A 72,089-nucleotide genomic window follows, 5' to 3' on the forward strand; every position below is an offset into this window, starting at 1 on the left:
AAGTAAATACACAGCTCAAACAAATGAATATAATAGTTACAGCAAGAAACCTATAATTCAGACTAAGTACAAGTCAAGAAAGAAGCAGGATTTACAAAACATGCTTTAAAGAGTTCAAATAGGAAATTAGGACACGCAGACATGCTCTTCTAGGCTAACAGGATAGCTATACATGCTAGTATACTCAGATAAGATGAAAACAGGCTATTACTCTATAAAAATCAGGCTTTTCCACAATTAGCCCGTGTACGCACTCGTCACCTCGCGTACACGGCGCGCACATATCAAAACAACACCAAATCGTAAGGGGAATTCCCCCATACAAGGTTAGGCAAGCCACTTACCTCGAACCAAGCTTAATCAAATCCGTAACAATGCTCTTTCCATGAAAATCTGACTATGAATGGCCCAAATCTAGCCAAAATCAATTACATAACATAAATATACCTACAAGAAACTAATCTAGCTACTGAAATCAAAGCCCACGTCTCAGAATCGGGTAAAAGTCACAAAATATGAACACTTATTCACTCACGAGTTCATTCGTGCAAAAATCATCGAAATCCGATGTCAAAATCCAAATCAAAGACCAAAATCTTAGTTGAAGAACTTCTACCATTTTTTCCCCAAATTGCTCAACCAAATTTCTTAATTAGATGATGAAATCAACCATAGATTAGAGGAATATAACCATAAAGAAGTTAGAAATCATTACCCCAAAGCTTCCTATGAAAATCCCTCGAAAAATCGCCAAATTCTGAGCTCTCAAGTCCAAAAATGAAGAATGAAATCAAACCCTCGCACTTAGGTTTTTTCTGCCAGTAAACTCGCACCTGCGAGCCTTCATCCGCACCCGCGGTATTGCTTTTGCAGCTAAGACTCCGCACTTGCGGAGTTTCATTAAACTCCCAGGCTTCGCACCTACGCACTACCCTCTGCACCTGCGGACGCGCTTCTTCGCTCAATCATCCGCTTCTGTGGAACCTTGGCCACCTCAGCTTTCTCCCCAATTCCGCTTCTGCGACCACCATACCGCATATGCAGATGCGCTGATGTGGCCCTCATCTCGCATCTACGCTCACAGGCTCTCTTGACCAAACACGCACATGCACCCTTCTCTCCGCATGTGCGAGTCCGCACCTGCGGTCTCCCCACCGCAGGTGCAAAACACCAGAACCAACAACATGAGAAATTGCATAAGTCAATTTTACATCCGTTAAGCATTTGAAACACACCGGAACCACCAACTTCCGGAATCGGAATCCGACCCCGATATAAAAAATTTCACTACTGGTCCAAATCTCCAAAAATTCGATTTTCGCCATTTCAAACCTAAACAGACCGCCAAAACACTATCCGGACATGCTTCTAAGTCCAAAATTGCCTAACGGAGCTAACGGAACTAATAGAACTCCATTCGGGGGTCGTCTTCACACAGTTCTGACTATGGTCTTTATCCTAAGGCTTAAACCTCTATTTAGGGACAAAGTATCCCAAAACACTCCAAAAACCAAAACGAAACCTCCCGGCAAGTCACAATAGAAAAAAAAAGATATGGGAGAAGTAGTTAATAGGGGATCGGGGCTATAACTCTAAAAAAAATCGGTCGGGTCGTTACATCCTTCCCCTATTAAAACAATCGTTCATCCTCGAACGAGCATAAAGACATACCTGAAGTGGTGAAAAGATGAGGATAACGGCTGCGCATATCATGCTCGGTCTCCCAAGTTGCCTCCTCGACCGGCTGACCCCTCCACTGAAGCTTCATGAAAGTAATGTTCTTTGACCTCAGCTTTCGAACATGCTTGTCCAAAATAGCCACTGGCTCCTCAACATAAGATAGATCCTTGACCAACTGCACTGAGCTGAAATCCAATACATGAATCGGATCACCGTGATACTTCCGGAGCATAGAAATATGAAATACTGAATGGACCCCTACAAGATTGGAAGGCAAGGCAAGCTCATAAGCAATCTCCCTAACACGTCACAACACCTCAAATGGGCCGATAAGCCGTGGGCTCAGCTTGCCATTCTTCCAGAACCTCATAACGCCCTTCATAGGCAAAACCTGGAGCAAGACCCGCTCTCCAACCATGAATGCAACATCGCGAACCTTCCGATCCACATAACTCTTCTATCTCGACTAGGCTGTGCAAGGTCAATCATGAATCACCTTCACCTTATTCAGGGAATCCTTAACCAAGTCTGTACCCAATAATCTAGCCTCGCCCGACTCAAACCAACCCACTGGAGACCGACACTGCCTACCATACAAAGCCTCATACGGTGCCATATGAATGCTCGACTGATAACTGTTGTTGTAGGAAAACTCCGAGAGTGGCAAGAACTGATCCCAAGCACCCCCAAAATCTATCACACAAGCGCGAAGAATATCCTCCAGTATCTGAATAGTGCGCTCGGACTATCCGTCCGTTTGAGGGTGAAATGTTGTGCTCAGCTCAACCCGAGTACCCAGATCCTACTGTACGGCCCTCCAGAACCGTGATGTAAAGTGGGTACCCCAGTCAGAGATGATAGATACCAGTACACCATGAAGCCTGACGATCTCACAGATGTAGATTCGAGCAAGCTGCTAAGAAGAATATGTATTCATCACAAGAATGAAATGAGCTGACTTAGTCAGCCTATCCACAATCACCCAAACTGCATCAAAGCTCCGCTGAGTCCGTGGGAGTCCAACAACGAAATCCATAGTGATCTGCTCCCATTTCCACTCTGGAATCTCTAACTTCTGAAGCAACCCACCCGACCGTTGATGCTCATACTTCACCTGCTGGCAATTTAGGCACCGAGCCACATATTCTACTATGTCCTTCTTCATCCTCCTCTACCAGTAATGCTGCCTCAAGTCCTGATACATCTTCGCGGCACCCGGATGAATAGAGTACCGCGAGCTATGAGCCTCCTGAAGAATCAACTCATGCAAACCATCTACATTAGGCACACATAGCATGTCTTGCATCCTTAATATGCCATCATCCCCAATAATGACCTCCTTAGCATCCCCGTGTAGAACCGTGTCCTTAAGGACAAGAATGTGGGGGTCATCATACTGACGCTCCCTGATGCGATCATAAAAAGAAGACCAAGAGACCACACAAGCCAACACTCGACCCAGCTCAGAAATATCCAATCTCATAAACTGGCTGGCTAAGGCTTGAACATCCAAACTCTCCGCCCGGAGATTCAAAGCATCGGCCACCACATTGGACTTCCCCGGGGTGGTACAAAATGGTGATATCATAGTCCTTAAATAGCTCCAACCACCCCTGCTGATGCAAGTTAAGATCCTTTTGCTTGAACAGATGCTGCAAACTCCGATGATCGGTGTAAATCTCACAAGGAACACCGTACAAAATAGTGCCGCCAAATCTTCAGGGCATGAATAATAGCTGCTAAATCAAGGTCGTGGACATGATAGTTCTTTTCATGCACCTTCAAATGTCTGGACGCGTAGGCAGTCACCCTACCGTCCTGCATCAACACCGCGCCAAGACCAATCTGTGACGCATCACAATATACAGTGTAAGACCCCGAACATGTAGGCAATACCAATACTGGGGCAGTAGTCAAAGCTGTCTTGAGCTTCTGGAAGCTCTCCTCACACTCCTCTGTCCACCTAAACGGAGCACCCTTCTGGGTCATCCTGGTCAAAGGCGTTGCAATAGATGAGAATCCCTCTATGAAGCGATGGTAATAACTTGCCAAACCAAGAAAACTACAGATCTTCGTAGCCTACGACGGTCTAGGCCAACTCTACACTGCTTCCACCTTCTTCGGATCCACCTTGATCCCATCACTCGATACTACATGGACCAAGAATGCCACTGAGTCTAGCCAAAACTCACACTTAGAAAATTTTGCATACAACTTCTTTTCTCTCAAAGTTTGAAGCACATTTCTCAGGTGCTGCTCATGATCCTCCCGAGTCCTGGAGTACACCAGAATGTCATCAATAAACACAATGACGAATGAGTCAAGATAAGGCCGGAACACACTGTGCATCAAGTGTAGAAAAGCTGATGGGGCATTGGTCAGCCCAAAAGATATAACAAGAAACTCATAGTGACCATATCGGGTCCTGAAAGCAATCTTCGGGATACCTGGCTCCCGGATGTTTAACTGATGATAGCCTGAACGCAAGTCAATCTTGGAGAACACTCTGGCACCCTGTAACTGATCAAATAAGTCATCAATACGAGGCAGTGGATACAGTTCTTCACTGTAACTTTGTTCAACTGGCGATAATTAATGCACATACGCATAGAACCATCCTTTTTCTTCACAAACAAGACAGAAGCACCCCAAGGTGACACATTGGGCCGAATGAAACCCTTATCAAGCAACTTATGTAACTACTCCTTCAACTCCTTCAATTAAGGAGGAGTCATACGATATAGAAGAATAGATATGGGCTGAGTGCCTGACAATAAATCAATGCCAAAATCAATATCTCTGTCGTGGTAAGCTAGAGATGTAGGGGTATTTAGAAAGTCCCTCACTACTAGGACTGACTCAACTGTAGGGGTCTCAATACTGACATCTCTCACATAAGCTAGATACGCGTCACACCCATTCTCAACCATTCGTTGATCTTTAAGAAATGAAATAACTCTGCTGAGAGTATACTCTAAGGTACTTCTCCACACTAATCGCGGTAAACCTGGCATAGTCAGCGTCACGGTCTTAGCGTGACAATCAAGAATAGCATAATGGGGCGACAACCAGTCTATGCCTAAAATAACATCAAAGTCTACCATACTGAGCAATAATAAATCAGCTCTGGTCTCAAAACCACTAAGAGCAATCAAATACGACCGATACACGCGGTCTACAACATGAGAATCTCCCACAGGAGTAGATACATAAATAGGGGAACTCAAAGAATACCGAGATACACCCAAATGTGGGGCAAAGTAAGAGGACACAAATGAATGCGTAGAGCCTAGGTCAAATAATACCGACGCATCTCTATAACAGACTGGAACAATACCTGCAATGACAGAGTCGGAAGCAACAACCTCTGTACGAGCTGGAAGAGCATAATACCTGGCATGGCCTCCCCCTCTAGGGTGACCTCAACCTCCCCGACCTCCTCCTCGAGTTGGCTGAGCCGGTAGGGCAGTAGTTGGTGTTGGAATCATAGCCTGAGGACCCGGTGGAGCACATAGTGGATGAGAAGTCTATGGAGATGCACCCCTCCTAATTCTGGGGCAATCCCTCACCATATGGCGAGTGTCGCCACACTCAACACAACCCCTCGGAGGGTGTGGCTGTTGTGACTGACTCGGGCCAGGTCTTCTGGATTGGCCACTAAAAGCACCCCGAGCAGGAGGCATACTAGATACTGGCGGTGCATAATAAGGCTCCTAGGGCCTAGGAGGGACTGGGGCACCACTGGCTACTAGAAGGGATGAATGAACGGGGCGACTCACATAACCCCTACCATGGCGAACTTCTAGGGCACGAGCTCCAGAATAAGAACCAATCTTTCGAGACCTCTTGGCCTCTCTCTCCTCTCGGTCCCGGGCAAGCATGCCCTCCAATCTCCTGGCAATACTCACAACCTGCTGATAAGGAATATCCATCTCCAATTCCCTGGCCATACTAATCCTGATACTGGGGTGGAGTCCCTCAATAAACCGTCGAACCCTCTCTCGAACTGTGGAAACCAAGGCCGGTGCATGTCGGGCCAAATCACTGAAGCGGACTGCATACTCTGACACAGTCATAGCACCCTGGCGCAACTGCTCAAACTCCACGTGCCATGAGTCCCTGAGGCTCTAAGGGACATACTCTCTCAAAAACATGTCTGAGAACTGAGTCCATGTAAGTGAAGCTGCCTCATACGGACTACTCAACTCATAAGCACCCCACCACTGAAAGGTGGTAAAATAAACCCCACTCGTCTCCGCTACGCCCATAGTATGTAGAATGCAATGACACTCCTCCAGAAAACCCTGAGCATCATCTATAGCCAATCCGCTGAAGGTAGGTGGGTGGTACTTCTTGTACCTCTCAAGTCTGAGTTGCTCCACCTCAGAAGCGGATGCCCTAGTCTCATGCTGAACCGAAGCTACCAGCGGCATAGGAATGAACTCTGGGGTCGGATCAACCTGGACCCCCTGCTCAGGAGTGCGGGTTGCGGGAGTCTATGCCCCTCCCCCGGCCTGAGACATGGCGGGAGCTAATGGGATCAATCCAGCCTGTGCTAAGGTACTGAACATGTTCATGAACTGGGCTAGAGTCTTCTGGAGGGCCGGTGCAGCAATAGAAATCTCTGGTGCCTGCCCTCTAGCTGGATCTACTGGGGCCTCCTCTGTTGCAGCTCGCGCGGGTGCTCTGGTTGCACCGCGTGCTCGTCCTCTACCCCAGCCCCGGCCTCTGCCGGTTCTAGCAAGGGGCGCGGGTGCCTGGTCATCAGATCCTTCGGTACGGGTCCTCACCATCTGTGAGAAAGAATGGAATACAGAAGTTTAGAATTTTTGATGTCAACAAATTTCGCACGACAAAGAATCAAAGAAGTATAATTTTTTCTAACAATTCCATAGACTCCCGAAGATAAGTACAGACGTCTCCGTACTGATCCGCGAGACTCTAATAAAACGGCTTGTGACTCACGACACCTATGAACCTAGAGCTCTTATACCAACTTGTCACGACCCAAAATCTTCCTCCGTGAACCGTCATGACGGTACCTAGTCTTTACGACTAGGTAAGCCTAACATTTACGGAAATGAATGAAAAGCGTGAAAATTAACAACTAACAGTAATAGATATTTTAAATAAAACATTTGAGATGCCGCTTGGAATATACAATAATCACTCTCGGAATATACATAACTCTCCCAAGACCCGGAACATCATAAGTCACAAGCTTCTATGAAGTTCTAACTGTTCTATATATCAATGTCTATAGAAATAAGAGAAGAATCAACATAGGGGGATAGAGGGGGACTCTGAGGATCTGCGAGAGCGGGAAGATATACCTTGACGTTCTTCGTAAAACAGTAGCGACTGCAACTAAGGACAAGGCTGGTAAAAGGAACCTGGATCTGCACACGAAAAATATGTGCAGGAAAGGACGTGAGTACTCCACAATGATACCCAGTAAGTGCCAAGCCTAACCTCGGTCGAGTAGTGACGAGGCCAGGTCAGGGCCGTACTGGTATATAAATAATAGAGTAAGGCAAAATGAAATATCGTAGTAAAATAAAGACTCGAATTTAACAAGAATGAAATTATAGAAAGGTAACAGCTCAGTACACATCGATAACATCAGGGGATCTCCCGAGATACCGTCTCATAATCCCAAACATAAATGTGCAGGGGGATCTCCCGGAATACCATTCCGTAGTCCCAAAGTAAATATGCAAAACATAATGGGGGATCTCCCAGGATACCGTCCCGTAGTCCCAAAGTAAATATGCAAGGGGATCTCCCGGAATACCGTTCCGTAGTCCCAAAGTAAATATGCAGGGGGATCTCCCGGAATACCGTTCTGTAGTCTCAAAGTAAATACACAGCTCAAACAAATGAATATAACGGTTACAGCAAGAAACCTATAATTTAGACTAAGTACAAGTCAAGAAAGAAGCAGAATTTACAAAACATGCTTTAAAGAGTTCAAATAGGCAATTAGGACACGTAGACATGCTCTTCTAGGCTAACAGGATAACTATACATGCTAGTATACTCAGATAAGATGAAAACAGGCTATTACTCGATAAAAATCAGGTTTTTCCACATGTAGCCCGTGTACGCACTCGTCACCTCGCGTACACGGTGCACACATATCATAACAACACCAAATCATAAGGGGATTCCCTCACACAAGGTTAGGCAAGTCACTTACCTCGAACCAAGCTCAATCAATCCGTAACAATGCTCTTTCCACGAAAATCTGACTCTGAATGGCCCAAATCTAGCCAAAATCAATTACATAACATAAATATAACTACAAGAAACTAATCTAGCTACCAAAATAAAAGCTAAACCAAGAAATTAGAAAATCGCCCCAAAAAGTCTCCCCGGGCCCATGCCTCGGAATCATGTAACAGTCACAAAATATGAACACCCATTCACTCACGAGTTCACTCGTACAAAAATCATCCAAATCTGATGTGAAAATGCCACTCAAAGACCAAAATCTTAGTTGAAGAACTTCTACCATTTTCTCCCAATTTTCTCAACCAAATTTCTTAATTAGATGATGAAATCAACCATAGATTAGAGGAATATAACCATAAAGGAGTTAGGAATCATTACCCCAAAGCTTCCTCTGAAAATTCCTCAAACAATCGCCAAATTCCGAGCTCTCAAGTCCAAAAATGAAGAATGAAATCAAACCCTCGCACTTAGGTCTTTTCTACCAGTAAAATCGCACCTGCGAGCCTTCAACCGCACCTGCGGTACCGCTTTTGCGGCTAAGACTCCGCACCTGCGGAGTTTCATTAAACTCCCAGGCTTCATACCTGTGCACTACCCTCCACACCAGCGGACGCGCTTCTGCGCTCAATCGTTCGCTTCTACGGAACCTTGGCCACCTCAGTTTCCTCCCCAAATCCGCTTCTGCGACTACCACACCGTATCTGCGGATGCGCAGATGCGGACCTCTTCTCTCATCTGCACTCACAGGCTCTCATGACCAAAAATGCAAACTTCTCTCTGCATGTGCAAGTCCGCACCTGCGGTCTCCCCACCGCAGGTGCGAAACAACAAAACCAACAACATACGAAATTGCATAAGTCAAATTTTCCACCCGTTAAGCATTCAAAACATGCCCGAGGCCCCTGGTACCTCAATCAAACATACCAACCAATACTAAAACACCATATGAACTTAGTCGAGCTCTCAAACCACATCAAACAATGCTAGAATCATGAATCATCCTCTCATTCAAACTTAAAGAACTTGAAACTTCCAAATTTGACAACCGATATCGAAACCAACCAAACCACGTCCGATTGACCCCAAATTTTGCACACAAGTCATATTCAATATTACGGACCTATTCCAACTTCCAGAATCGGAATCCGATTCCGATATTAAAAATTCCACTACCGGTCCAAATCTCCAAAAATTTGACTTTCGCCATTTCAAGCCTAAATGATCTACATACCTCCAAAACACTATCCGGACACGACTCTAAGTCCAAAATCTCCTAACGGAGCTAACGGAATCGACAGAACTCCATTACTGAGTCATCTTTACATATTTCCGACTATGGTTCAAATCCTAAGGCTTTAAACCTCCATTTAGAGACTAAGTATCCCAAAATACTCGAAAAACCAAAACGAAACCTCCCAACAAGTCACAATAGCAGAAAAAGATATGGGAGAAGCAGTTAATAGAGGATCAGGGCTATAACTCACAAAATAAATGGCCGGGTCATCACACAGTCGTTGGGGTAGCTGTATTGAAATCGATTGTAGTTTCTATTATATATATTGTTGATTTCACAGTTTAGTTATAACTTATATTGTTTGGCTTACCTAGCGGGTTGTGTTAGGTGACATCACAACTTAGTACTGATCTCGTGTCATAATATGTACTTATATTATTTGGCTCAAGAGCTCAACTCATATTCGCTTCACGACCTATACAATAACTAGAATGATACTATCGTCAACCATACAAACAATTCTCTTAATCGCATAACGAAAGATAACCATCCTATAATGAAACAGAGAGTATTTCCCCTATTATTATAATTTCCCCAAGCCTACCATAATCAAGGTAACATAACAGCACAACCAACAACTCTTATAACAAGTTTTACAACCCAAACAACGATACAACGAGCGGCAAGCTCAGTTACGATTATCAAACACACTTCTTCTATCTTTTCTTTCATTCAAACCACATATCAATGACTACATCAACTATATACTCAAGTTACTACAAATATTTTCAGCCACAAAACAACTTAAAAAATTATCAAACAATTGATACAACAACAATGTTAATGTACGATTTTCCGCTACTAATTCTATATTTCACATCCCACAATTTAGCTATGACCTGGACGAATTTGGATATATCAAGGAGAGAAAAATTCTTACCTTATTTGTCAAGAAATACTCTTATTTTACCTTACTTCACTTCAAAGAAAGTCTGAATTTAACAATCCGATAAAACGAAACAACGATATCGAAGTAGTGGGCAAAACCCATATATTGTCCTTGAGCAAAATTATACTTTGCTTTCATAAAATTTGGAGCTCATGTTGCTGAAAATTTCTCAAATTAACGTTCTTTGCTGCTACACTATGCTGAACCTATATATTCTTCAATTTAGTTCTCAAATCAAGTGAAACAAGAGACTTAATTATAACCTTTTTGTCCTCCTTAACTTCTCCCTCGAAACATTATGTTTAATAGTGCCACCACCACCACTTATGGGCGTAGATTGATTAGTCACTAATATTGCTGTCACCATGTGACACATGGAATTTTATCCATTATACCATTTATTCGTATCATCACTTATCCAATAATTCAATTTAGTTCTTGTCTTTCACTATAATTTCTCATTTTGCCAATTATACACATAATTATTTTTTTTATCTCAATTCATTTAAATAATTATTATTTTACACACTTCATAAACTCATTATCACTATCTTGTGGTATAATTCTAGTCCATAGCCTCCATATACACACCAAATATTATTCCCAACCACTATAGTTATCATTTTGGGACTTCATCTTTTTATATACCGTGCTCTGTATTTTCATACTTAAATATGACCAAAATTCTTCGTGGTTCTGGTCTACTTACATAAGTCGAGCGGCTCAAGGCATAGCCCGAAAGGATGAGGTATTATATTGATGAAACTTATTATCTTTAATTTGTTGACCACTAATCCTTACGACACTTCCTCAACGTTTTTTTAAACATAGCATAACCACTTATAACCTCAAAAATAATCTTGTCCTTGAACTTATGTCAATTGACTTACGATAAATCCAATGTACAAAAGTACAGGATATAACATTATTATCCCTAGAGTAACTTTTATCCGATGAGCGAATACCCTTTCACTCGGCACAATCGTATCTCTAAGGCCAAAGATTCGAACCTTTTCATGCAGGTACCAAAAATCGATGCCTCATCACTTGGCTATATTCCGTAGGCCTGCCTATTTGGATGGTAGGAACGGGAAGAGGGGAAGGGAGAAGCAGTGCTCGAACCATAAAAAAGAGTACATATTAAACTGATAACTAAATATCAATTACAATACCTATTATCCAAAGAGGAATTGTTCCACTAGTATCGATCATTTACTTATCTTTCCTTCAGATTTCATCAAGTGATCATGCTAGATATATAAACAGTCATGAATAATTAAGTTATGAGATATTTTCGAATGAGTTAAGAATTTAATTTTAAAAGCAAAATTGTAGAGAGAAAATAATTTTCAGCTTTTCTTTTTGCTTTTTTGTTTTAGTTCCTATCAAAGGATGAAAAGTTGACCATCTATAAAGTTGAATCTACGGTAAGAGGTTGGCTTTGGGGGCATGGTTTGAAAAGCTACTCTATTTTTATAATGTTGGAATTTTTATTGAGTAGTAAAATTTTATAATAAACAAAAATGTAATATCTATCTTCCATACTTCCATCGCCTTAATCTTTTTAAATCATTCTAGGTGTTTTCACATTATATAATTTGATTGATTTGTTAGAGCTAATTAAATTACATGGATTTGACAGAAAAAATAAAATTAAACATAAAGACAATATTACAATTTGTGATTCTTTCTATATCAGAAAGAAAAATCCAATTAAGAAAATGTGATCTATTTTATTAGAATTGTTTTGGTTTTTACAAAGTATTTATTTTTTAGAATTGGGAAATGCCAATATCGGAATGGGTTGCTTAGTTATCCTAATTAGGGGTGTACATAGGTTGGGTTGGATCGGATTTTTCAATTACTAAACCAAACCAATTGTCTCGGATTTTTAAATCTATAAACCAAACCAACAAAAGTCGAATTTTTCAATCTCGGTTTTTCTCGGATTTTTTCCGACAAAATCTCATAGCATAAATATATAATTTGTTCTCTAATATTGTTTAGGTCCTGGTAGGATAAAACTATATAAGATGTTACACAATAAAATAATACAAAATAATGTGAGATGAGTCATGATTATACTAAAATACTCAACAAATCGTATAAAATAAATGTTGCTAATTAATAAGCCATAATAAAAATAAATATAATCTAAAAGTGCTAAGTCATGCTAAAATAAGTACGACAAATAAGTACTAAATAATATTAAAAGTAAGTTATGCATTTTCACTATCTAAACTAATGCAAAAGTAAAAAAATAAACATCTAATACTATTGCCATTCATAATATTGAATTGAATTCTTTTTGTTAGCATTAGTATTGATTTGATTTTGCTTTGGGCTTTATTTGAGTTACTAATTTTATGGGCTATAAAACATATTTGATCGTCAAAAGTTCTAAGTCCAAGCTTGAAATAATACATCAAAAGCGAGAACTATGAAAAAGTTTAAATAATATTTATAAATTACATTACAATTATTATTTTTATGCATAAAATATTTTTAAAACTTATATACATGTAATGTCAGGTTGGTTTGGTTTCGGTTTGACTTGTTTTAGTTAAAACCAAACCAAACCAATTATGGTCGGGCTTTTTTTCTAACACCAAAACAAATCAAAACAAACCAAAAGTCGGATTTTTTTTTCTCGGTTTGACTCGGATTATCGGGTTGGTGCAGTTTGTCGGTTTCCTTTGTACACCCCTAATCCTAATGTTGGAGGATTGGAGACAAATTCATTCTATATGATTTTACATATATCTCAAACTTTTTTAACACACTCACCATAATTTTATCTATTAACCAGTGCATCTGGAGGTGACACGACCAAAAAATCCTCAAACGACACTATATTATTACTTACGTATTTGGTAAATACTAGAAGTTCTTATGAGGTTGTAACGACCCGACCGGTCATTTTAAAAATTTAAGTCACGTTCGGCGGCGTAAGGACCTGAGCAGCTTTGTATTTCTGTATTGACTTACGTGCGTGGTTGAATTCAGTTACCGGATGATTCGGAGTGATTTGAGATACTTGGTCCATAAAATGGAAGCTTAAGTCTTAGGATTTTGACCGTAGTCGGAACTGTGTGAAGATGACTCTGGAATGGAGTTCAGTCAATTCTGTTAGCTTCGTTGGGTGATTTTGGACTTATGAGTGTGTCCGGACTATGAATCGGAGGTCTATAACTGATTTAGACTTGAAATGGCGAAAGTCGAATTATTAGAGATTTGAACTGGAAGTGGAATTTTTGATATCGGGGTCAGAATATAATTCTGAGAGTTGGAACAACTCCATTATGTTATTTGGGACTTGCCTACAAAATTTGACGTCATTCCGGGCTGGTTTGATAGGTTTCAGCGCGAATTTTAGAAGTTGGAAGATTTAAAAGTTCATAAGTTCGATTCTTAGTTTGATTCGTAGTTTTGACGTTGTTTTATGTGATTTGAGACCCTAAGCGAGTCCGTGTTAGGTTATAGAACTTGTTGGTATGTTTAGACGGGGTCCCGGGGGCCTTGAGTGTGTTCCGGGTGGGCTATGGGTCATTTTTCTCCTATTTTGAAATGTTGTTTCTGTCATCTGGTTTTTCTCCTTCGCGTTCGTATCTGCTCCTCCGCGTTCGCGATAAGTTATTTTGAAGGAGGGAATATTTGCTCTTCGCATTCGCGTTCAAACTCTCACGTTCGCGAAGGTCTGCCTTTTTTCTTCATCGCGTTCGCGTTCATCCCACGCATTTGCGTAGCTATGCCATTCCACTCTTTGCGTTCGCGTACTACTTCACGCGTTCGCGAAGAGTAATCGTTGGGCCATTAGACTTTTCCTCTCCGCGTTCGCGAACATGTTGTCGCGTTCGCGAATGTGTTGTCGCGTTCGCGAAGAACAACTGGGCAGCTTTCATTTTTCTTCTTCGCGAACGCGATTGCACTTCCGCGTTCGCGATGCATAAACACCTCGGCAAAATAAATAGTACTCTATTCTAAGGGTTTGCCATTTTTACCATTTTTGGAGTTCTAGAGCTCGGTTTTGAGCGATTCCTTGTGGGTTTTTCAAGCAAATCGATTGGGTAAGTGTTCTTCACCTAGAATTTATTATATTTCATGATTTTATCTTTATTTTTATCATTTAATTTGTGTTTTGAGTTGGGGAAAAAGGAATTTATTTTTGAAGAAAATTTTAAAAATGAAAAATCATGATTTGAGGGACGAAATGGTATCGGAATTTGATGATTTTAGTATGGTTGAAATCATATCGAAATGGGTATTCGGGTTTTATGAAATTTGTCGGGTTCCGAGGTACGGGCCCGGGGGTCGACTTTTGGACTAATTTTTAAATTTTGATAAAGATTGAGGCTTTATGATCCGGAATAGTCTCTTACGAGTTTTATTTGTTCTTTGAAATTATTTTGATTAGATTTGAGCCGTCCGGAGGTCATTTCACTCGAGAAGTTCATTTTTGAGTAACGGTCTATTTTTTTGAGATAAGTATCTTGCCTAACTTCGTGTGGGGAACTACCCCTTAGGATTTGAGTCTTCTATGCTAATTGTAGTCCGTGTACGCGAGGTGACGAGTACATGCCCGGACTTATTTGTGGAAAATTGGCCTTTAAGGATTCTTAGGTCCTTGTATTCATTGAATATGCAGTTGTTCTCATTATGATTACGTTTCTTAATTTCCTGTTTGACTTCTACCTGCTTTAATTGGAATTAATTGCTTCATGATCCACTTTTGTTGTTCATTTGATTTATATGTGCCTTAACTGAAATTATATCTCTTCTATTATCATGTTGTCTTTTTCCTAACTGCTTATCTTTACCTGAAATTATAATTATCTCTTCTGTAATTGTTCATCCTTAATTGAGGCAAATGATTATCCTTATACTGCGTCCTTAATTGGAGTTAGATATCCTATATTTTAGTTGACTTGTCTTTATTTGGAATTATTCGTCTTGTGTTAGCTCCCTCGTTATCGAACTGTACATTGTGGACCGTTGTTACATAATATTTCCTTTCTTATTGAGCTGTTCTTATTATGACTACTGTTCTCTATTGTGGCTACTCCTTGTGAATTAGTTTCCTCTGTTTCCTTATGTTCTGGAATATCTGAGTTGACGTATTTGTCGTATCATTGTATTATTGTCATTGTTGTTGTTGTACTTATTGTGGTTATGCACGAGGTCTATGTCGTGCGGTTGTTGTTATTATGATGCACAAGGTTTCTGCCGTGTGGTTGTTGTTATGGGGTTGCACGAGGTTTCTGTCGTGCCATTGTTACTATTGATATTTGCACATGCGACATGACGAGACTGGCTATATATGTATATATATATATATATATATATATATATATATATATGGGTTACGCATGTGGCGAGACAAGGTGGGAATATTATTATGTACGTGTGGCGAGACAAGGCGGGTACTTACTTTATTATTACACACGTGAAAAGACAAGGTGGGCTATGTCAGGGATTGATTTGTGATGGCCTGGGGGCATTCTTGTTGTTGATATTGTGTAGTGGTACACTAACTTGTGTGAGCTTTATCTTGTGAAAGCTGTGAGAAAATATTCTACGTGTTGTCCGTTCTTTTTCCTTATGCTTATTTGCCGGTATGGACTATGTTAGGACACTTGCACAAGCATACACGTAGTTAAGTACTCTTATCGGATAAGAGGTGTTCTTGATATTGTTGAGCATATATGCTCACCCTTGCTTACTTACCTTCTATGTGAGAATGGCTCTATTGGCACGTGAGTCGTCAGTGCGGTTATGAGGTGTTATGAGGACACAGGATGCCAAGTGTTAGGGTTCAGGTATTGATACCCGTGAGTTGTGATTTGTTCGAGGTTCGGTACCTCATGGAGTTTGTTGACTAAAACCTGATGTAAAAGCGGTTGTAGTTGCTGAGTTATTAATTGTCCCTACTGTATTTGTGATTTTAGATTTAGGTTGTGTTCCATTCACTTTTCTATGTCATTTTTATGGTATTCTGCTGATACTTGGTGTTTCCTTTCTTATTGCCATTACTGTATTATGAGCCATATTGCATAGTCTTTACATAAATATCATATTTTTGATGTTCATATACTTATACTTGTTCAGTTTATTAGACCAGTGGGTGTATTGACTTTTTTCTCGTCACTACTCCACCGAGGTTAGTCTTGATACTTACTGGGCACCACTGTGGTGTGCTCATTCTACACTTTTATACATTTTTGTGCAGATCCAAGTATTTGTTCGTTAGTAGCTGTGAGGGTCGTTGCCGTGGAGACTCAAGGTAAACTTGTTGCTGCGTTCGCAGGCTTCGGAGTCTCCTTCAAGTTTTCGTTTTGCAATCCTTACGGGATGCATGGCACGCGGAGTTTGAGCGGCTGCGCCATGGCACTATGTCAGTATCAGAGTATGCCGTGAGATTCAGTGATTTGGCCAGGCATGCACCTTCTTTGGTCGCCGCAGTTAGAGAGCGTGCTCGTAGATTCATTGAGGGGCTCAGGACTGATATTTGATTCAGCATGGCTTGGGAGTTAGAGTCGGATGTTTCGTTTCAGCAGGTGGTAGGGATCGCTCGCTGAGTGGAGGGCATGTGGGATCAGGAGAGAGAGGACAGGCGGGGCCATGAGAGAGAGTACAGGCGATATCAGGAGAGAGAGGACAGGTAGGTGAGGAGGCCTCGTAGACCATAGAGATCTACTGGTACTTATTTTGGAGGCAGGGTACTACATGGTAGAGGTTTTGTGGGTCAGCAAATTCAGTTTGCACTTCAGGCTTCACACAGTATTTCAGGTGCTCATAGGTTTCAGAGTACTCGTACCGCACAGTTCCCACAACCACGTCAGCAGAGAGGTTGCTTCGAGTGTGGAGATACCAGCCACAGGGTGAGATATTGTCCTAGACTCCGGACAGGTGTGTCACAACGGAGTATTCAGGCGAGTAGAGGGCGCCCAAGAGGGGAAGGCCTGGCCCGTTGATGTGTTTCATATAGTAGGCTTGAGGCCACTGCGCCAGATGATGTCATCCATGTATGCTTTTGATTTGTTACAGAGGGGCATCATTCGTATTTTGAATCGGTTCTGCTTATCGGGGCGAGTTCCCCTATTTGTTGTCCGGCCTATGGTTGAGCTCATGACTTAGTATCATGTTTATGTGTTTGCCCATGTTAGGAGATTATATGAGTGATAGTTGTGTCTATCTTTTGTTTCTATTCATTAGTGAAAGTTACGAGACTAGAAGTGAATTCATGTTGTCTATTATGACAGGTTTGATGAGTTTCGTGAGTAAATTGGTTACGATTTGTGATTTGATACTCTACTAGGGTGAGAGTTTAGTAAGTGTTGTGATTTTATTGGCAGAATTAAATTAGTGAAAGATTTTCATTGGTATGATATGTATTCGACTTGTGATTCAGAGTTGATGGTGAGACCCTCGCGATTTCATGTGATTTGATATGTTTGAGCCGGACTACGTGCCGCGGTGGAGAGTTATACCAGGATGAGATACTTATGATTTGTTCATGTACTTTGATTTTTCCTATTTAAATTGATTCGTATTATGGTACGGTTAGAGAGTTGTGCATGTCGGGTTTGTTTATTATTTCTCTTCTGTGTTTTTCTTTACATATTCAGTCATTTTTGTTATGTGCTTCTTAAGTTTTAGCTTGCGGGGTGTGTGCCCGGTTGTGTTAGTTGTGACTTGTTGATTCGGGTGTATAGTTAAAAGGTCTTTAGTGTTGTGGAGGTTTGAAACAAGGTTCTAACGGATACCTACCAATTTGAAAACTATTTACAATATATACCTACTAAATTAAAATTAATTACCCCCACCTACATACCCACCCATCCCAACTTTTGTTTACTCGTATGGCTTAGCTTTGCTTGATTTGGCCTGCTTTTGTTTGGCTTAGCTTAGCTTGACTTAATTTGGCTTAGCTTGGCTTGACTTAATTTGGCTTTGACTTGACTTTCTTTGGCTTGAATTGGCTTGGCATGACTTGAATTGGCTTGATTTATTGTAGCTTAGTTTGACTTTATTTGCGTGAATATTAAAAAAAAAAATGGATAGGCAGGAGGGGAGAAAAGTGATCGGCAGGGGCGAGTAAATATTTTCCCTGCATGGATATTTGCTAAACTTCCCCATTTATTTATTATATTAATTTCAACACTTATGTTTGTTAACTAGTTGATATTTATTAGCTGCTTTGAATCAATTAAGATCGAAAAAATCTATTTACGGAGTATTCATTATAGTAAACTCCATAATAATTGCGGAGATGGAATTATACAAAAAGAAAGGGGGGGAAAAAAGGCATGTGGCAATTTGTTTGCATTCCCACAACATATAGCTAATTATTTTTCATTAACCCTCCATACTCTCCATAATTTGAAATAGAACTCATTATTTTCAATAAAATTAGAAATCAAGATTTTTTAATCGTCCAATCCACGGAAACTTTGCCCACCACCCAAACCTTGTCCACCGCCAAAACCTATATCGCCGATTTGACCCCCGATGCCTACGCCGCCGCCGCCTCCGATGGAAACTGATCCATCTCTGCCAATGCTTCCGCCTATCCCGATGCCTCCACCGCCGCCAATTGACCCAATTCCAGGTACAGTTATTGAACCCCCACCACCAATACCTCCTCCAATGTCTATACCGTCAGGACCAACATGTCCTCCACCGCCGCCTCCACCGCCAAATCCGCCGGTAACTTGTGGAATGTTATCGGGGAAACCTAATCCGATAAGCTTTCGAGCCGAAGTAGTATATATTAGAGTTCCCAAAATCAACAAAATCATGAAATTTGAAGCCATTTTTGTATGCGTTACTATAAATTGAAAGAATAAACTCTTTAGTGAGCTAAAGAAGATCCTTCGTTCGGAATTGAGTGATCAACTTAGCTGCATACAGTAGCAGGTTTAATAAATTACTTTTATGAACATGTTGCAGAAATGACCAAGTATGGAGAAATATATAGTACAGTACTGAATTTACAACAAAATGAGTTCAATTTATGGATGTATCGAGTATGCAACTGCAGATTAAAAGAGGAAGACGAAACTGAAATTTTCACCATTAATTGCATGTGTAATAAATACGAGAGTTTTTGCATTAACACTTGATGAAACAGATCAATTTATTAAGGATGCATTAATGAACAATGGCATTCTATTTGTAGCACGTTTCAGATTCAAGTTTCTACTGGGTGTTGTTTGGTTAACCTTTTACATGCTTGGAGTTCAAAAAATTGAAAATAAAATTATAAGAATCTGATAGAAGAATATATCGCTACGAACTATGGTCAAACTTACATAATTTGCAAACTTTGTTCCCCTCATGTCGAGAAGTAATAAATATTATTTGAATGTATTAATTATTACTCCGTGCTGTTAGGATCGGGAACATGTAATTTAGCCAAATAACGTTATAATGACAATAACAAAGACAATGCAAGTTGATAATAACGACAATTAAACTAGATAAAGAAGACATCAATTTAACGTGGTTCGATCAGTGTGACCTACGTCCACAAGCGGAGAGGAGCAATTTCACTATATCGATAAGAGTACAAAATTAGAATAAATACTCTAATTAATCCCAAATACCCCCGAGAGAATAACCTCACAAGATCACTCCAAAGAAAGAGTTCACACAAGTGTTTCCCAACACTTAACTCTCGTACAAAACACTTTTCATAAAAGAGGAAAGGAAGAAACAAGAAATAAAGACTCAAATCTTGTTGGTGTGTTTAAAATAAACTAATGTCATTTTCTTTTATAGGCAAAAAAGTCTTGGCCTCTTAGTTGTAAAAGAAAAGATACAACTTGTGCAAATGATATCCACCACACAATGCAATATTTTTGGGTCCCAAAAAATATTGTCAACAAAGTCTACACTTTGCAAATATGCTTATGCTTATGTGAGATGGACTCCTTTAGCCAAAATATTTGCCATATTAAACGTATTGTTTGAGTCTTGGATTGGACTTTGGGAGAACCTTTCAAACATCACATTTTATTTTTCTTAGTGGGTCCACTCAACACAAACTTAAATGGGGTATTTTTAGCCCGCGTTAGAAACTATTTATATTCGATAGCCAAAAAAATATATAAGATTTATATAATTTTTATATATAACATACAGAATATATATATATATATATATATATATATATATATATATATTACATATTCGTTGTCATTACATATTTTTCTTTTTTTAAATTGGGAAAATGCATACTACATACTAAATATATTGTTCCCTTATCATAGTACAGTCCTCTCCCAACATTACATTGGAGGTCAATTCACATGCCAAAAATGTTCTTTTATTTCGTTAGTGCCGATAAATGTAAACAGCCATAGATAAAGTTTTAGAATCCAACTTTCTACGAAGCCATCCATGCTAATACTCGCACCCGATTAGCAGAGGCCAATTCAGATATTGATTATTGAGTCACTGAATACTGATGCCAACTAATAAGTTGGGTGAAAAGGCCATATATATATTCGAGTAATTAACAAAGCCCTTTACAGTTTCTTGACGAGCAAAACAAAGATCTCCCAGTAAATAATTAACTAAATACTTTAGGTATTGTGTGCTTGTATCGACATATCCAAATTGAAAAACAGTTGAGCTATTCATTATTGCACTTGCTGTGATCAATAACAGTTTGAAATGAAGGAGACAAGTATTCTCTTTTTTAATAAAAAGCTACAACCCCACCGAAAAAGGGGGAAAATGTTTCTGAATTATTGTAATAATGTTATAACGTACGAGAAAAAAAAAACTTAATTTAAATGCGTAAAACCAATTATGCATGCATGCCATTGCAAAATTGGAAGATGATCTAGGAGGAAGTTTATTACTCCTATATTGCCAATTGGAGAAACAAAAGTTAAATAAATTAAACCTCCACAACAAAGAAGAGACACAGATAGATGGAAAAGAAAATTAGTTGAAAAAAGAAAAAGACAGTAGTCACGGGCATGTCCCAATTTATTACTGGAGAATTGATGAACAAAAGCTTAGGGTTTCAAGGTATTCCAACTCCTCCATAGCCAGCACCAGAACCTTCCCCTTCACCAAATCCAGTGCCATCAGCTCCGCTCATACCACCACCACCTCCACCTCCACCTCCTCCTCCTCCTCCTCCGCCACCATCTCCGCTGGCTCCTGTTCCAATACCATAGCCATAACCACTCCCACTACCGTAACCCGAACCATCTCCCATTCCTCCGCCACTTCCTCCGCCACCCCCACCTCCATATCCTCCACCACTACCACCATCGCCATCACTACCTACTCCTTCACCAAACCCTTCCCCAGAACCATACCCGGAACCTTCACCACCACCCCCACCAGAGCCTCCACCGCCACCATAAGCAGCAGGATGGTAAAATGACTTCTCTTCCCCAAGCGTGTTCCTCGAGCTTACCGGCGGCGGCATAGCAGAATTGATGGCCTAAAATCAAATCATAATTAAAAAAACTTTAAACTTATTTCATAAAATTCATATACTAATCAAACAAATAGCCTTGCCTTCTGAAGTATATATATGAATCAATGAAATGGGATAAAGAGAAAAAAACTAATTCAGGAAAATTGAGTTCAAATTGGAAAATGAAATGATCGAAAATAGGAAAATGAGATGAATGTAAGTACAAGAGGAAAAATCTGATATTGAAGAGGGAGTTAAATGTAAATAAGTTTATCATAATTTACTTACTCATTCGAACTGCCTCAACCAAATTCTAAAAATAAAAAGTATAATTGGAACCTTATTAGTGATAATTATACAAATTACTATATTCTTATTTATATAAAAGACAGTAACTTTGGTTTCAATTTACGTACCTTGGTGCCGGCCCCGGAAGACAAAGGCTGCATGGCACCAAGAAAGCAAAAAAAAGCACATAGAACCAAGAGAAGGAAAAGCTTAGAGTTAATCATCTCTGAATTAGCTGGGACTGAAACGAGGAGAAAAAGCTCGTTATTTTTTAGGCAACGAGAAGTGAAGCTTACATCATGTATATATAGAGGTAGGGAACACAAATATGCTAAGGAAAATTTAAGTCTCAAGGAGCGGGACAGTTGAAAACGTTAAATATTTTCAATTGATGTTGTGGTGCAGGTTGCATTATAATTTTCAATTAATACATGCAGCTAAATTTACGGTGAATCAAATGATGATATGATTCTCACCTCTTCCTACGGTATTGGCTTAGAATTTCGGGCCTCTTAATTATGTCTTCTCTATATTTTGTTCTCTTTCTATGTTCATCTCTTTGATGATAAGTTTAACTTCCCTATTATTAGTATTTGCAATACTAAAATATCGATTGATTGCCAAACAGATTAAACAAAGACGAACAAGAAGAAGAAGAAGAAAACAAAACCGTGGTTGTACTTTTTCTGGATAGTACTTTTATTAATTGGAAGGTCAACATTGTACTACTCCATGTATCAACCATTTTCTCCTCGTGTATTGCTTCTAGATTGACTTCAAATTTCAAGCGACTGTAGTAGATTACTATATATTGTTTAAGTGTTTACTGCTTTAGAATGTTATAAAGAGTTGGTCATGGCATCCAGACCAATAATTTATGGATTTAAGGAAATAGTGTAAACTTTTTTCACATTGGAGTCAATGTAATTAATCGTGAGATTGCTGTGTAAAAAAAAGATAATGATGTCGTTTATATTTATCGATTAATAAAACATGTACTACAAAAGAAAGACAAAATGCGAGTTCTTGAAGTTGACACTGCTCAGTGACTAAGAGCCCGTTTGGATTAGCTGATTGTAAATAGCTGATAAGCTTGTAGTGCTGAAAAGTTTTTTTAAATGCTGAAACTGATTTTTAAAATAAGCATTTACGTGTTTGGATAGAAGTGTTGAAACTGATAATAAGCAGTTGATGTGTTTGATTAAAAAATGCTGATAAGCTATTCTTTTGTTAAAATGACTAAAATACCCTTGAATCTTTTTCAAAAGATTATAAATTAAAAATTTCTTTGTAAAGAAAAGAATTAATAACGAATATGGAATGAAGAGAAAATTAAGAAATTTATTTTGGGAAAAGTATTTTGTGAATTAGAAAATATTATTAAGGATAAACTAGTAAAAGTGTTGGTCAAACTAAAAGTGCTTATAAGTTGAAAAACCATAAGTTGGGGGTGACCGGCTTATGACTTATGGCTGATTTTAGCTTATAAGCACTTGGCTTATAAGCACTTTGAGTGTTTACCAAATGCGTAGATAAGCCAAAAGGTGCTTATAAGCCAGTTTGATCAGCTTATAAGCTTAGCCAAACACCCTCTAAGAAGATAAATTGTAATATATATCACTTTTTACTACTCCACTAGCTTTCGAACGTGTTTTTATTTATTTATTAATTAAAAATCATTCACGTATCCAAACTGTACTGATTTGAGGTGATGGGGATTTAGCCAGACACCTATTTGTCTATAGAATTATCCAAATAAATATTGTTAGATAAAAACAAGGGGCGAGAACATCCAGTTGTTTATCTTATTGATGCGGCGGAAACCGTTGAACTCACCACCAAAAGAATTATCCCAAATTAACCTTTGAATCACTAGGAAACAAAGTTAATCTTTCACCAATTAGATGTCCTAACTTGTGTGTGTTTTGCTTGAAGAAAAGATTAGTCATAGAGAAATTTAGCCAGACACCTATTTGTCTATAGAATTATCCAAATAAATATTGTTAGATAAAAACAAGGGGCGAGAACATCGAGTTGTTTATCTTATTGATGCGGCGGAAACCGTTGAACTCACCACCAAAAGAATTACCCCAAATCAACCTTTGAATCACTAGGAAACAAAGTTAATCTTTCACCAATTAGATGCCCTAACTTGTGTGTGTTTTGCTTGAAGAAAAGATTAGTCAGAGAGAAAATTCCAACGCTAAAAAAAAGGTTATGTGTTTTCTCTTTAACATAAATAGACAGAGTAATAGCGGTTAAGGAAGATAACCCACCACTCCTTTTTTTGCACGTTTATTTTAGTAGAAATTTGTAATTTAGTAGTAACGTCTCTTAACCTCTGTTACTTATCTCTCCTAACCGGGTCGGGTCAGCCCACATGTAGCGACCCACGACCCATAGCCCAACAAATACACTAAGGATGACATAAACCTTAACCTTCGAAATGACATGAAAAATAAGAGAACTCATTCTTATAGAAAAAAAGAAAGCAAAACATATTAGGAACGAAACATAAGGCAAAGACGATCTACGAAACCCATTAGGCAATACTCAAGGGAACGAGATCAGATTTGAAGACTAGCAAATCCCATTTTTAATCAACAATAAGCTGCAGTGCTAAGTGTTTCAAATTAACCAACCAAAATGAAATTTGAAACACCAAATCTTGGATATTTTTCCTACTTTTCTATCTATACTTAATTAGTGATAAAATTTATCTCAATTTCCCATATTAATTAGATACTGCAAGCCCAACGTTGCAGACCTTAGCTTGCTGCTGAGTGGTGCAGCAGCTAAAAGTCCCGTCGCTATTCTCAGCGTATGAATCATGATCACTTGTGCTATCGGCATGATGAACTATGGGACAAAAGCGTATTATGTTGGGAAAATAAATATATCCCGCCCAGAAATAATATCCACTGTAAATAATAATAACACAAGAGAGTAACAATAATATCAAATTTTTTAATGAGATAAAATTCAATACCCGAGCGGACCAATATTACAACTTAGTAGTGTCAAGAGACTACTACAACTTCGAAAGAAATAACACTTTTTATTTTAAAATACCTCAATACAATAATAATGTTACTCACTATTTATCTCAGAGACAACAATCTGTGGATTACTCTCACTACTTTGCTTTCTATTTAGCTTCTCTTTGTTTTTTTGGTGTATTAAACATAGAGGAAAGCATCTTTATTTATAGGCAAAATTGCCAATCAAATTTGCCCATTCAACAATTTGCAAATTGTTGAATCAGCCGCCCAACTTGGCTTCAGCCGCCCACCTGCTTCTTCAACTTTTCAATCATTTTCTTTGTTTCATTTTTGGGTCCCACAAATCTCTCCCTTAATTTTGATTTTTCTTTTTCAATCCAAGACTTGATCTCAATCTCTGAAAATCTTCAAACTTAAGAGGCTTTGTAAAGATATCTGCAGCCTAATCATGAGACTTCACATATTTGAGTTTGACTTCTTTCTTGTCTGGTGGATTTTAACTTCATTGTTGATGTTTTTACCATTGCTTCTTCCTCTTCCATGACTGCTACGGCCTCGCCCCCGTCCATTCCCTCGATAGCTCTTTTCACCTGCATAATCCTTGAAGGATGCCTAAGTTTTAAGAAGTTGCTCTAATGGCACTTCTTGTCTCCTTTTGATCTTTTCTTCGTGGACCTGTAAAGAGCCCTCTAATTGCTCTACCAGCATAGAGTCTAAATCTTTAGACTCCTCAATAGCACACACCACAAAATCAAATTTAGGTGTTAAAGTGCGAAGGATCTTTTCTACCACACGGACATCTTCCATGTCCTCCCCATATTTTCTTAATTGATGTACAACAGCCTTCACTTTTGAACAATAATCCGAAATGCTTTCGGATTCTTTCATTTTTAAAACTTCAAAATCAACCCTTAGAGTTTGAAATATTACCTTCCTCACCTTGTCAACTCCTTGAAGAGAATTTTATAAAATTCCCCAACCTTCCTTTGAGGTGGCAGCATCTGCCACCTTCTCAAACATGTCATCATCCAAACATTGGTGGATGAGCGTGGGGGCTTGTTGTTCCTTCTTTCTCGTCTTTGCCAAGACATCTTTTTCATTTTGAGGCAGAGCTTCCTCAATATCGGGTTTTGCATACCTTCTATCTATGATTTTTCACACATCCTGAGAGCTAAGAATGGCTTTCATACGTAGACATCATTTCTCATAATTATCTTTTGTGAGACGGGGGTACTGAAAAGACAGTGTACCATTATTTTCTATGGCTCTGATACCACGTTGTTGGGAAAATAAATATATCCTGTTCAGGAATAATATCCACGGCAAATAATAATAATACAAGAGAGTAACAATAACATCAAATCTTTTAACGGGGTAAAATTCAATACCTGAGCGGAGCAATATTACCACTATAATATTATAACTTAGTAGTATCAAGAGGCTACTACAATTTCGAAAGAAATAACGTAACACTCTTTATTTTAAAACACCTCACTATAATAATATTGCCACTCACTATTTATCTCACAGACAACAATCTGTGGATTACTCTCATTGCTTTGCTTTCTATTTAGCCTCTCTTTATTTTTTGGTGTATTAAACATAGAGGAAAATATCTCTATTTATAGGCAAAATTACCAACCTCTCAGCCAATCAAATTGGCTCATTCAACAATTTGCAAATTGTTGAATCAGTCGCCCAACTTGGCTTCAGCCGCCCATATGCTTCTTCAACTTTTCAATCCTTTTCTTTGTTTCATTTATGGGTCCCACATATTATGCTTTTGGGTTAAGTCAGACGAGAGATTCTTTTTAACATAGTGTAACACTGGTCGTTTTAAATCAAGTATATACGTTTTCCCCCCAAAAAATGTCATATCCCTAACAATATTAGTATACTTTTTTCTTATCAACATCTTATTATTCCGGAATTTTGTTAACACATTCAACAATTTGCCATATGACTATCATGAACCTTTAAAGGTCACTCAGGAACTTGATGGTAAGCAGGGGCGAAGCTATGTGTGATTAAGGGTGGTCAACTGAACACCTTTTACCGAAAAATTATACTGTGTATATGATAAAATATTATTGTTATAATAAAAAATATAAACTTTGAACACCCTCGCATAACCCACTAGCAAATGGTATTCAAATTTTAAAGATTCTTATTGAATTTTATGTCTCGTAAGTGTGTTCGTATTACATAAATTAAAATTCTCCAGCGACATTTCAGTCCACACATTGGAAGCTAGCATCTCGGGATAATTCACACGGATAAATGCTTCATCACACCTAGGAATTGCATTCATATTAAACTTGTCTTTAGTTGGTGAAACAAACCAATTACATTATCCAAAAATAGTATGTTTAATGTTAAAGTGTCATTATAAAAAACAAATTCCATACTTGGAAGTTAGAAAGTTAACTGGGTCGTACGATCCACTTATGATGTTCATGGATAGACACTAGTTGAGAAAGTACAAATAGCCCTCGAAGTGGATGATCCGCTTGTCTATGGTATAATTTCAAGTTTAACAATTATTATCCCTTGCTTGTCCCATAAACAATACTTTTAATTTTGTATGTTAAAATTTTGCTCATGGAACAAACAAAAGTCAAAAGTTAAAAGACCATCCTAAAAAGTGTCATATTAGTGCAATTGTTTTGCACTAGACAGGCCTTGACCCAAAATAAAGCCCTCCATGATTTCCACAAATAAAGCCCACTATCCATTATCAGAAATTTGTTCTCCTCTTCACTCCTTGAAACCTTATCCATATATAAAAATAAATAAATAGATATTCCTTGTTAAATTGCACACACTTAATGGAATAAAAAAGGACTTCAATTTTCCACCAAAATGAAGTGCCTCAGCCTTCACTCCCCAATCTTACCTAAACATTCAAGCAGCAAATACAAATGCCAGCACCGTAAATCAAAACCAGCAGCTCATAGCTTACTGGAGAAGCAGCAGTATTATTATAATGCTAAATTGTCTTGTTTCCCAAACCACCAACCTACTGGCTTTCTAAAGGGACAAAAAAGGAGTCTGTTAATTGCTCCGCTTAGGGCTGTAGATATACCTATTTCCTCCTCCTCCTTTTTCATAGCCGCGGCTAATTCACCTGCTGCTCCGAGAGACTTGTCAGTTTTGCTACAGACAAGGTTTGTTTTCATTCCTCTTTTTCTTCCGATTTTGAAGTTTAAACTGCATACAACTCCGGATATTTTATTGAGATGGATTTAAGTTATATATATACTGTGAGAATATAACTTATGTAGTTTGTGAATGCAATTTAACATGCTGCGGTAGGTAATTATTCTACTTCCCATACCATGTCAGAGTTCTTTTTTTTTTTTTTTTTTGTGATTAACTGGATAATAATATATAGAAACAAAAAGGAGAATTAAGTAGCAGTAATACAAGCAGCGGTATTGCTTCCCCTCAAATTGTCCGGAAACGAACTAGCAGACACATAAGAAGTACTATCCGAAATTCCCCTTGAAAATGTAGTTCCTAGAATGTCTGCCCACACCGGATCGTTTGCAAACAGGGGAGGAACTAGCAAAAGTTTGATTTTATCAAAAAGTTTCCTTGTAGCGGCTTCCTTAGCAAGTACATCCGCTACTCTATTTTGTTCCCGGTAGCTATGCACTATGAGAGGGTGCCCAAGTTGGTGTATCATTGACCTGCATTCATGAGTAATGGAACTATAAGTCTCATGTCCATTGTTAAGTAGTCTGATTACCTCAGTTGATCGGTGCAAATTTCTAGTGGAAGTAAGGCATTTTCCACCGCAATCTTCAGCCTCTAAATTAGTGCAATTAATTTTAGTGGTGTTAGGGATGCTTTTAATATAGCCTATTACCCAATTACCTTAGTGGTCACGGATTAACCTCCTATCCCTCCTACACTTGGATTGCCTAAGCAAGATCCATTGGTATTAAGCTTATAGAAGCCTCTTTTTGGGGGATCCCATTTGACATAGATGATGGTTTTTGTTAGTAAGTCTTGAGCTGGTATTAGTTAGAAGAGAGTACTCAGTAGTACTTATAATGCAGTTGTTGTTGTTGTTGTTATCGATACGGTTATCATTTCTTGTTAACCATAAGTGCCACGAACCGAATGGGTTGATGTCTCTCCATAGGAGATTATTGTTGTAACTGATACTAGCTTATACCAAGTGTTGTTCCAATCGTTTATGGTGAACAACGCTTAGCCAATTAAGCTGGGATCTGATGACTTGAGGATGGCGTAAAGCCAGAATCTGTTTACATTGGGGCATTCAAAGAAGATATGCCCAATAGTTTCAGCACTTGTGAACAGTTCTTTGGTGTATTTAAAGCAATTGAGTGCAGGTAGGAATTTGTGGGCAGACGTCCATGAAGGAGTCAGAGGAAGAATTTAATTTTATTTGTTGTACTAAGTTTCCAGATCCAAGAAAAATCTTTAGTTTGTGGTTCATCAGTAAGTGTATTTTTGGAGGCTATAAAGTGATATGCAGAACTTGCTTGTGGAGAAGAGACCATTAGCGTTCAGACCTCAAATAGGTTTATCCATGTGCTCGCTATTTAAAGGAATATAAGCACTCTGGATAGCATAGATCAATTCCGTGGGTAGGGTAAAGGATAGAGTATGAAAATCCCATATGCCATTTCTGAACAGTTTGCTAATCTTAATATTGATGTCAGTTAGGTTAAGAGGCCCATAAATTTGAGATCGTAAGTACCAGAATGAGGAATCCACCTATCCTGCTAGAAGTTGACAGTGTTGCCATTGTGAATGACCAATCTCATGTCTTCACTGCATGTTCACCAGCCTGTTAGAATACACTTAACATGACAATCTAAAAGCTTATATATTTACTTTGCACAAAACGAGAACTCTGTTTAAATTATAATTCCTTCCATCCAAAAAGTATTGTCAAATTGGAACTGAGTGAAGCATCTAATTCAAGTGTGAATTCGAATAACTTTTAAATTTAACTAACGGAGTGGTATATATTTAAAATTAAATTATTTGTATTTACAAGTTCTTGTATTTGAAAAATTCTTATCATTCGGCTCCTCTAAGAACAATATCCTAATATTAAGATAGGATAATGGGAATACCAAATCTTTTACAAGCATTAGATTAGAGAAAATAAAGTACACTTTGTTTTCAGTTTTTCCCAGGATAATGCGTTTGCTTATTGTTTCCTTTCTGGAAAATTGTGACGACAGTGCAGTAATGCTTTTTATGTACTGGATTGCCAACTTTGTGGTGCCGGGGATCATCTTAAAGGATCTTCAAGATGACAGTACCACTAGGGATAAGAAGACTGATGAAAAAGATCTATAAAGATAAGCGAGAAGCAGAAGATCGTTACAAAAAGAAACTGGATTTTCAGTGAGAAAATCAATTAGGGTGAAGCTTCTGGGTACCCCGTCTGCTGTTGTCAATGGTTCGTTTGAGGCGCACTTAAGTCCTGAGACTCAGTTAAAGCAAGCCGAATTGTGTGCTTCGCGTTGATATATTAATTGTATCGGTTAGTAATGTTATCTTTTAAATCAAAGTCTGAAGCATGTTTTATGAAGGAAAATCGTACTGTACAGTTGGTAGAGCAAGCTGAATGTTTGCCGATAAACTTTTGAAAGTTTTTACCACTTGGTAAAATTTGAATTACAGAAAGCAAACTGGTACTTCTTCCTAGCTATTAGCAAAGCAATCTTGATTTTTCTGTTTGAAATATTGTTGAAATAATATACACAGTCAAGACTGTTTTGGTTCACTTTTTCTTGGTCCCAAAATTATGTACCCTTAGCAAGAGGTTTTCTGAACTTTATTAGTTTCCAATATCAACTGCACACAAAAGAATTACACAGCTTAACGGTTATAACAGCATGTTATGCTGATTTGATGTGTATGATGGCCCAATATTTATTTCTGTGATGCCTGTTCTCTAATCGCCATGTTAGCAACAACAACAAGGAAGAGATGGTACGTGACTCTTATTATATATCCTATCTCTGCAAATTCTGTACTTACAATGCTTTTAGCCTTCCACTTTGGGGTCATTGTTATTTTCAGATTGTAAGTTAGTTCCAAGGTACTGACTTGCTAGTAGACATTCCATGAACATCTCATGGCCTCAATCTTCTTGCTTGGCATTTAACTAGCAGAAAGTGCTAAAAGCTAAGATGGATGCGTGTGTGTGAGTGCGAAGTTGCAAAATGTGATTCTTTTATATGCTGAGATATTTACTACAGTGCTTGTGAGCTTCTTTTGATATTGCAAATTGCAATTGTGATTCTCCATTCTTGAACTATTCTGATATGCTGAAATTTTCACTCTTATTACTATGACTCGTATCCAATTTTGGATCGTTTGAATGAATACTTGGTGGAAGATGAGAAAGAAAATTGGATTAGCTCAATTGTAATGCTTTTTATTTACTGGATTGCCTACTTTGTGGTGCGGGGGATCATCTTAAAGGATCTTTAAGATGACAGTACCACAAGAGATAAGAAGACTGATGAAAAAGAAGTATGAAAATAAGCAAGAAACAAAAGATCTATCGTTCGTACCAAACAAAACAAAGGAAAAAAAGAAAACTCTGCTAGACTATCAACTCTTCCAGACTAAAGGGTTCTTATGATTGACTGATTTTTCTGTTGAATATAACACCTCCTACTGAAATGATGCAACTATATCTTTGAAGTGATGGAGGAGGTCATCAACTGTCATGACTTGAATATCACGATTGTCTCTCACTCTAACGCTCACCTGCCCACTTTTGGCTTCTGCTTCTCCAACAACCAGAATATAGTTATATTTTGCCTCTTGAGCCTCTCGTACCTTTTTCTGGAGTGTTTTATCGCTTGTTTCAACATCAACATAATAACCAGCATCATGTATCTGCTTCCGGAGCTCAAGCGCGTACGACTGAGATTTGTTGGAAACAGGGCAGACCATTGCTTGTCGAGGACTAAGCCAGAAAGGCCATTTCCCCTCAAAATGCTCACAAAGAATAGCGAACATACGCTCAACTGACCCAAGTATAGCTCTATGTATCATAACCGGTCTCTCGTCACTTCCATCTTCTGCTTTGTATGTAAGTTCGAATCTTTCCGGAAGTTGGAAATCAAGCTGCAATGTTGCACACTGGAACTCTCTGTTCATTGCATCTGAAACTGTGATATCAATTTTCGGACCGTAAAACGCTCCATCTCCTTCTTTTCTCCCCCACGGCTTCCCAAACTCCTCCAATGCTTCCACAAGAGCACCTTCAGCTTTTTCCCAGGTTTCTTTGTCTCCAATAGAGTTTTCAGGCCTTGTTGATAAATTTAGCTTAAAAGTTAAACCTAATATTTTATACACATAGCTCATGAAATCTAAGACATCCTTGACTTCATCCTTAACCTGTGACTCCCTGCAGAAGATGTGAGCATCATCCTGTTCAAATTTCCTAACGCGCGTTAAGCCGGCAAGTGAACCACTGATCTCATTCCTGTGAAGAACCCCAAAGTCAGCCAGACGAAGTGGTAGCTCCCTGTAGGAACGACCACCGTGATTGAAGATTAAACAATGTCCGGGGCAGTTCATTGGCTTCAGCGCGTATTCTTGTTTGTCAATCTCAAACACAAACATGTTGTTCTTGAATTTTGCAGCATGACCAGAAGTTTCCCACAATTTCATCTTGTACATATTTGGACTCCAAACCTCCTCGTAGCCTCTCTTCCAATACTGACTCTTTATGAAATCCAGTAATTTGTTGCAAATTCGAGTACCATGTGGAAGAAAGAAACAACTTCTAGGGCTTACTTCATCAAAAAAGAAAAGATCCTGCTTGTCACCCACCTTTCTGTGATCGTAATCCATTACTTCCTCCGGCTGTTTCTGATCCATAATCCGCACGTCCCAATTTAATAAGTATGGCTATTAAGAAGAAATCTAGCAAACAAGAAAAAGAAAGGGGTAGGAGGCAACCACAAGAAAAATAGGTAGCAACACCTCTACTTATAATGGTGCAAAACCTTCTTTGAGTAGAAATTGAAAAACCTATATTCAAAATTTTTTAGCAAATATAAAATCCTAAACCATTTAGGTTTCCTACTCTTTATTTAATTCCTACGTTTACTAAGTAAACAAATTAACAAAACTAACATAAATCTTAGAAAAGTTACCAAAATAGTATCAACGTTAATGGCAATAACGTTTTATCTACTTTTTTGAATTAATAAACTTTAACAGATAAAACGTTAAGACAGCGGACTGAAGCTAAAGTTCTAGGGCAAGTCAAATTTAAAGAAAATCTCTGAAACTGTAAATGTCATTAAATTGAAAGTGACGATAGTACGCTACAGTTCCAACGGTAAATACTTATTAATCAAAATAAAAATGGATACTATTTAACCATGATTAAGTATTAAAAAGTATATAATGAAATACCTTATCACTTAACCATCGTTAAGTGCTAAAAAGTGTATATGCAAGACATATATTTCAGATTTGCTTGATGCAAGCGAAGGGGAGCCTTGACGTAACGATAAAGTTACTGTCATGTGACCAGAAGGTCACGAGTTTGAGTCGTGAAAACAATCTCTATTATTCTGCGTAGAATAGAAGAGCTTAGTGCACCGGGCTGCCCCTTTGCTTGATGTTGTAAGCACCCAACAAGGATAAGTTCTACCCAATTCAACTATGTTATTCATGCGTTTTCTTAGGGTGTGTTGGTATGAAGGACGTGAAAACAATCTCTATTATTCTGCGTAGAATAGAAGAGCTTAGTGCACCGGGCTGCCCCTTTGCTTGATGTTGTAAGCACCCAACAAGGATAAGTTCTACCCAATTCAACTATGTTATTCATGCGTTTTCTTAGGGTGTGTTGGTATGAAGGAAAAATATTCAATTTTTTCATATTTGGTTGACTTAAATGTTTTGGAAAATATTTTCCTTATGAATTCATTTTCCTCCAATTGGAGGAAAATGTTTTCCTTATCAAGAGAAGGGAAAATATTTTCCAAAACTCCTTCTCAACCTTCCCCACCCTCACTAACCCACCCCACACCCCTACACCACCCACCTAACCCCGCCCCACACCCCTACACTCACCCATCTAACCCCACCCCATGCCTACCCACCCCCACCCCTCTCTCCAAAAATTACCACCCACCCTACTATCCCCTCCCCCCGCTTGAAAAAAAAATTTACTTTTTTTTTGGTTTTTTGCATCACTCATCTCCACCCCACACCCCGCCAAACCCCACCCCCACTGCCCCCACCCTCCGCACAAAAAGAAATCACTTTTTTCTTGTAATTTTCAAATTTCTGTTCCCCCGCCCCACTCCCCCGGCACAAAAAAAATCTTCTTTTTTTTTTGTAATTTTTAAATTTCTGTTTTTTCTTTTTTCTGCACCCCCACTCTCCACCCCGCCCCACTGCCCCCTCCCCCCTCCCCGCCCCACTGCCTCCCCCCAAAAAAAATAAAAGTTTTTTTATTTTTTACTTTTTTTTTGTAATTTTAAATTTCTATTTTTTGTTTTTTGCACCCCTCCCCCCTCCCCCCCAAAAAAAATATTTTTTTTTATATATTTTCAATTTTAGTTTTTTCATCTTTCGGTTTACAAGTTCGAAATTTTACAAGTTCCAAATTTATGAGTTTGGGGGTTTATGTGTTTGAAAGTTTACGGGTTCGAAATTTCACGGTTTCGAAAGTTTAGCGGTTCGGAAGGTTGTTGGCTCGAAAGTTTATGACTTTCATGTTTATTATATCTAAAATACTTATGAATATTATTGAGAAGTTATTTTCCTTAATTTGCGTATCAAACACCGGAAAATGAATAAGATTACTATTTATTTTCTAAGAAAATATTTTCTGTGGAAAACATTTTCCGTTATACCAAACACACTCTTATTGTTTTCTTTCTGAGAAATTGTGACGACAGTGCAGCAATACTTTATTATGTACTGGATTGCCAACGTTCGGGGTACCAAGGATCATCTTAAAGGATTTTCAAAACGACAGTACCGCCAAGGATTAGAACGCTGATGGAAAAAAGAAAATCTATGAAGATAAGCGAGAGAAAAAGGGCTTACAGATTAAAGAGGTTTTTGTTATGAAAATAATTATAATGTGGATGTCTATTTATTACTCCGCTATAGATAATCTTCCTAAAGAAGATTATCCGTTTGGTACTCTATTGAAGTTTATCTACAAGCAGTTGATTCATGCAGGTTGCAAGCAACTCAATAAAATGATTTGCAGCAGCTTCTTATTAAGCAGACAGGTTGCAAGCAGCTCATGCAGACAGCTTACAAGCAGCTCAAGAAAAGCCTCGCAACTGCTTCCTTTCTTCTATAAATAGAGGAGTTTTCAGTTCATTATAAACATAAGTTTGAAGTTGAATAAAAATATCAATCTCCATCTATACTTGTCTTCGATTTATTTCTTTTATAGTCTTTATTTTATAACACGTTATCAGTACGAGACTCTGCCATCTCGAGCAAATACTTTGAAAGAATCAAAGGTACGAACTTTCTTTTTGTAAATAATATCATTTTTTTTTCTAAACGTGAATTTGTAGCACCGGATATATCGGGTAAAAATTACATGTCTTGAGTATTTGATACTGAAATTTATCTCTATGTAATAGGTTTAGCAGACACCATCAACGATAAGTTATCATGTGTTTTACTTGCTATATATGCTACTGCCAATTTTAAAAAAAAGTATTTAGGAACTTAGTAAGTGAGCCATAATCATTGGACGAGATTCTGGAGCATTCTATGAATTTTAAAACACTATAATTTGTATATCTTTATGTTCCGGTTTTCACTTACACATTTTCGAATTAGAATTTTAAATTTTACTCCATAAGAGTAATATTGCATAGGAAACTATAAAGTGGATGACATTGTTAGATCCATTTAAACTCCGGCAGAATTTGTAAGAAATATATAACCACCAGCAGTGGTAATATTTCCTAAATCTTGCTATAACTTAACTTCATAGTTCACTTGAACTCTAGCCGAGTACAATCATCAGAAGTGGTTATGTTTATTATATCTCATTGTAACTAAATTTTGTTAACCACCAGAAGTGGTATATGCCTATGACCACCAGAAGTGATAGTTTAGGCTTGTTATGGTTACAATTGAAGATAAGTTAGAGAAAATTCTCCATATTACATACATGCTTCGATTTGCTCCTGAAGTAGCAAATATCTTAAAAGGAGGTTCAAATTATCACAATGTGATTTGGTTAATGCACGTTCAGATAATTATATTCTATTCCCCGAAGGATGAGAATTTTTGATAAATATTAATTCATTCCCATAAGTGAATGTGGCAATGTTAATAAAGCGTGTAAATATGAACGCGCTCTTGATATGAATATATTATAACTGACCTCCAGAAGAGTTAATATGATATACTCAATATTTTGTATTTTAAATTTGCTCCTGAAGTAGTAAGCAATTAAAATTTCCTCCTGAAGCAGAAAAATATTATGTAGTGGTAGAAATATTAAATTTCTTAATTTTTGTCATTTAATAAATTTAGAATTGTCTTTATATTATTAATTTGATTATGATTTTCTCTCATGATACCAGAAGTGTCTGAGAAATATTTGATAGTACAAAATGTATCAAAAATGCGTGAAGAACTAACTGTTTGTCTAGAAGACACATGACATCAGTAGTGTCTGATAAATATTAGATTGTGGATAATAAATGAAGGCTCTCGAAGAGCTTATATACAAATATGTCATTCATATTATATGATTATGGTCAAAACATATGTTATAGTAAACCCGAAATTTACTAATACAAATGGCTATCATATTGAGATCACAAATGATTGGAAGATTGAAAATCTTCATGTTTTCACAATCATAGGGGTAAAATAATATGTATGTGAGAAGTTACACGCCTTATTCTTCAATTTGTACTACATCATGTATCACGGTAAACCTGAAGTTTACTAATTCAAAAGCAGTCACAGTAAATCAGAAGTTTTACTGAGGCAAAAGTAGCTATTGTAAACCAGAAATTTACTCATACAAAAGTAGTCACAGTAAATCAAAAGTTTACTGATGCAAAAGTTTATGTCATAGTAAACCAGAAGTTTACTTAGAGATAGCACATGCCATGATAAACTTGAAGTTTCATTTGCCATTTTTAAATGAGCTATTTGAGAACTCAGATAAGCATATACTGAAGAACTAGAAGATTCTTCAAGAATTCTCTTGTGTTGCTTGTTCTTATAATAAATTGATTATACCAGCTAAAGTTGGGACTAAAATTCTCGAATTCTAGAATATATAAAAGGTGAATATGGGCTCATTCACCTATCATGTGAACCACGTATAGATGCATATATGAGATGGTTACATGTGTGTTTATTGTCAACCTGCAGTTTGGCATTTGAAATTGCCTTTCTCAATTAAGAGCATAATTTTCAGATTATGAAATCAAGATAGTTCATCTTGATGATGCTGGTTTATATCCAAGCTAATTTAGCATTGAATACCTCCTATTAATAGCTAAACTATTGCTTATGAGAACAAATCCTCATGTTTTGGTCTAAGATTTTCTAAATTGCATACAACAACACTTGTATGCATCAGACCAACAAAATATGATAAGTCCTCCCCTTACAATTGGTTTAGGATTAGAAACCAAAATATTTTACTATCTAATAATTTTTGATGTGTGGTATATGATTAATTTCTCTACCACAATGCACAAAGATAGATTTTCCAAAGAAGATTGGGGATATAAATTAGTTTTTCTAACATTTGGGGGATAGAATAAACAGCTCGAAAATATACTATATGAATCGAATTATCATTAATATGATCCTCACTTAGAAGATAATTCAAGTCAAATGCCAGAAGCATTTACTGATCCAAAATTAAATATCATATTTCAGCTACAAATGTTTCTATTAAAATTGAAGTCCCTGAAGGATAAAGTTTACTGCACGCATGAAGCGTAGTAAACCGATCGGTTCCAAAGTTAACAATCCTTGAAAAATAATAGGAGCAAATGATCATAATAAGGAGGAAACGAGCTTTGGAAAAGCTCACGACATAACATTTCATGAAACTCCAGAAAAAGTTTAGGTACCTGAAAATAAATAAACTGATGAGATCTCAACAAGTTATGTCGCTTAGGAACCGATACTAAATAATCATCGACGATATATTTGATACAATATATTGCACAATATTGTAAAAGTTTGTGAGGATCAGACCTGCAGTCTAGACATCTGAAGATGTCATGCCATTTAAATGCAAGTCATAACCTATATGACTCATTTGATTAAATCTATATAAAGATCCCTGAAGGATTTAAAATGCCTGAAGCATATAGTTCAAAGTCTCGGGAAGTCTAATCAGATTACAAAGGTTTTTGTACGATTTAAATCACTCTGGGCGAATGTGATATAATCGCCTCAGTGAATATTTGCTGAAAGAAGGTTACATAAATGATGTTATTTGTCCATGTATTTTTATAAAGAAAATGGCATCAAAATATGTTATACTTGCTATTTATGTTGATGACATAAATCGTGTTGGAACTCCAGAAGAGCTCCAAAAGGCAATTGAATATCTTAAGAAAGAATTTGAGATGAAAGATCTTGGAAAAATAAAATTTTGTCTTGGTCTGCAAATTGAATATTTAGCAGACGAGATCCTTATCCATCAATCTGCCTATATAGAAAGGGTCTTTAAACGCTTTTACATGGACAAAGCGCACCCATTAAGTACACCAAATGGGTGTTTGATCACTTGAAGTGAATAAGGATCTGTTCTGACCTCCAGAAGAGGATGAGGAACTCCTTGGTCCTGAAATACTCTATCTCAGTGCAGTTGGTGCACTTATGTATCTGGCTAATGCTAACAAAGGTGGTGTAGATCATATTGGTTATGCAGATGCAGGTTATTTATCTGATCCTCTTAAAGTTCGATCTCAAATCGGGTATGTGTTTATATGTGGAGGTACTGTCATATCATGGCGCTTCACAAAGCAATCTATTGCTGCTTCTTTTTCAAATCATGCCGAGATAATAGTTATTCATGAAGCAAGTAGGGAATGCGTATGGTTGAGATCAGTGATTCATTTTATTCGAGAAAAATATGGGTTAGAATGTGATAAAAATTCCACAATATTATACGAAGACAATGTTGCATGCATAGACCAATTAAATGGAGGATTTACAAAAGGAGATAGAACGAAGCACATTTCACCAAAATTATTCTACACATATGATCTTCAGAAAAATGGTGACATCGATGTGCAACAAATCCGTTCAAGTGACAATCCAACAGATTTGTCCACTAAATCTTTGCCAACTTTAACTTTTGAGAAGATGGTATACAAGATTGATATGCGGAGATTTAAATATTTGGAACAAGTTTTCCATAAGGGGGAGAGAAATATGCGTTGTACGCTTTTTTCCTTACTAAGTTTTTTCCCATGGGGTTTTTCTTGTAAGGTTGTTAATGAGGCAGCTAGAATTGCATATTACTAAATATGTGTACTCTTTTTCCTTCACTGGGATTTTTTCCACTGGATTTTTCCTAGTAAGGTTTTAACGAGGCACAATATTTTTTAATGAACATCCAAGGAGGAGTGTTATGAAAATAATTATAATGTGGATGTCTATTTATTACTCTGCTATAGATAATCTTCCTGAAGAAGAATTATCCGTTTGGTACTCTATTGAAATTTATCTACAAGCAGCTGATGCAGGCAGGTTGTAAGCAACTCAATGAAATGATTTGCAGCAACTTTTTATTAAACAGGCAGGTTGCAAGCAGCTCATGCAGACAGTTTACAAGCAGCTCAAGAAAAGCCTCACAGCTGCTTCCAGAAAAGCCTCGCAGGTGCTTCCTTTCTTCTATAAATAGAGGAGTTTTCAGTTCATTATGAACATAAGTTTGAAGTTGAATAAAAATATCAATCTCCATCTATACTTGTCTTCGATTTATTTCTTTTATAGTCTTTATTTTATAACAGTTTTTGAATATACTGGAATGTTAACCTTTCTTGAATGTAATACCTATTTAATCTTAATGATATAAATGGAGATCTTAATAGCTCAATTGGTTGTTAACCTATGCACGGGTTGGATTGGATTGGATTGGATATGGGAACTTTCGTATATACTTCGGTTTTTAGATATTGCAAAATTAATCCGAATCCGATCCAAATAAGCTCAGATTAGATCGGATATTTTGAGTTTGATTTCGGATTAATCGATTTGGATAATTTGAATTTTCGGTTTTGAGCCTATAAGTTGAGTTGCTTCATTTTCTTTACAAAAAATGAATATTCGAATAAAGTATTCTATCAAATTGTCTTAATAGTTTCTCATTCCCACCATAATCATCCAAAGAAAGTGTTTATGGAAGCAATGAAACCATTACTAAAGAATTGCAACAGAAGCATTAATAAGACCCTAAAATTAATGTCCAACATAGTAAAGCCATGCCAAACAAAAAATATGCCAGCAGTGACATCAAATTTTTTTAAATAGTCGTCATCTTGAAAATTAACAAGTCCAAGCATATTGGACGTAATAATTAAGTATTGGATATATGGGCTAATATCTAATGGGTAGCCGGGTAGGGCTAAATATAAGATATAAGAATTTCGGATTTCAGGATATCCAAAAATTTGAAGGTCCAAAACTGAAATCCAATCCAAAGTTTGAAAATTTTAAAAGTTAAATCCGACATCCAGTCCATATCTGAAAATCCAAACTAAATATATACTCGGTTTGGATGTTGGTTCGGATTCAGGTTTATACAAACTATGCACACCCCTAGTTGATTGGTTATCTGAACTTTTCCCTTGTTGGTCCCCTACCCCCATACATATATAAAAAAAATTGAAAGAAAAACTTAATGATACAAAGGAAGTTGTTTTAACAGAAAATACTTACCAACAGAATCTTAGATAAATTCTTCCATTAATCGTTTCGTCAAAAGAGTCAGCTGAAACTCACAATGCTGGATATCATCGGGTTTGTATGCCTAAACTAGTAACATGAATTTACAGTTGGAGAATGAACAAAACAATTCTTACACAATTGTCCAGTCATTTTCAACGGGAGTAACAGGTTTATCAGCTGGAGATGAACTGCCGGGCTTCGGAGGTTTCTTTGAAAATATGGATGAGAATGGTTGCCGTAATGGACTCTCCTCCTGGTTCTTCTGGCCTTGGGGTGATAGTTTATCCTTGTTACCAAAAATGAGACTAAGCCTTTTAAATCGACTTTTTAGTTCATTGGCAGGCGCAGCTGTAGGTTCTTCAGGTTGAAATGTGATCCTTATGACTTCATCTGGACTAAGTACCATTGACTCTACAGTTTCGTAGACCTAGTAAAAAAAATGTAATTCTTCATGGCATAACTTATTAATGTAACAATCAGGCATTAATCTGTGATTCTATAATCTATGTAATAGCATCCTGCACTATAAAGCAAACAAAATTGCAGAAAGAAATGTCTAACAAGCAACAGAACCCTGCTTCCCCTCCCCGGGAGTGGGACTGGCAACCGGGATTATAGGAAATCAATAGGTTTCGAAGGATTCCTAAAAAATCTTGCATCCCTCAAAAGTTGCGAGTCCTTTTTTTGGTTAATAACTGAGAAATTACAAGGACCTGTTGGTGCATGGCTCGAGACCTGGAAGATAAATGGGCAGCTCTACTGTTCTCCACTTAAAACACCACGTTCTCATCCGCGATAGTGTTCATGACGTGTGCCTAATCCACACATCATGCACTGCGCTCTTACCATAGAACCAAATCCCTAGGGGCGTAGTTACTAGTCATTTATAAGCCAATCCATGAGAGAATGTCAAATACACAAGCACATCTCCGCAGCAAGACTTGTGCTTGTATCCAACACCATGGGACACAGTCAGCAAGCTTATTCATCTCCACCAAGTTAAATTAAGACGTACCTGGCACAACTCATCAACTTTCTCAACCCAGCTGCTGCTTTGACAGGTGACAATGACGTACTCTTTACAATCACAGAACAGCTTTGATAAATTTGAGTTGTTGGAAAGGGTGGCCTCAGCAGTTACAAATCCTGATCCCAACTGAAATTTAAATAGAAAATAACATAAGATTATCAAGTCTTTGTGATTTTGAAGCTGAAAATGTCATTGCCAAGCCAGAATAACACTTAATTTTCTATGTAAAGGATATATGAGAGGGAGGGGGACATGATGACAGAGGAAAATTTGACTTGGAAGGTTCCAAAGCATCACCAAATGAACTGCAATTTATAATTATATAATCGTTCTGGCTACTAAAAGTAGATGGAATATAGGAAAAGAAATTGTGTCACACACAAATTACATCAACTTTTTCCTCTTGATGGAAAATGGATGCACAAAATGGAAAATTCTGAACAGTATATTTGAGTTTCTAAGATGAAATTTCCACGTGACAGGCTGATATAAATTCAAATCTATGTTCAGAACAAAAGATACCAAGTCTTGAAACAATAACAGAAAATCCTTATTCAACATGGACTGAAATACTACCACAAGAGAGTGTCTGCTAGTTTCCAAAAAAATGATAGGCATTCATTTGAAAGAGAAAATATGTATCTGGGATTATTCATTCTGATTTCTGTTACCAATGACAGGCTGAATTCCTTCCTCTTGAGAGTTTGAGGAATGAGAGTAACAGGAGAAGACAGATAAAAATTAAGACCCGACACATTTCATACATGCATAAGAGGACTTACAAGAGATATAAATAGCTGCTTGAAAAGCTCATGGGGTGATATATCCTCTAAATTATCCAGAATACTTTCCCTACAGAAAGCATCATAGGGTTCCTTTCAGAAAATCAAAACAAATTGTTTAGATCTTCTACGCTAACCTGGAACTTAAATACTTACACAGCCAAATCCTCATCAAAGAGAGGAGTTTGTCTAACAGCTGGCACTGGCTTTGCAGTTTCCCATAGTTCACGCCACAAGTTGCCTAAAAACATCAATCCATAGAACTTGTCAGACAGAGTTTTGCACACTTCTTTCACCTGTTCTGCTTGGAGTATGCTCAAAGACGGCTTGTACTTATCATATTATCAAGAATCATAATGCAAACAATGAGAAGTCTTAAAAGGACATTCTAAACTTAGTGCAGGTACCACTTCCACCAAGTTTAAATATTCTTCTACAACTTGCTTAGCATTATTAGTAAGTGAATAGACCCCTTTTCATACCTAGAACTGCTGGACATACCCAAGAATCTTTCAACCAGGACCTACTGGACTTGCTAGACTACTTGAATGGACAAGTGGAGAATACTACCATTTTGGAAGGTTTTGATCTCATTTATGCTAAATAACATGCGATTCTTCCTTTTGTATCCACAACCGGTGCACTAGTAGTCTAGTGTTATCAAAGGTGAAAAGCGCAAAAAAGCTCCAAGATCCGTTGGGGCTTTAAGCGCAAAGCGCAAATAAAGCGTGGGCTTTAATGAAAAAAGGCGCAACTAGAGAAAGAGTAAGAATATGTATATATAGTCTAAGACCAATAATTATAAGCATGAATAACAAATATATGGACAAAGAAATTGAAAAAATAATTACGATAAAGTGAAATATAATTATTTAGTGTCGCCTTTTCAGGATTACACTCGTTGGCAAGGAAAAGTATGGCTTAGAGCCTTGATGCAACACTGAAGCGCCCACAAAGCGAGGCGAAGCGCTCAACATATTTTGAGCCACGCTTCACGGCTTAAGCGCGCCTTTAACAACACTGACTAGTACTTTAGCAGCTTCCTTAATTAATAATAGCCTATGCCCAATTGCAGATACAAATAAAAGAAAATAATAACCTTGTTTCAGTTTCTACTTTCTCCATTCATCTATTTCCATGAATCAATCAATCATGGGACTCCAGTAGAAAATAACATCAAATTTATCACCAAGCTTTAAGCAAAACCAACAAGTGGTATTTCAAGGATAAGATATCCACCATCAAAACCTCGAAATAACTGTCATGATCATGTCGCTTGTACTAGCACAATCTCATAAAGCAATCCATTGAGGCAGCACTGTTATTTGAAAAACATCTAAGCTCCCTGTATCACCACCTAATACACTGAGCAGATGAAACCTTAAGACTGATTAACAATGGCTGCTAGCAGATAGAAACAGATGACCACTTTTTCTTCAGCAGCTCAAGTAGAGGGTGAATTTACATCCTACTGGCTAAAGAAGACACTAAAACCAGCAAGTCTCATGAACGACAAAGAAAAAGTATCTGAAGTACGACAATTGAAATGATTTCAGAAAACAAGAGTGTGGGGATTGTGGCATGAAATTTGAGTTAATTAGAGTATAACCTTCTTTCTGCATTCGAGTACTCAGTTGGCCTCTTCCAGACAATGAGTCATTAGCATCAAGGGTTTCATTGATTTCATCATTTGTATCACATTCCATCCAATCAGGAGGAGAATGCCATCTTATGAAATCTTCTAATATACACCCAGGATTTGCTGCCTAACAGAGTTCAGGAAATTTGCATGTTAATTTCAATCACTGCCAAATTGCCAGCTTGAGAAGTTACTTAAGAAAAATCTAATTACAGCTTGTGTTACTGAAACTTCACCTTGAAAGCCTGCATATCAGACAGGAGTTGAGAGCACCCTGCTCCAAGACTGATAATAGAAGAAACAAGCAATTCAGATGAAAAGGTCAAGATCATCCTACTTGTGCTAAAAGTTGGAGTTTTAGAGAAATTTGGGCAAGCATTGAACAATAAAAGGAAGAAAATGACAAGGAACAAAAGAAATCAGACAATCATACTTTTTAGATATAGTTGAAAACCCGAAAGTTCCTCCATGTATTTGTAATAACTAGTAAATAAGAAAATACAAGACAGCTTGAACTATGTTCATGATTAGTAACATTCAATTTGTTTCGATGAATTGATGATTAGTGACCACTTATCCAACAAAAGAAGACCTGCAACTACTGACTACTGAGTCATTCCTAAGCAACTTTTAATGCAAGCAACATACAGATAAAGTAAACGTTTTTGAAGAACAAGTATTAAACTGCTAATCTTAATGATTGGCCTCCATTCATGAACACATGCCGGTTTATCTTAAAACAGCCTAAAGGCATTACCTCCCTGTTCGGAGCACCAGCTCCTCTGTTTCTTTGATTAGATCTTCTGTTAGCAAAGGTTCTTCCTACATATATAGTCACGGTTGTAAGCAATTAATCATTGAAGAGGAAACTATCCAATTATTATCATAAGATCTGCTCCTGTCCACAAACCTGCATCACTGGCGTATATATAGGTTCACCTGTTTCCAACATTGTCAAATCAGATCGTGTGTCCACTCCTAACCGAAGAATTAATTCTCCTGTGCTAACTTTAGCGTACAAGACGGGAGTTGCAGGAAGAGTGCCCTCAGAAACAAGAACATCAGCATTTGAACCTGCTAGCCTCAAAACCGAATCCAATGATTCAGTGGCTGCAATGCGTCGATTTTTTCTGGAAATGCAACGGTTAATAACCTGGAACTGCTGATATAGAAGACATGAATTTAGGTTCGGAATTTGATCTGGAGGAATGCCAGGGATATATTGTCCTTCAGACCACAGCCTCCTCAACTACATGCAAAAAGGATTGAAGATGTAGTACTCAGTTAGATCGTTTACAGAAGATTCATAACACATCAACTAAATTAGGAAAATGATCTAAAGAATAACTTGATGTCTAAATAGTAAAGATGATATTCTGTTAAAATCTCCACTAACTACAATAAACTGAATGTGAGATTAGTATCTACCCATGTAGATATAATACATTAGTGCAGCTTAAATGAATGTGGGCAGTGAGCTAATGCACTAGTGGACACTGCAAAATCTGGAATGGGTTTTCCATAGACTCCATAAAATGGTAATGAGAGTAAGTGAGCTCTTTCACTCTTAATAAAAAACAAAAGGGGGGGGGGGGAAAAGAAGAGGGGAAAAAAGAGAAATGGGAAGAGAAGAGAAGAGTATGAAGAGATTCAACAACAACAACATACCCAGTGTAGTCCCAAAAGTGGGGTATGGGGAGGGTAGAGTGTATGCAGACCTTACCCCTACCTTTAAAAAGGCAGAGAGGCTGTTTCCGAAAGACCCTCGGCTCAGGAAGGGGGGAGGGGAGGGGCAATAACAAGCAAACCGATATGACAACCAAAGCAAAATACAAAACTAGCAAAAGGTAATGTAATCAGAAAACCGAAACACAAGACAACAGCAAGTAGTATCAGAAGACTAAGGGTACGGAAAGAGGAAAACAAAAAAACAAAAGGCACCAAGTGGTGTGTCAAAGGTATGAAGATATTCAATTTGCAAAAAGTTTCAAACAAGGATATAGACTTATCATAGTTTATCACTATATGAGAATGAAAATGAAATTCAAATTGATTGTACTCTTAACTATTAAAGCTATATCAACTTCGGGTGGAAAATTTTGCAAATTTTCTAGCAAATAAGTCAAAGACCATTAAATAAGGATAAAGGGCAGAATCTGACCAATTGACTATTTTTTATTGTTCTAAAACAATTCTGCTTCAAGAAATATGACTCCTAATTTTGTGTCTGCTCACAAGTCTTATCCAAATGCACTTAGTTTTTTCCCTGGAGTAAATGAATAAAAGCATTTGAAAGAGGTCGAAGGCCTTTCTGGTGTTTTGGACCCTACCATTCTACAGATTGCCGTTTTAGCATTTTAAAACTGGAGTGGACCAGAGAGGTCAACCGGTTGCGATTTCGAATAAGCCTTTGTGCAATCCTAGTCATAAGTAGGGAACTGCTAGGTAAAAAATGGTTATCAGTTACTAAAACAAATGACCTCCACCACCATCCTCACCATTAAGAAAATAATATAAGCATAAAATGAAATTAATTCAAGACATACTACTTCTAACCATGGTAAACATCAAATATTTACGCTTAAATATACATACAGATAAAGAGAGAGACACATGATGCATTAAAGCACCCAATTGAAGCATTAGAACGTGAACATCTAGTCCCTACTAGCCTTGCTGGTTTTTGGATCATTGCAGATGAATAAACTTTGACTTTTGGCAAGTTTACTACACTCAAAAGAACCAACTAGTGTAGCATTAAGATATAGCTGCAGCTATCTATCAGGGATGTAAAGTGACACTTCTATATTATTCTTCAGAAACTCCTTGACAGCAGGACAGATAGCTCAATGCATATTCATATAAGAAAAAGCTGATGTGCGATGTAATCAATGACAACAAGCAGAGGTAAGTGATAGAGAAATCTGCTATGACAACAGGAATCCCTGACATAGCTGCTTAGAAAATTGAATGTGAACTATTTTCATAGAGTCTACTTACTTCAGCAACAATTTTGCACCATAATAATGCCGTTTTCCGCAGTGATTTCATACGTCCAATTACTTCAGCAAGCTTAACAATAAAACTTTCAGGAGGAGCACCATGAATATCCTTAGGCAAAGATGAAGCATTTGCGGATGTTTCAGTATCAGAATCAACCTTGCTACCAGGAAAATGTCCTTCTACAAGCATCTTGCAGATATTGCAGTTGAAGTGAAAATCACAGAGGGTAATCCAAATGGATAGAGATAGAAATTACTACTATATTTACTACAAAGATATTCCACCACATAATCGAGGAAACTGGCATCTACCTGCGTCTAGCAATGAATTGATAAGAGACAAGACTTTGTCATCACCACCAAATTCACCGGAAAACTTGTCTTCTTTTTCACGTAGCACTAATGACTTCACTGCTGACAAGCTTAAGCTAGCCCTCTCCATGATGGGTGAAGAACCTCTGGATGAAGCTAGGAAGTCTTTCATTGTAATATACTTCTTTCCAGCCCTAGGAACAAGACAATAGGGGGAAAACGAAAAAAAAGGAAATTAGAATCGCATCATCAATTTTAAGTAAAAAACAACCATATACATAAGTGATTAACATTCTTTTTTAGTTCACAGACTGGTGTTTATCAAATTACTTAAAGGATATGGAAGAGAATTCACTTGCATGACGGAACTGAAAAATGTAAAATCAAACATTTCAATGAAAATTCAGAGAGAACCCCAACTAAAAGTGATAGAAATTTCCAGATTTAAAGATAAACAAATATCTTACTCTACAGCTACAGCTAGTTGCTTCATGACAGCTGCTGGAGGAATAACGTCTCTGTCCCGAAGGTTTGACTCTTCCATGGTCGAACCTAATTCAGAGTCCTTAAGAAAATAAAGGAACTCATAACATTAGAAAAAAGCAAGATTAAAAAATCCATATTTCAGCTAAAGGAGACATAGCAATGAGATATCCCGCTATTCCTTTGATAGATCTTCAAAAGTTACAGAATAAGCTTTGCTCTCCAACTAAGCATTTCCTATAGGTGAGAACTATATGCACATTTACATAATTCATCGACTCTAAGAATGAAGAAAATTTGATTCGAACATACAAAAGAAACAGCTAGTCTATGTTTAAAGTCTTAAAAAAGCTCAGTAAGTAGATGATACCCAAGTATAGTATAAGTTTGACAACAGCACCAACTTTTGACTTACAAAAAGAATAAGCTTTAGCCTTAAAAAAGCACCAATAAGGTTTCTGCAAGTATAGGTCAGCGATAAATAAGCACATTTCTGAAACAATACCAAACGCGGATAGAGTCGCTAACAAACAACTACCATGGCATGTCAAAAAGTAGAATTTATGTGAGAAATAACCAGCGGAAAAGAAAATCAGCTCAAGGAATACTGAAGACAAAACATGTGTACATTAAGAACCTTGCGCTGTAGAACAAGTGGGATAGCTCACCTTTGAATTAGGTAATTCCCTCTCACTCATGAAGCAAATATTTTCATCAAAAATTGCATATGCCATTCGTGGACTTTCAGCTTTGTCAGTAGTACCCTCAGTTCCTCTTTTGCCTATTCTTATGTTCTTAAACCTCTCCTGCCAGTCCTGCTTTGCCTTTATTGGTGGCGGTCTACGCCATGAAGTCTTTCCTTCCTGGAAATGAGGCATCCTCATGATTACTTATAACAGCTCAATATACTCTTAGATGTATCCAACAAAACAAACAGCTAAAATTCCAGTTAATGAAATATAGCACATCACAGTATGAGCTGCACTAAGAAATTAAAGATATCGACACCAAGTTGTGCTGCTATATTCCTTGTGGATAAGAAAAACAGTGAAAATTGAAGTATTTGAAATTAGCCAGTTAAACTCGCCTATATTATCTTCAATGGGCAGCTTAAAAATAGCTAAAATATGATAGATCCTTTAAATATGGAACTGACGCGAGCAGTATTGAGGATTCATATAGCCAAGTCCAATTAATTGCATATTAAGGCATAGTTGATTGATTAACATTGAAATTAGCCAGTTGACCTGTAATTGTTTTGAACTTCTAATTGATAAAATGAGTAATGAATCAAATATGAATCAAAACGAGGTTAAAATCGACACTTAAAACATTCTCTTTTTTTTTCCTCCTTATCATCTTCCTCATCAAGCAAAACATGAAACATATAATTTGAGGGAAAAAACCTCCCGATCAAATGAATTCAACAGAAAAAATATTGAAAAATCAGAATGATGATAATTAGAATAAACGAAGATAAAATTTACCTTAGACTCGTCCTTATCGTCTGGAATCTCACTTGTAGAAGTCGCCGGCGATTGGTTATCGGAATCTGTTCAAATTTGAATATCGGGTAGAGGAAAAAAAAATGTAAACCAATAATGAAAAAGCATTTATTATAGTACTTGAAAAAAGAAAAGGAGAAATGAGATGGATGAACCTGGATCGTTGATGAGATCAGATTTTTTAATGTCAGTGAAAACTTTCTCCGCTTTAGCTGCGGCAGAATGGAAGGCAGTTTTTGCTCTGGATACGAACGACGCCTCCATTTCCTACGCCGAGTTTGTAGCAGCGGATTGGGAGAGAAATTGGATGGACTTATGGAGCAAAACAAATTCAACCAATGGATGGACCAGACTCTAGACAGACGACTGCCTTTGTCAAATTTCCAGCATTTGTTTACAATGTAGATTTGATGCTCATCATTTTGTGCTAAAATAATATAAATAACTAATTATGCTACTATCATGTCTCCTATTGATAATTATTACACGCCCTAGATTAAATTATATTCCATAAGGTAAGTATAACTTTTAGTAGTTAATAAAATTTCAAGGAACCTAGTCAACTCCTTCCTTCCGTCCAACTACGGAAAGTAATTCTTTTGATTAATTATATAAAAAAAAATCACTACTTATTAGTTAACTAGTAGATAAACTTTATAAGCAACACTGGACATCATAAAATAAAATTTGGTGTAATAGAGTAGTACGTTTAGGTTGAATATTTGGAGCGAAGACGTAACATGACAATTAGTGCTACATTTAGTTTGATTTTCAAATTAAGAATTTCAATGTATTAGACTAACCTCCGAGTGAGGGCGTGAGGCCACCCGGCAAGGACTCCAACCTCATCTTTACAACACGAACAGTCTCATCAACGTTAATTAACCACCAATTGAAGGAATTATGCTACAGTTGATCTTACTCTAAACGCACATGAAAGTTAGTTCCTTCACCTATATAATAATGGAATTAAAAAAAAAAAAAAAAGGAAAACAACAAAGTAAAAGAGATGAGGCTGAAAACAAAAGACCAAATAAAGAGAAGGAAGACAAAGGGAATTAACAACAATAGAAAAACAGTAGCAGCAAGGGTATTAGTCGAAGAACAATATGGGAAGGCAGCTCAGCTACCCTTTTCTCTTAGCAAATCGGTGATCGCTAAGTCAACCAACGCACACTATGTACTCTTTATGATCCTTTTTTTGGCTAACGTGTTCGTGTCGTTTTCTCCCTTTTTCAATTTAACGTATTTTCTATTATGGGTATTACACTAACTTAAGCCTTTGAGTAGGCTCCGATTCGTTGGAGCCCATCCTTAATGTCGTGTTCCATTTTATAAGGAAAAGGGATGCATTGGAGATCCTGGTGCCATATTACCAATTTTTTATACCCGTGCTACCGGCCTAAACATCCCTTTTAGTGGTGTTTGGTCCCACGTCACTAAAAGGGGAGTGCTATACTAAATTGTTAACAACCGAGTATAATCCCACTAGTGGAGTCTGGAGAGGATAGTGTGTACGCAGATCTTACCTCTATCCTGGGGTAGATAGACTGTTTCCGATAGAAACTCGGCTCCCTCCCTCCAAGAACTCCCCCACCTTGCTCTTGGGGTGACTCGAACTCACAACCTCTTGGTTGGAAGTGGAGGGTGCTTATCACTAGAGTAACTCAATCTTGCTGTACTACTATAATTAAGAACATAAAAGAAAAGAGGATCACATGTAGGAGTCTACATATGTCCGATTGGTTCGGATTTTTTAATTACCAAACCAAACTAATTGTGTCGAATTATTAAATCTAAAGACCAAACAAAACCAATAAAAGTCGGATTTTTTAATCTCGGTTTTTCTCTGGATTTTCGAATTTTCGGGTTATTTTGGATTTTTTTATAAAATCTTCATAGCACAAAACATAGAATTTGTGCTCCAAAAATTTCTTTGATCCTAATAAGACATAACTATATAAGGTGCTTTTCAACAAAATAACATAAAATATGAGATGAGCTATGGCATTGTACTAAAATATTCAACAATGAAGATAATAAATTCGTATAAAACAAATATTATTAATAAGTTATAACGAAAGTAAATATAATCTAAAATTACTAAGTTGCTAAAATAAGTACGACTAACAACTACTATTTTTACATGACTAAACACTATAAAAAAAATAAGTTGTGCAAATTATCTAAACCATGAAAAAACTAAAAAAAAATAAATATCCAACACTATTGTTATTCTTAGTACAATTTAATTGAATGTCTTTTATTAGCGTTAATATTGACTATAAAACTTATTGTAGCATTCAAGAATTATAAGTACAAGTTTAAAAGAATACGTTAAAAGAGAAAATTAAGAAAATGTTCAAGAAATATTTATAAACTACACTACAATAAATATTTTTATGTACTAAATATATTTAAAACTTCTACATATGTAATGTCGGGTTGGTTTAGTTTCGGTTTGATTTTTTTTAGTTAAAACAAAACCAAACCAATTATGGTCGAATTTTTTTTTCCAATACCAAACCAAATCAAACCCAAATCATAATCGAATTTTTTTCTCGGTTTGATTCGAATTATCGATTTGGTACGGTTTGTCGGTTTCCTTTGTACACCCTAGAGCTAAGGATGTCAATTTAGAGGATGCCAAACCACTTAGATATGAAAACTACATGCGAGACCACTATGCCCCATTTCTACCACACTACTAGTTTCTATCATTCATCAAATTCACAACTGATCTTAGACATAGAATGAGTGTATTTGACTTGTTTTTTCTAGACCATAACCAGATTCATAATTTAAAGTTTATAGATTTCTATAACCACCTCGAATATGCACACAATAATAATTGCTTTCACAATCAAATATTTATAAATATTTGATAAATTTCTTAATACAAATACATGATTGGGGCAAAAGCCGTTAGTGTCATGATCCAAAATTCCACCACAAGCGTCGTGAAGGCACTTAGTCTCTAAGACTAGGTAAGCCGATTACAATTTTATTTCGAGCCATTTTTATTAAACATATAATTATAATAACCTCCCAAGACTGGTAATACAGAGTCACGAACTCTAACTGAATACATGCAATGATCTCAATGATCGAATATACAATACTGTTCGAATAAGAGTTGACAATACAAAATAATAGAAAGACTCCAAGGGACTGCGACGACCAAGCAGTCCTACCTTGAATCCTTGCGATCACACTCTAATCTTTGTCCGAATCCGATATATCCAATACCTGGCTCTACACAAAAATGTGCAGAAGTGTAGTATGAGTACATCACAGTCGGTACCCAGTAAGTATCAAGACTAACCTCAGTGGAGCAGTGACGATGTACAGTCAAGATATTCACTAGTCAGATAACATGTGCAATATAGCATACAAAAATAATAGAAAATAAATAGCAGTGATGGCAACAATAATCAACTTGTGACATAAACAGCAAGGCAACAAGAACACCATAAATATTACTCAAACGAATAATAAACACAAGTACATCCAATTAATTAAGTCCTTCAAAATATACATCTTTTATCTATAAGTTTTTCAAATAAAAATATTTAGAATGTAATTCATACTATTAAATATATCCCGAATGTACTTTCTTCAAATAAATATCTTTCAAATATAATTCTTTCAAGTAAATATCTTTCGAATATAATTCTTTCAAGTAAATACATTTTGAATATAATTCTTTCAAGTAAAAGTCATCGTGTGACACCTCATTTAACTTTTCTGCTGTGAAAAATATATTCAACATATCACATCGAATGGCACGGTAATACCTTCGTGCACTTGTCTCATTCTCACCGATATATATGTAGATCAAATCAATTGGCACGGCAACTGTCACGACCCAAAACTAATCCCTGTCGTGATGACACCTATCGTGGAATTAGGCAAGCCGACTCATTTCCAAAACAAACCGATATTTTTATTTCAAAGATAATTTCAAGGTTATTTAACATAAAACCTCCATTTAAAGAGTTCAAATCAAAGAAAAACAGAAGTGCGAAAAAGAAAAGCCTGACATCGGGATGTTACTAGTCATGAGCATATACTACAATATGTCTAACAATATCAAGGCTAACTCAGCCCGAAAAATAGCTAAATACAACTAGAGGAAGATAAGAGGAAGAAGAGCAGGGGCTGCGATCGCCAAACAGCTACCTTGCTATCTCCAAGAAAATCTGCATCCAGAACACTCAATAACCGCTACCGTGTCCAGCTAGACCTGGATCTGCACAAAAGGTGCAGGGAGTAACGTGAGTACGCCAACTCAGTAAGTAACAACAATAAATAAAGACTGAGCAGTAGTGACGAGCAATAAAGCATATAACGTTCATATCAGGAAATCTCATTAAAATACCACATGCTCAAAAAAAACAAAATCAGGATTTGAATCAAACATCTCGTTTAAACCCAGTTCCAGTAAAAATCATTTAAAGATATTTTTCCAACAGTTTTTCAAACAAATGCTCAATGCGAAGGTGAGCAAAAATGATGAAATGATAAACAGCCCCTCGGGCAAAACATCACTCATATACAGTTCCTCGGGCAAACCTCACAGTCACTCGTGCCACTCGGGCATACCTCACAATCACTCTTGCCACTCGGGCATAACTTATAATCACTCTTGCCACTCGGGCATACCTCACAATCACTCATGCCTCCCAGTCACTCAGCACTCGGCACTCGACACTCACACTAAGTAGGTACCTGCGCTCACTGGGGGTGTGTACAGACTCCGGAGGGGCTCCTTCAGCCCAAGCGCTATAATCTGCACGGACAACTCACGTGCGATAATAATAAAGTATGCTGCAGGCGGGCAGCCCCGATCCACACTCATCCTCACAAATCAGGCCCTCGGCCTCACTCAGTCATAAAGTATTCTGCAGGTGGGCAGCCCCGATCCACACTCATCCTCACAAATCAAGCCACTCGGGCATTTAAGTAAAACAGGGCATTCGACCCAAAATATTCATATGCATCAAAATAGAGTCATAAAACTGAGTTATGCGGTAAACAAGTATAAACATGACTGAATATAAATTTTCCATCAAAACAGTGAGAGGATGGTAAGAAACAGGCCCTAAAGGTCCAAACAGCATTGGCACAATGCCTAAACATGGCATTCAGCCCAATTTACAGTAAATCTTTCTAAAACATATAAGTATCAATGGTTTCAATAAAGTATGCAACTTTACAGTTGCTACGGGGCGGACACAGTGCACGCCCACACGCCCGTCACCTAGCATGTGCATCACTAAAAAAGTAGAATGATACAAAATCCGGGGTTTCATACCCTTAGGACTAGATTTACAATCGTTACTTACCTCAAACCGGTCAAATCTCTAACCCGCAATGATTTTGCCTCTGGAATCGGCCTCCAAATGCTCTGAATTTATTCACAATCAGTACAATACAATCAATACGCGCTAATGGGATGAATTCCACAAGAAAAACTACAAAATTAGACCAAAACCCGAAATTGGCTCAAAAATTGCCCGTGGGGCCCACGTCTCAGAACTAAACAACAGTTACAAAATCCGAAAGCCCATTCAACCACGAGTCTACCCATACTAATTTTACCAAAATCCGACCTCAACTCGACCCTCAAATCTACAAATCTTATTTCCAAATTTCTAAGTCCAATCTCCGATTTACACCTCAAAATCATGTAATCTAGTCGGATTATTCGATGATAATTCAATATTATGGAGTAGAAATGATCACAAGGGACTTACCTTAAGTTTTCCTTGAAAATATATCAAAAATCGCCTATCCTCAAGCTCCAATTTGTCAAAAATGGCAAATGGGACGAAGTCCCTGTTTTTATAATTCTGCCCAGACATCACCGGTTCTGCCTCGATCTTGGCCCTCAATCTTGGCCTTCGATTAAGGTCCTCGATCCTAGCCCTCGATCCTGGTTCTCGATCCTGGCCCTCGATCCTGGTTCTCGATTACGACTTCGACCCGGCCTTCGACCGTGACCCTCGACCCTGGGCTCGATCATCCCTTCGATCGTGGCCATCGAGCCTGAGCTCGATCTAGGCTTCGGTCGTGGCCCTCGACCCTGAGCTCGACCTGGGCTTCGGTCGTGGCCCTCGACCCTGAGCTCGATCTGGGCTCGATTTCTGGGCAGAAGCAATTTCTAACAGAAGGAAATTGCAGCAGCTATTCTAGTTCAAATTTTGATCCGTTAACTATCCGAAACTCACCCGAGGCCCTCGGGACCTCAACCAAATATACCAACAAGTCCTAAAACATCATACGAACTTATTCAAATCCTCAAATCACCTCAAACAACGCTAAAACCATGAATTAAACCCCAATTCAAGCCTAATGAACTTTGAAATTTCTAATTTCTACAAACAACTCCGGAACCTATCAAATCACGTCCGATTGACCTCAAAATTTGCACATTAGTCCCAAATGACATAACAGAGGTATTCCAATTTTCAGAATCGAATTCCGACCCCGATATCAAAAAGTCAACCCCTCGGTCAAATTTCTAAAAAAAAGATAAAACTTTCGGCATTTCAAGCTTAATTCCTTTATGGACTTCCAAATAATATTCCGGACATGCTCCTAAGTCCAAAATCACCATACGGAGCTATTGGAATCATCAAAATTCAAATCCGAGGTCGTTTACACATAGGTCCATATCCGGTCTACTTTTCTAACTTAAAATTTTCAATTATGAGACTAAGTGTCTCATTTCGCTCCGAGTTCCTTCCGGACTCGAACCAACTAACCCAATATAACATAATATAGCTGAATAACACAAAAAGAAGTAGGAATGGGGAAAAAGGGGTTATAACTCTCGAAATGACCGGCCGAGTCGTTACATCCTCCCCCTCTTAAACATCCGTTCGTCCTTGAACGGGTCTAGAAACATACCTGGAGTCTCAAATAGGCGTGGATATCTGCTCCGCATCTCCCGCTCAGTCTCCTAGGTGGCCTCCTCCACAGGCTGACCTCTCCATTGCACCTTCACTAAAGCTATATCCTTTGACCTCAACCTTCGAACCTGCCGATCCAAAATAGTCACCGGCTCCACATCATAAGTCATATCACCCTCCAACTGAACCGTGCTGAAATCCAAAACATGAGACGGATCTCCAATATACTTCCAGAGCATGGAAACATGAAACACTGGATGCATACTCGATAAGCTGGGTGGCAAGGAAAGCTTATAAGCCACCTCCCCAATCCTCTGAAGCACCTCAAAAGGCCCAATGAACCGGGGGCTCAACTTGCCCCTCTTCCCAAACCTCATAACACCCTTCATGGGTGATACCTTCAGCAAAACCTTCTCCCCAACCATAAAAGACATATCACGGACCTTCCAATCCGCGTAGCTCTTCTGCCTAGACTGCGCCATGCGAAGCCGCTCCTGAATCAATTTCACTTTATCTAATGCGTCCTGGACCAAGTCTGTACCTAAGAGCCTAGCCTCACTCGGCTCAAACCATCCAACTGGAGATCTACACCTCCTCCCATACAAAGCCTCGTACGGAGCCATCTGAATACTTGACTGATAACTGTTGTTATATGCAAACTCTGCGAGTGGCAAAACCTGGTCCCATGAACCCCCAAAGTCAATGACATAAGCACGCAACATGTCCTCCAATATCTGAATAGTGCGCTCGGATTGCCCGTCCGTCTGAGGGTGAAAAGTTATGCTTAACTCAACCTGAGTACCCAACTCTCGCTGCACGGCCCTCCAAAACTGCGATGTGAACTGAGTACCCCTATCTGAAATGATGGAAATTGGGACACCATGCAGGCGAACGATCTCTCAGATGTAAATTTCAGCCAACCGCTCTGAAGAGTAAGTAGTACCAAATGGAATGAAGTGCGTGGACTTGGTCAGCCGATCCACAATAACCCAAATAGAATCGAACTTCCTCGAAGTCTGTGGGAGCCCAACTACAAAGTCCATAGTGATCCGCTCCCACTTCCACTCTGAGATCTCTAACCTCTGAAGCAAGCCACCCGGTCTCTGATGCTCATACTTAACCTGATGACAGTTTAGACACCGAGCCACAAACCCAACTATATCATTCTTCATCTGCCTCCACCAATAGTGCTGCCTCAAATACTGGTACATCTTCGCGGCATCCGGATGGATGGAATACCGCGAGCTATGGGCCTCCTCAAGAATCAGCTCTCGAAGCCCATCTACATTAGGCACACATATCCGACCCTGCATTCTCAGCACCCCGTCATTACCAATAGTCACATCCCTAGCATCACCTCTCCGAACCCTGTCCTGAAGAAATAGCAAGTGAGGGTCATCATACTGACGCTCCCTGATACAGTCATAGAGAGAAGACCTGGAGACCACACAAGCCAATACCCGACTAGGCTCCGAAATATCCAATCTGACAAGCTGGCCTGCTAAGGTCTGAACATCTAATGCCAAAGGTCTCTTTGCTGCTGGAAGATATGCTAAACTCCCTAAACTCTCTGCCCGGCGACTCAAAGCATCGGCCACCACTTTGGCCTTCCCCGGATGGTACAAAATAGTGATATCATAGTCCTTAAGAAGCTCCAACCATCTCCGTTGATGCAAATTAAGATCCTTCTGCTTTAACAGATACTGCAGACTCTGGTGATCTGTATAGATCTCACAATGAACCCCATACAAATAATGACGCCAAATCTTCAAGGCATGAACAATAGCTGCTAACTCAAGATCATGGATAGGATAGTTCTTCTCATGGGTATTCAACTGGCGCGAGGCATAGGCAATCACCCTACCCTCCTGCATCAAAACACAACCAATGCCTATCCTCGAGGCATCACAATACAAGGTGTAAAAAACTGAAGCTGATGGCAGAACTAACACTGGAGCTGTGGTCAAAGCACTCTTGAGCTTCTGAAAGCTCTCCTCACATTCATCCGACCACCTAAATGGAGCACCCTTTTGGGTCAATTTGGTCAAGGGCGATACAATAGATGAAAATCCCTCCACAAAGTGACGGTAGTAACCCGCCAAACTAAGAAAGCTCCTAATCTCCATGGTTGAGGACGGTCTGGGCCAACTCTGCACCGCCTCTATCTTCTTCGGATCCACCTGAATACCCTCACTGGACACCACGTGCCCCAAGAATGCTACTGAAATGAGCCAAAACTCGCATTTGGAGAACTTTGCATAAAGCTTCTCCTCCCTCAATCTCTATAATACAATCTTTAAATGCTGAGCGTGCTCCTCTTGGCTACGGGAGTACACCAAGATGTCATCAATAAATACAATAACGAATGAGTCCAAATAGGGCTGAAATACACTGTTCATCGAATGCATGAATGCTGCTGGGGCATTGGTCGGCCCAAAAGACATCACCAAGAACTCATCATGGCTATATCGGGTTCTGAAAGCTATTTTAAGAATATCTGAATCCCGAATCTTCAGCTGGTGATAACCGGACCTCAAATCAATCTTGGAGAACACCCTCGCTCCCTGAAGCTGGTCGAATAAATCATCAATGTGAGGCAAAGGATACTTATTCTTGATTGTGACCTTGTTCAACTGCCTGTAATCAATACACATTCTCATGGAACCATCCTTCTTCTTCACAAATAGAACCGGTACACCCCAATGTGACATACTAGGTCGAATAAATCCCTTATCAAGGAGTTCCTGAAGCTGTTCTTTCAATTCCTTCAACTTCGCCGGTGCCATACGATACGGTAGAATAGAAATGGGCTGAGTGCCCGGCACCAAATCAATACCAAAGTCAATATCCCTGTCAGGCGGCATGCCCGGTAGGTTTGCAGAAAACACATCCGAAAAATCACGTACCACCGGAACAGAATAAATGACAGGAGTCTCTGCACTAACATCCCTCACAAAAGCCAAATAAGATAGGCAACCCTTCTCAACCATGTGCTGAGCCTTCAAATATGAAATCACCCTACTTGGTACATAATCTACAGAACCGCTCCACTCAACCCTCGGAATTCCCGGCAGAGCCAACGTCACTGTCTTAGCATGACAATCTAGAACAACATGACCTGGAGATAACCAATCCATACCCAATATCATATCAAAGTCAACCATACTGAGCAACAATAGATCTACTCGGGTCTCCAGACCCCCAATAGTCATCACACATAACCGATATACGCGGTCCACAATAATAGTATCGCCTACAGGAGTAGATATATATATACAGATAAAACTAAGGACTTACGGGGCATATCCAGAAAATTGACGAAATACGAGGAAACATATGAATACGTAGAACCAAGGTCAAATAATACTGAGGCATCTCTGTGGCAAACTGAGACAATACATGTAATCATAGCATCTAAAGCAATAGCATCTGGTCTAGCAGGGAGAGCATAGAAATGGGCCTGACCACCCCCTGATCTGCCTCCCCCTCTAGGGCGACCCCTAGCTAACTGACTTCTACCCCGAACTGACTGGGCGGATGGTGAGGTAGCTGGTACTGTAGTCAAAGCCTGACTCTTCTGCTGAGATAGACCTCCATGACGATGAGGACACTGCCTCCACATATGCCCAAGCTCCCCGCACTCAAAACAACTCCCTGGTGCTGGCGGCGGAAACTGAAGGGAACCCCTAGCACCGGGATGACTGGTAGAAGAACCTGGCATGGAAAAGCCCTGAGCAGGTAGAGCACGAGACGAACTCTGAACTGGAAGGGCACTAAGTGATGAGTGGCCCTGATGAGAACTGTGAGAACCATGGCCAGATGATGCACCCCGATGAAATGGCCGAGTTGATTGAGCTTGTCTGAAATGACGACCTCTACCGTGTTGGAACTGACCCCCAAAAGAAGCACCGCTGAATCCACCCTGACAACGAGGCCTCTTGGCCTCCCACTCAACCCTCTCCTGACCACGAACCATCTCAATCTGCTGAACAATGTCGATAACCTCATCAAAGGTAGCACCTGAAACCCGCTCCCTGGTCATGAGCAACTGTAGCTGATAAGTGAGGCCATCATTAAACCTCATGATCCTCTCTCTGTCCGTAGGAACCAACTAGATAGCATGACGGGCCAACTCGGAGAACCGCATCTCATACTGCGTCACAAACATATCACCCTGGCGGAGCCGCTCAAACTGTCTACCCAGCTCCTCTCTACGGGATCGAGGCACGAACTTCTCCAAAAAGACCACGGAGAACTGCTGCCAAGTAAGGGGTGCTGCGCCAACAGGCCTACGCCTCTCGTAAGTCTCCCACCATCTGAGTGCAGCCCCAGAAAACTGAAAGGTAGTGAATGAGACCCCACAAGTCTCCAAAATACCAGCAGTACGGAGTATCCTCTGACACCTGTCCAAAAAGTCCTGAGCAGCCTCTCTCTCTGTGCCACTGAAAGGTGGTGGATGAAGTCTCCCAAACCTCTCCAACCTACGCTGATCATCCTCAGGCATAGCAGGAACCACATAATCCTAAGCAACAGCAACCAGCTGGGCTGGTGGTAGCTCTGGTGTCTGAAGTCCCTGAATAACCTGCTTGGGTGTGCGAGCGCTAGGAGTCTAAGTGCCTCCCCTGGCCTAAGAAGTGGTTGCGGCCGCCGAAATAGATACCGCTTGAGCAAGGCCAGTACACACTGTCAGAATCTGAGCTAGGGCCTCCTGAAGGCCTGGAATCATAAAAGGCACAGGTGGTGCCTGAGCTGGTGTATCAACAACTGGAACTTGGTCCTGATCTGGGACAACCGGTGGATCTGTAAGTACTGCCCCAACTTCTGTACGGGCTGCACCTCTGCCCCTACAACGGCCTCTACCGCGGCCTCGGCCTCTCGAGGTCCTGGCTGGTGGTACTGGTAACTGGCCCTCCTGACCGGTAGCACGAGTCCTCACCATATGTGAGAGAATAAAATAACAGATGTTTAGTTACTAGAATCAACAGATTCGCACGACAAGAATTCAAGAATGTGGAGTTTCCTAAAGGTTCTGCAGCCTCCTGAAGATAAGTACAAACGTCTCCGTACCGATCCCTAGGACTCTACTAGACCCGCTCATGACTCGTGAGACCTATGTAACCTAGGCTCTGATACCAATCTGTCATGACCCAAAACTAACCCCTGTCGTGATGGCGCCTATCGTGGAATTAGGCAAGCCGACTCATTTCCAAAACAAACCGACATTTTCATTTCAAAGATAATTTCAAGGTTATTTAACATAAAACCTCTATTTAAAGAGTTCAAATCAAAGAAAAACAGAAGTGCAGAAAAGAAAAGCCCGACATCGGGGTGTCACTAGTCATGAGCATATACTACAATCTGTCTAACAATATCAAGGCTAACTCAGCCCGAAAAATAGCTAAATACAACTAGAGGAAGATAAGAGGGAGAAGAGCAGGGGCTGCGATCGCCAAATAGCTACCTTGATATCTCCAAGCAAATATGCAACCAGAACACTCAATAACCGCTACCGTGTCCAGCTACACCTGGATCTGCACACAAGGTGCAGGGAGTAATATGAACAATAATAAATAAAGACTGAGCAGTAGTGACGAGCAATAAAGCATATAATGTTTATATCAGGAAATCTCATTAAAATACCACATGCTTAAAAAAAACAAAATCAGGATTTGAATCAAACATCTCGTTTAAACCCAGTTCCAGTAAAAATCATTTAAAGACATTTTTCCAACAGTTTTTCAAACAAAGGCTCAATGCAAAGGTGAGCAAAAATGATGAAATCATAAACAGCCACTCGGGCAAAATATCACTCATATACAGCCCCTCGGGCAAACCTCACAGTCACTCGTGCCACTCGGGCATACCTCACAATCACTCTTGCCACTCGGGCATACCTCACAATCAATCTTGCCACTCGGTCATACCTCACAATCACTATTGCCTCCCACTCACTCAGCACTCGGCACTCGCACTCAGTAGGTACCTGCGCTCACTGGGGGTGTGTACAGACTCCGGAGGGGCTCCTTCAGCCCAAGCACTATAATCTGCACGGACAACTCACGTGCGATAATAATAAAGTATGCTGCAGGCGGACAGCCCCGATCCACACTCATCCTCACAAATCAGGCCCTCGGCCTCACTCAGTCATAAAGTATGCTGCAGGCGGGCAGCCCCGATCCACACTCATCCTCACAAATCAAGCCACTCGGGCATTTAAGTAAAATAGGGCACTCGGCCCAAAACATTTATATGCATCAAAATAGAGTCATAAAACTGAGTTATGCGGTAAACAAGTATAAACATGACTGAGTATAAATTTTCAATCAATACAGTGAGAGGATGGTAAGAAACAGCCCCTAAGGATCCAAACAGCATTGGCACAAGGCCCAAACATGGCATTCAGCCCAATTTACAGTAAATCTTTCTAAAACATATAAGTATCAATGGTTTCAACAAAGCATGCAACATTACAGTTGCTACGGGGCAGACCAAGTTACGAATCTCCAACAGTGCACGCCCACACGCCCGTCACCTAGCATGTGCGTCACTAAAAATAGAAGAATGATACAAAATCCGGGGTTTCATACCCTGAGGACTAGATTTACAATCGTTACTTACCTCAAACCGATCAAATCTCTAACCCGCAATGATCTTGCCTCTGGACTCGGCCTCCGAATGCTCCGAATCTATTCACAATTAGTACAATACCATCAATACGTGCTAATGGGATGAATTCCACAAGAAAAACTACAAAATTAGACCAAAATCCGAAATTGGCTCAAAGATCGCCTGTAGGGCCCACGTCTCGGAACTTGACAAAAGTTACAAAATCCGAAAGCCCATTCAACCACGAGTCTACCCATACCAATTTTACCAAAATACGACCTCAACTCGACCCTCAAATCTACAAATCTTATTTCCAAATTTCTAAGTTCCAATCTCCGATTTACACCTCAAAATTATGTAATCTAGTCGGATTATTCGATGATAATTCAATATTATGGAGTAGAAATGATCACAAGGGACTTACCTTAAGTTTTCCTTGAAAATATATCAAAAATCGCCTCTCCTCAAGCTCCAATTTGTCAAAAATGGCAAATGGGACGAAGTCCCTATTTTTATAATTCTGCCCAGACATCATCGGTTCTGCCTCGATCTTGGCCCTCCATTGTGGCCTTCGATCGAGGCCCTCGATCTTGGTTCTCGATTATGACTTCGACCCGGCCTTCAACCGTGACCCTCGACCCTGGGCTCGATCATGCCTTCGATCGTGGCCCTCGACCCTGAGCTCGATCTGGGCTTCGGTCGTGGCCCTCGACCCTGAGCTCGACCTGGGCTTCGGTCGTGGCCCTTGACCCTGAGCTCGATCTGGGCTCGATTTCTGGGGAGAAGCAATTTCCAACAGAAGGAAATTGCAGCAGCTATTCTAGTTCAATTTTTGATCCGTTAACCATCCGAAACTCACCCGAGGCCCTCGGGACCTCAACCAAATATACCAACAAGTCCTAAAACATCATAAGAACTTAGTCGAATCCTCAAATCACCTCAAACAACGCTAAAACCATGAATAACACCCCAATTCAAGCCTAATGAACTTTGAAATTTCTAATTTCTACAACAACTCCGGAACCTATCAAATCACGTCTGATTGACCTCAAATTTTGCACATTAGTCCCAAATAACATAACAGAGGTATTCCAATTTTCAGAATTGGATTCGGACCCCGATATCAAAAAGTCAACCCCCGGTCAAACTTCTAAAAAAAAGATAAAACTTTCGGCATTTCAAGCCTAATTCCTTTAAGGACTTCCAAATAATATTCCGGACACGCTCCTAAGCCCAAAATCACCATACGGAGCTATTGAAATCATCAAAATTTAAATCCGAGGTCATTTACACATAGGTCCATATCCGATCCACTTTTTTAACTTAAAATTTTCAATTATGAGACTAAGTGTCTCATTTCACTCCGAGTTCCTTCCGAACTCAAACCAACTAACCTGATATAACATAATATAGCTTAATAACAGAAAAAGAAGTAGGAATGGGGAAAACGGGGTTATATCTCTCGAAACGACCGGCCGGGTCGTTACATCCTCCCCCTCTTAAACATCTGTTCGTCCTTGAACGGGTCTAGAAACATACTTATCAACCTGTCGGAGCCGCTCAAACTGTCTACGCAGCTCCTCTCTACGGGATCGAGGCACGAACTTCTCCAAAAAGACCACGAAGAACTGCTGCCAAGTAAGGGGTGCTGCGCCAACAGGCCTACGCCTCTCGTAAGTCTCCCACCATCTGAGTGCAGCCCTAGAAAACTGAAAGGTAGTGAATGAGACCCCACAAGTCTCCAAAATACCAGCAGTACGGAGTATCTTCTGACACCTGTCCAAAAAGTCCTGAGCATCCTCTCTCTCTATGCCACTGAAAGGTGGTGGATGAAGTCTCCCAAACCTCTCCAACCTACGATGATCATCCTCGGGCATAGCAGGAACCATATAATCCTGAGCAACAGTAATCGGCTGGGCTGGTGGTAGCTCTGGTGTCTGAAGTCCCTGAATAACCTGCTCGGGTGTGCGGGCGCCAGGAGTCTGAGTGCCTCCCCTGGCCTGAGAAGTGGTTGCGGCCGTCGAAATAGAGACCGCCTGAGCAAGGCCAGTACACGCTGTCAGAATCTGAGCTAGGGCCTCCTGAAGGCCTGGAATCACAATAGGCACAGGTGGTGCCTGAGCTGGTGCATCAACAACTGGAACTTGGTCCTGATCTGGAACAACCAGTGGATCTGTAGGTACTGCCCCAACTTCTATACGGGCTACACCTATGCCTCTACCACGGCCTCTACCACGGCCTCGGCCTCTCGAAGCCTTGGCTGGTGGTACTGGTAGCTGACCCTCCTGACCGGTAGCACGAGTCCTCACCATATGTGAGAGAATAAAACAACAGATGTTTAGTTACTAGAATCAACAGATTCGCACGACAAGAATTCAAGAATGTGGAGTTTCCTAAAGGTTCTGTAGCCTCCTGAAGATAAGTACAAACGTCTCCGTACTGATTCGCAAAACTCTACTAAACCCGCTCATGATTCGTGAGACCTATGTAACCTAGGCTCTGATACCAATCTAACACGACCCAAAACTAACCCCTGTCGTGATGGCGCCTATCGTGGAATTAGGCAAGCCGACTCATTTCCAAAACAAACCGACATTTTTATTTCAAATATAATTTCAAGTTTATTTAACATAAAACCTCCATTTAAAGATTTCAAATCAAAGAAAAATAGAAGTGCGGAAAAGAAAAGCCCGACATCGGGGTGTCACTAGTCATGAGCATATACTACAATATGTCTAACAATATCAATGCTAACTCAGCCCGAAAAATAGCTAAATACAACTAGAGGAAGATAAGAGGGAGAAGAGGAGGGGCTTCGATCGCCAAACAACTACCTTGCTATCTCCAAGAAAATTTGCAACCAGAACACTCAATAACCGCTACCGTGTCCAGCTACACCTGGATCTGCACACAAGGTGCAGGGAGTAACGTGAGTACGCCAACTCAGTAAGTAACAACAATAAATAAAGACTGAGCAGTAGTGATGAGCAATAAAGCATATAACGTTTATATCAGGAAATCTCATTAAAATACCACATGCTAAAAAAAACAAAATCAGGATTTGAATCAAACATCTCGTTTAAACCCAGTTCCAGTAAAATCATTTAAAGATATTTTTCCAACAGTTTTTCAAACAAAGGCTCAATGCAAAGATGAGCAAAAATGATGAAATCATAAATAGCCCGTCGGACAAAACATCACTCATATACAGCCCCTCGGGTAAACCTCACAGTCACTCGTGCCACTCGGGCATACCTCACAATCACTCTTGCCACTCGGGCATACCTCACAATCACTCTTACCACTCGGGCATACATCACAATCACTCATGCCTCCCAGTCACTCAGCACTCGGCACTCGCACTCAGCAGGTACCTGCGCTCACTGGGGGTGTGTATAGACTCTGGAGGGGCTCCTTCAGCCCAAGCGCTATAATCTGCACGGACAACTCACGTGTGATAATAATAAAGTATGATGCAGGCGGGCAGCCCCGATCCATACTCATCCTCACAAATCAGGCCCTCGGCCTCACTCAGTCATAAAGTATGCTGCAGGCGGGCAGCCCCGATCAACACTCATCCTCACAAAACAAGCCACTCGGGCATTTAAGTAAAACAGGTCATTCGGCCCAAAATATTTGTATGTATCAAAATAGAGTCATAAAACTGAGTTATGCGGTAAACAAGTATAAACATGACTGAGTATAAATTTTCAATCAAAACAGTGAGAGGATGGTAAGAAACAGCCCCTAAGGGTCCAAACAGCATTGGCACAAGGCCCAAACATGGCATTCAGCCCAATTTACAGTAAATCTTTCTAAAATATATAAGTATCAATGGTTTCAACAAAGTATGAGACTTTACAGTTGCTACGGGGTGGACCAAGTCACGAATCCCCAATAGTGCACGCCCACACGCCTGTCACCTAGCATGTGCGTCACTAAAAATAGTAGAATGATACAAAATCCGGGGTTTCATACCCTGAGGACTAGATTTACAATCGTTACTTACCTCAAACCGGTCAAATCTCTAACCCGCAATGATCTTGCCTCTGGACTCGGCCTCCAAATGCTCCGAATCTATTCACAATCAGTACAATACCATCAATACGCGCTAATGGGATGAATTCCACAAGAAAAACTATAAAATTAGACCAAAACCCGAAATTGGCTCAAAAATCGCCCGTGGGGCCCACATCTCGGAACTTGACAAAAGTTACAAAATCCGAAAGCCCATTCAACCACGAGTCTACCCATACCAATTTTACCAAAATCCGACCTCAACTCGACCCTCAAATCTACAAATCTTATTTCCAAATTTCTAAGCTCTAAGCTCCAATCTCCAATTTACACCTCAAAATCATGTAATCTAGTCGGATTATTCGATGATAATTCAATATTAATGAGTAAAAATGATCACAAGGGACTTACCTTAGGTTTTCCTTGAAAATATATCAAAAATCGCCTCTCCTCAAGCTCCAATTTGTCAAAAATGGCAAATGGGACGAAGTCCCTATTTTTATAATTCTGCCCAGACATCATTGGTTCTGCCTCGATCTTGGCCTTCGATCGAGGTCCTCGATCCTGGTCCTCGATCCTGGCCCTTGATCCTGGTTCTTGATCCTGGTTCTCGATTACGACTTCGACCCGGCCTTCGACCGTGACCCTCGACCTTGGGCTTGATCATGCCTTCGATCGTGGCCATCGAGCCTGAGCTCGATCTAGGCTTCGGTCGTGGCCCTCGACCCTGAGCTCGACCTGGGCTTCGGTCGTGGCCCTCGACCCTGAGCTCGATCTAGGCTCGATTTCTGGGCAGAAGCAATTTCCAACAGAAGGAAATTGCAGCAGCTATTCTAGTTCAATTTTTGATCCGTTAACCATCCGCAACTCACCCTCGGCCCTCGGGACCTCAACTAAATATACCAACAAGTCCTAAGACATCATACAAACTTAGTCGAATCCTCAAATCACCTCAAACAACGCTAAAACCATGAATTACACCCCAATTCAAGCCTAATGAACTTTGAAATTTTTAATTTCTACAAACAACTCTGGAACCTATCAAATCACGTCCGGTTGACCTCAAATTTTGCACATTAGTCCCAAATGACATAACAGAGGTATTCCAATTTTCAGAATCGGATTCTGACCCCGAAATCAAAAAGTCAACCCCCCGATCAAACTTCTCAACAAAAAAAAACTTTCGGCATTTCAAGCCTAATTCTTCTACGGACTTCCAAATAATATTCTGGACACGCTCCTAAGTCCAAAATCACCATACGGAGTTATTGTAATCATCAAAATTTAAATCTGAGGTCGTTTACATATAGGTCAATATCCGGTCCACTTTTCTAACTTAAAATTTTCAATTATGAGACTAAGTGTCTCATTTCACTCCAAGTTCCTTCCGGACTCGAACCAACTAACCCAATATAACATAATATAGATGAATAATACAAAAAGAAATAGGAATGGGGAAAACGGGCTTATAACTCTCGAAACGACCGGACGGGTCGTTACAGCAACACCCTTCGTGCATTTGTCTCTTTCTCGCCGAGCATACATATAACAATACCAACTAGGTGGGAGAAATGCCAATAACAATAAAAGAAATAAAGTGGGAGGCACACAGGAAGAAAACAACGACTACAAGTCACATAGAAAATATAGGTGCACAATAACAGCTAAAGATAAAGGCATAAATGTATACACAACGAAAAGATATCACAATATAATGTATGTCTCTTGTTCTCGCCTGCACGGAAACACTCTTCGTGCCATGAACATATGATAATATAAAAATAATGGCACGGTATCACCCTTCTTGCTTTTACTCTCATCCTCACATGATAATGTATATGAAATGGCACTGCATTATCCTTCGTGCATATTAATGTATATGAATGGCACGACATCACCCTTCGTGCTTTATACCTTTTTTCATATGATAATATAACTGAAATGGCACGGTATCACCCTTCGTGCTTTACATTCTCCCTCACATGATAATGTATATGAAATGGCACGGCATCACCCTTCGTGCTTTACACTCCTCCTTACCAAGCACAAGTATATCATTAACAAGCAAGGTAGGAAGCATAAATAACATCAAAGAGAGTGTTTAAATGACAACACAATACAATAATTCATATCAAAATTTGCCCACATGCCACAACCAACTCCAAAGATACAACAAAATTAATTAATTTCACAGCAAATAGCCCAAGGCCCCACACAACATATATAAAATCTCAAAAATAACAATAGAGATGGAAACGTAATTCAGCATAGGACAAAGCCTTCTTTAATCCAATTTTTTGATAAATATATATATTAATGCCTCATTTTAAACTTATTTAATAATTATTTACATATACAACAACAATAACAACAACAACCCAGTAAAATCCCACTAATGGGGTCTGGGAAGGGTAGTGTGTACGCAGACCTTACCCCCTACCCCAAAGGAGTGGAGAGGTTGTTTTCGAAAGACCCTCGGCTCAAAAAAAAAAAGACAAAAGGACAAAAATGAGACAATATTAGTATCACAACAACAATCATAGGAAAAAAAGGGTCACCATGAAATCCAGAAGAAAGATGCAAAGCAAAGAGAGACAATATTAGTATCGCCACAACAATCATAAGAAAAATAGGAACACCATGAAATCTAGAAGAAAGATACAAAGCAAAAGCGATAGCTAGTAAATAGGACCTGCACTGAAAAGCGAAATAGTAAGACACAACATTTCCACTAGCTATCTTAGACAAAAACCCTGAATGGCCAGTCCCACAATGGTACGAAGTAAGGCACGACTCAACTACCTCCTAACCTACAACCCTAATACTCGACCTACACATATTCCTATCAAGTGTCATGTCCTCGGAAATTTGGAGCCTCGCCATATCCTGCCTGATCACCTCTCCCCAATACTTCTTAGGCCGCCCTCTACCTCTTATCGTGCCCTCCACAACCAGCCGCTCACACCTCCGTACCGGAGCATCTAGGCTTTTCCTCTAAACATGTCTGAACTATATAAGCCTCACTTCCCGCATCTTGTCATCAATGGGAGCCACGTGCACCTTCTCCCGAATATCATAATTTCTAATCTTATCTATCCTAGTGTGCCCGCACATCCACCGCAACATCCTCATTTCTGATACTTTCATCTTCTGAATATGTGAGTTCTTAACAGGCCAACACTCAGCCCCATACATCATGGCCGGTCTAACCACCGTTTTATAGAATTTACCTTTGAGCATCGGTGGCACTCTCTTGTCACACGGGACTCCAGATGCTAACCTGCACTTCATCCATCCTACCCCAATACGGTGTGTGACATCCTCATCGATCTCCCCTCCCCCTGGATAACCGAACCAAGGTACTTGAAGCTGCCTCTACTCGGGATGACCTGCAGATCAAGCCTCACATCCACGCCCACTTTCCCTGGCTTAGTGCTGAACTTACACTCCAGGTATTCCGTCTTTGTCATGCTCAACTTGAAACCCTTAGACTCAAGAGCATGTATCCAAACCTCCAGCCTCTCGTTAACACCGGCTCGTGACTCATCAATTAGAACTATGTCATCGGCGAATAGCATGCACCATGGCACATCTCCTTGAATATGGTGTGTTAATGCGTCCATTACCAGGGCGAATAAGAACGGACTGAGTGCAGAACCTTGGTGTAACCCCATTACAATCGAAAAATGCTCAGAGTCACCTCCTACTGTCCTAACCCGAGTCTTAGCCCCATCATACATGTCCTTAATCGCCATAACGTAGGGAACCGACACACCTTTTGCCTTTAGACATCTCCAGAGAACTTCTCTAGGAACCTTGTCATACGCTTTCTCTAGGTCAATAAACACCATGTGCAGATCCTTATTCCTCTCTCTGTACAGTTCCACCAACATTCTAACAAGGTGTATAGCTTCCTTCCTAGCTACCTTATACTTCTCCATGCACCCTCGCCTCTCCTCCTCACCTATGCTCCCCACTAACTTCAGGTACGCCGCCTTCTTTGCTTCCACTTTACCTTGGACCACTTCATTCCACCACCAGTCTCCTTTATGCCCACCAGAGACGCCCGTCGAGCCCCTAACACCTCTCTTGCAGCCTCCCTAATATAGTCTGATGTTGCTAACCACATAGTGCTCGCATCACCACTGCTCCTCCAAGCTCTCATAGCTGACAACCGCCCCTCCAACTCTTGGGCTTTATCCTTAGTTAAGGCTCCCCACCTGATTCTCGGACTTCCTCGAGTAGACCTTTTCCTCCTCTTTAACATAATACCAACGTCCATCACCAAGAGCCTATGCTGCGTCGCAAGTATATCACCTGGAATCACCTTGCAATCCTTGTACAACCCTCTGTCACACCTCCTGATGAGGAGATAGTCAATCTGAATCTTCGCCACCGCATTTTGAAAAGTAACCAAATGCGCCTTCCTCTTCCGAAAGCTAGAGTTCACAATCACCAACCCAAAAGCCTTAGCGAAGTCTAACAACGATGTACCTCTTCCATTCCTCTCCCCAAAAATGAAGCCTCTGTGCACCTCACCATAACCACCTGTGGTCGACCCAATATGCCCATTGAAATCCCCTCCTATGAATAACTTCTCAGCAGGCGGAACCTGACGCACAATCTCATCTAACCCTTCCCAGAAGCGCCATTTAACCTCTTCATCTAGGCCCACATGCGGCGCATAGGCGCTAACGACATTTATGGTGCACTCTCCAACCACCAACTTAATAATCATGAATCTATCATTCACTCATCTAACCTCAACCATAGACTCTCTAAGTTCCCAATCCACCAAGATGCCCACTCCATTCTTACCTTTCTGGACTCCTGAGTACCAAAGTTTATACACGTCTGCATCCCTCGCCCTCGACCCTACCCACCTTGTCTCCTGGACACACGCTATATTGATCTTCCTCTTCTAGAGGATCTTCGCCAACTCTATAGATAAAGAATCCATAATGAGATTATTTCCAAGAAATGTTAACCCAGCTAACCACAATATATCACATAAAAATCAAAGT

At 39.3% G+C, this 72,089-nt stretch overlaps 3 protein-coding genes and 1 long non-coding RNA gene across 5 annotated transcripts; 1 reads left to right on the top strand and 3 right to left on the bottom strand.

Moving 5' to 3' along the window:
• Nucleotides 1-20,934: 20,934 nt before the first annotated feature.
• LOC107789050 (uncharacterized) lies at nucleotides 20,935-22,123 on the bottom strand. Its single transcript, XM_016610820.2, has 2 exons — nucleotides 21,954-22,123; nucleotides 20,935-21,561 (listed from the first exon to the last, which is right to left on the bottom strand). Exons 1-2 carry the CDS (start codon nucleotides 22,047-22,049, stop codon nucleotides 21,133-21,135), a joined length of 525 nt encoding a protein of 174 aa, XP_016466306.1. The 5' UTR covers nucleotides 22,050-22,123; the 3' UTR covers nucleotides 20,935-21,132.
• A 5,515-nt stretch (nucleotides 22,124-27,638) lies between these two features.
• Nucleotides 27,639-30,521, top strand: LOC107789073 (uncharacterized). Its single transcript, XR_012701471.1, has 2 exons — nucleotides 27,639-27,994; nucleotides 30,053-30,521. It is a non-coding gene; the product is annotated as an uncharacterized LOC107789073 (long non-coding RNA).
• Nucleotides 30,522-31,231: 710 nt separating this feature from the next.
• On the bottom strand, nucleotides 31,232-33,012 carry LOC107789064 (threonine--tRNA ligase, mitochondrial 1-like). The gene has a single exon (XM_016610833.2). The coding sequence runs from the start codon at nucleotides 32,715-32,717 to the stop codon at nucleotides 31,500-31,502; it is 1,218 nt and encodes a 405-aa protein (XP_016466319.1). The 5' UTR covers nucleotides 32,718-33,012; the 3' UTR covers nucleotides 31,232-31,499.
• A 7,746-nt stretch (nucleotides 33,013-40,758) lies between these two features.
• On the bottom strand, nucleotides 40,759-50,684 carry LOC107789087 (uncharacterized). 2 transcript variants are annotated; one of them, XM_075234995.1, is made up of 15 exons: nucleotides 50,329-50,684; nucleotides 49,681-49,952; nucleotides 49,508-49,572; nucleotides 48,689-48,883; nucleotides 48,005-48,102; nucleotides 47,538-47,731; nucleotides 47,224-47,405; nucleotides 45,134-45,472; nucleotides 44,981-45,045; nucleotides 44,460-44,508; nucleotides 44,194-44,350; nucleotides 42,741-42,825; nucleotides 42,585-42,654; nucleotides 41,788-41,928; nucleotides 40,759-41,199 (listed from the first exon to the last, which is right to left on the bottom strand). In XM_075234995.1, exons 2-15 carry the CDS (start codon nucleotides 49,787-49,789, stop codon nucleotides 40,903-40,905), a joined length of 2,046 nt encoding a protein of 681 aa, XP_075091096.1. In that variant the 5' UTR covers nucleotides 49,790-49,952; nucleotides 50,329-50,684; the 3' UTR covers nucleotides 40,759-40,902. The 2 variants fall into 2 exon arrangements, with proteins under 2 accessions (XP_075091096.1, XP_075091097.1); XM_075234996.1 differs by lacking the exon at nucleotides 50,329-50,684 and having other exon boundaries at nucleotides 49,681-50,035.
• Nucleotides 50,685-72,089: the final 21,405 nt, after the last annotated feature.

This window comes from Nicotiana tabacum, chromosome 2, assembly GCF_000715075.1.
Source record: "Nicotiana tabacum cultivar K326 chromosome 2, ASM71507v2, whole genome shotgun sequence".
NCBI classification, from domain to species: domain Eukaryota; kingdom Viridiplantae; phylum Streptophyta; class Magnoliopsida; order Solanales; family Solanaceae; genus Nicotiana; species Nicotiana tabacum.

Coding starts and splice junctions, on each gene's coding strand:
- LOC107789050 (XM_016610820.2), bottom strand. CDS start 22,049: ATGATTAACTCTAAGCTTTTCCTTCTCTTGGTTCTATGTGCTTTTTTT. Junction 21,562..21,953: donor CTTCCGGGGCCGGCACCAAG/GTACGTAAATTG, acceptor ATTTGATTTTAG/GCCATCAATTCTGCTATGCC.
- LOC107789064 (XM_016610833.2), bottom strand. CDS start 32,717: ATGGATCAGAAACAGCCGGAGGAAGTAATGGATTACGATCACAGAAAG.
- LOC107789087 (XM_075234995.1), bottom strand. CDS start 49,789: ATGGAGGCGTCGTTCGTATCCAGAGCAAAAACTGCCTTCCATTCTGCC. Junction 49,573..49,680: donor TGATCTCATCAACGATCCAG/GTTCATCCATCT, acceptor AAATTTGAACAG/ATTCCGATAACCAATCGCCG. Junction 44,351..44,459: donor CTGATATGCAGGCTTTCAAG/GTGAAGTTTCAG, acceptor GAACTCTGTTAG/GCAGCAAATCCTGGGTGTAT.